The sequence below is a fragment of the Arvicanthis niloticus genome, chromosome 17 (genome assembly GCF_011762505.2).
Source record: "Arvicanthis niloticus isolate mArvNil1 chromosome 17, mArvNil1.pat.X, whole genome shotgun sequence".
NCBI lineage: Eukaryota > Metazoa > Chordata > Mammalia > Rodentia > Muridae > Arvicanthis > Arvicanthis niloticus.
Window position 1 is genome coordinate 27803346 of NC_047674.1, and position 72089 is coordinate 27875434.

At 44.5% G+C, this 72089-nt stretch overlaps 1 protein-coding gene and 1 long non-coding RNA gene across 4 annotated transcripts; one reads left to right on the forward strand and one right to left on the reverse strand.

Moving 5' to 3' along the window:
• Positions 1-14456: 14456 nt before the first annotated feature.
• Il1r2 (interleukin 1 receptor type 2) lies at positions 14457-55054 on the reverse strand. 3 transcript variants are annotated; one of them, XM_076914984.1, is made up of 9 exons: positions 54906-55054; positions 36563-36711; positions 34724-34982; positions 28657-28837; positions 25836-26010; positions 23435-23497; positions 21116-21251; positions 18525-18667; positions 14457-14643 (listed from the first exon to the last, which is right to left on the reverse strand). In XM_076914984.1, the coding sequence occupies exons 2-9, from the start codon at positions 36669-36671 to the stop codon at positions 14459-14461; spliced, it is 1251 nt and encodes a 416-aa protein (XP_076771099.1). In that variant the 5' UTR covers positions 36672-36711; positions 54906-55054; the 3' UTR covers positions 14457-14458. The 3 variants fall into 3 exon arrangements, with proteins under 3 accessions (XP_076771099.1, XP_076771098.1, XP_076771100.1); XM_076914983.1 differs by lacking the exon at positions 54906-55054 and adding an exon at positions 47516-47673; XM_076914985.1 differs by lacking the exon at positions 54906-55054 and adding an exon at positions 47179-47325.
• Positions 50779-60619, forward strand: LOC143434838 (uncharacterized). Its single transcript, XR_013104644.1, has 3 exons — positions 50779-50973; positions 56491-56597; positions 58020-60619. It is a non-coding gene; the product is annotated as an uncharacterized LOC143434838 (long non-coding RNA).
• Positions 60620-72089: the final 11470 nt, after the last annotated feature.

Genomic DNA, 72089 nt, shown 5'->3' on the forward strand with positions numbered 1-72089 from the left:
GAAGTTTTTATTTAACAGGCTTTTAAATAAAGAGGCTAACACACAGAGACAGAAAGCAGGGGCAGCTCCAGGAGCTGTCTTCTTAGGCCCGTTATCTTCAGAAGATATCTGAAATTGACTCCCACTTTCAGCTTTGAAGATCAGTATCCTGAGTTTCCTCAGGATAGGCATGCTGAGTAGGAGCTGACTCAGAAAGACGGGCAAGGCCAAGTGTTTACCGAGAAAAGCACACTTGAATTTGGCATGGTTCCCGGAAGAGTCTCCTAAAAAAATATTTTCGTTGGTGTCTGAAGGATTTAATCGGGGACTGTATTTAGTCAGACTTCAGCAAGTGCTCTGTGTCCAACTCTGATACTCTCTCAGGCCTTTTCAACAGGAAGCTCTTAGTCCAGAGAACAAAAAAACACTTAGAACCATGCCAGAGGTGGCTGGGAAAGGCTACACGCCTTGATCACAGCAGACTCCCAACATCCCTTACTCCGCTGAGAGATGCGTTCAGCCTGAAACCAACTGGAAGATTTTAGAGGTTGGGGTTTTTTTGTTTTGTTTTGTTTTGTTTTGTTTTTTTTTTTTTTTTTTTTTTTACATGAAATGAAGGATTCACAGAAGAATCTGGATCTTAGCTATGAAAGAGGGAAAGACTGCTATCAGAGGAATGGTGGTGAGCTAAAAGAGAACTCACATCTCTATTACAGGGAGCAAACTGTGTGGTAGATCTCTGAATATTGTACCCCATGGCTACCATGTCGCATTCATTCATTTATTCATGCAGGTACACATCTTTGATGTTATGAAACCTGTAACACTCTTTTTTTCCAGATAGAGATAATGGACCATTTGATAGGGGTGGGGGGCTTGCAATAAAGCCTTCCACCCAAAATCTTCCAGTCCCCTCTACTTGATCACTCTGCACTCCTTCACCTTGTGTCTGCTGAGTGCTTAGAATGAGCTAATCACAGTCACACAGTCCACAGGGACAAATCAAAAGGGTGTAAGATATATCCCCAACTACAAAAAACTCACAGTCTGAGAGAGACAAATTAGGAGATTAATAATGTCAGTGCACTCAAAAAAGTACACGTGTGCAAAGAAGCACACATGTGTAAATAATATACTATATGGACCAAGGACACAGCCCAGTCAGCAAGTGCTTGTCATGCATGCCTGGAGACCTTAGTTCAACACTCCCATACTCATGTAGGAAAGCTAGCATTTACAGTCTCATTGTTGAGAAGTTGAAGACAGGACGATTCCTAAGGCTAGCTAGCTATCTAATTTAGCCCAATCTGTAAGACTCAGGTCTACATGAAAGACTCTGCCTCCAAACATAAGACAGGGTATATATAGTTTAATGGAAACATCTATTGCTATGTGAGCTTGAAGACCTGAGTTTGACTCCCTAGCACCTACATAAAAAGTCTGGATGGGCAAAGAAATGTTTCCACCTGTAAGCCTAGAGTTCTGAAAGGCCAAGACAGGAGAATCACTTGGGCTTGTTGGTTGCCAGCATAGATCTAGGTTCAGTGAGAGACCCTGTCTTGAAGTAATAAGGTAGAGCATGATGAAACAAGACTCCTGCCAGCCTCCGGTGGCCTCCTGTGTAGACATAGGATCACACACAACACTCATACACACTCACTCCCACACTTATACATACTCACACACACAGCAAATGGCTCAGAGAAATAATGCTCAAGGTTGATCTCTGGCCTCTATATACATGCACATACACATGGACTTGAACACATATATTCACTCACACCTACATGAACATATATATCCAAATACATAGACACAAATGTATGTGCATATACATATGTGTATACATACACATGTAGTATCTGACCAGGCTGATCATACCTTCCATCCTAGCACTTGGGAAGATCACAACTTCAAGACCACCCTGGGCTATGACATAGAAAGACCCTAATTAATAAAAACAAAAACAAAAAACAAAGAAGAAGAAGAAGAAGAAGAAGAAGAAGAAGAAGAAGAAGAAGAAGAAGAAGAAGAAGAGGAGGAGGAGGAGGAGGAGGAGGAGGAGGAGGAGGAGGAGGAGGAGGAGGAGGAGGAGGAGGAGGAGGAGGAGGAGGAGGAGGAGGAGGAGGAAGGGAGGAAGAGGAAGGGAGGAAGAGGAGGAGGAAGAGGAGGAGGAGGAGGAGGAAGAGGAGGAGGAGGAAAGGAGAAGAAAACATGGCCTCTGATATCACATAGTAAGAGTTCAGGGTCTGTTTCTGTCTGTCAGTTCAATAAAGGGCAACTATTCTAACTGAACTATGAACTTAATGTTGCCCATGGCTCATATTTTGGAGGCTTGGTCCCAGTTGGTGGCATTACGTTGAGAGACTGGAAAAACCTTAGGTAGTTGAGTCTAGCTAGAGGACATGAATCTCTGGATCCTTAGCAAATATACCATCCCTGACTGTCAACTTCTTCCTTCTCTGCATACTCCTGGGCCACTAAGTGGACAACTCTCTTTCCTCACCTGTTCTAGCTACCATGTCTGCCAAAGCGCATGGGGTAAAATGACTGTGGACTGACTCTCTCTGACACCTTTTCCTCTTCAATTTGTGTCGTTGGGGTGTCCATGACAAGAAAATAAGCCAGTGCAAGCTGTGGTAGCTGCTTTGTGCTCTGAAATCCAATAAGAAGGCCTCTCTGCCAACTGATGGGAGGGGATCCAGAAAGATCTCCTGGGTAAAACCTAAACAGGAATGGGAGGATCAGCCGATGGAAAGAATGGCGAATGACGCAACACAAGAGAGAACAGAGACCCAAGGGGAAGCACTGATGTCTCTGTGTGCCTAGCCACAGGCTGGAGGAGAGAGTGGGGGACAGTGGCAAAAGATGAAGCCAAAGAGCTGAGAACTGACCTACACATTCAGGGTGTTCTCCTCACTAACTACATGAAGGATCCTCTTCTGAAAGCTGGAAGGACACCAGGAAACCTTCCTGGAAGCTTACATTGTAAAAGCAACAGAGTGGGCCAAATACATGGGCTAAAGAAGAATAAAGGTCTCTGCATCTTAGCTAGGCCATGTGAACCATGGGAATGCAGCAGCCACCTATAGGTATGTATCAGAGGGGTGATGCTACCAGGTGTGAGACTGAAAAAGAACCCTCTAGTGCCCTATGAGAGAAGCTATAGAGGAGGGATAAAAAGGGCAAGAAGGGGATAGGGCCATCTGGTAGGTCAAGGAAGTGTGAAGCTGTACCATGAATAAACCCAGAATGGAACCATGAAACAGTTCTCAACAACACTCTACAGTTGTATTTGTTGCTACCCACAAAATGTCTCTAATTCCACTGCCTTTAGAACAGTGGTTCTCAGCCTTCCTAATGCTGCGACCTAATACGGTTCATGTTGTGATGTCCCCCAATCATAAAATTACTTTCATTGCTATTTTATAACTAACTTTGCTACTGTTATGAAATATAATATAAATATCTGATATGCAGCTCATCAGATATGTAATTCCTGCTAAAGGGTTGTTTGGCCTCAAAATGAGGCATACCCACAGACTAAGAACAGCTGCTTTAAAGCATTCAGACTCCCAGGAGTGCATGTGATTGGTTGAGATGGTCATTTCCATCCCCACGGGTTGCCTCCTTCATCAGAAACTTGTGATCCTACCAGCTTCCTGGCTTTCTCAGATGGAGTGTGGAGAGTCAGAGGAAGTTTGTGTCTTCCAGCCTTTTCCTGTGTCGTAGCACAGTTATAAGACTCTCAGGCAGTTTCCAGTTACTCCCCCTCTTCCTCAAATCTTTTACACTATCCCATGCCTTGCCTATACCATGTGAAATCTCACAGGATGGATTCTGAAGCAAAGAACAGAACAATAAGATCTTGAATCTGTTCTAAACTTGTCTACACTTCAACTTGAGCTAAAGGAGGACAAACAAAATCAACAGCACGGGAAGTAGGAACCACAAATGCTATAATAAGATTCAGATTGGGAGCTCAATGGGAACCTGACCCCAGCCTTTGACGGAGAGCCAATGGCCAACACAAAGCTCTTTCTCACCATGCCTCTTCCCCTCAGTACAAAAACCAATAGTTGTTCATGCATGTGGGCATCCAATAAGCATATATTGATTGCCTACTGTCTACTAAACCTCTTTTCTGAAAGTATAAGAGATAGACTATCATGCTCAAGTACAAATGCTCTATGGTATGAAAAAGATGAGGCCACATGACATGGGGGACAGGAGCTTGAAAGACTCTAAAGAGATAGCTCAGCAGTACTCCAACTTCAAAACAACATGGCAGCCACTGCTGCTCTGCATTCTGGGAAAGAGGCATGCGCTGTAGTAATAAAGAGCTGAATGGGACCAGAAAAGCTATGGCGCAATTGCTAGAAATAACTGAGAAAAGCTTGGGTTTGAGGAAGACACAACTGCTCCCATTGTCTGATGTTTGCTCCTATGTGGACACTTCTCCAAGAGGGGAGGAGTGTGGGACCTTATTGTGAGTTTCAGACAGGTGCTAAGTATGTGTGCTTTGCTCTCCTGCTCATATGCTGTCCATTAGGAGATAGGGCATGATTAGGAAACCAGGTGCTCTTGGGCTCCTTTTGTGCCCCCCCCCCACTCCCAAATCTTCAGGGATCTTCTGCCAGGTCTGAACTTCCTGATTTTATATCAGTCACACTGAAAACCTGTGATAAGTTCAAAATCCACAGAGGTATGTTAGAGTAGGTAAAGGAAGAAAAGCTGGATGGATGGATGGATGGATGGATGGATGGATGGATGGATGGATGGATAAATGGATGGATGGATGGATGGATGGATGGATGGATGGATGGATGGACAGATGGGTGCACAGATGGATGGATATGTAGATGTGTGGATGTGTGGATGGATGGATGGATGGATGGATGGATGGATGGATGGATGGATGATGTATAAATTAGATGGATGAGTGAATGGATAGATGGATGTGTGGATGGATGGATGGATGGATGGATGGATGGATGGATGGATGGATGATGTATAAATTAGATGGATGAGTGAATGGATAGATGGATGTGTGGATGGATGATGGATTGATGGATGATGGATGGATAGATAGACAGATGGGTGGATGATGGATGGTTGGATGAATGGATAGATGGATGTGTGGATGAATGATGGGTGGATGGATGATGGATGGATAGATAGATGGATGGATGATGGATGGTTGGATGAATGGATAGATGGATGCACAGATAAATGAGGATGGATGGATGATGGATGGATAGACAGATGGATGGATGATGGATGGTTGGATGAATGGATAGATGGATGCACAGATAAATGAGGATGGAAGGATGGATGGATGGATGGATGGATGGATGGATGGATGGATGAGTCTATAGTATATAGCAAAGGATAGGACAGCAACCTACAAAAACTAGAATGTCAAAGAGGTTAAACTGAGCCAAGCAAGCGCTTCCTCCAAAGCCATTCACTAAATGCCTGCAAAGTTTTGACAACTTCCAGAGTACAGATTCTGTAGCACAATCCCTGGGGTGATCTGGATACCTACCTTCATCTCTTAATGACCTTGTTCTGCATCCAGGGCTAGGAACCTCCCACTTACTCACCACACAAGCACAAGAGAAGTGGTCTCTCCACTTCTAAAAATTGATTTTGAAGAAGAAATGTAGTGCATTCATTGTTCTGACCACTCAAATGCCCAAGGCAAACCAAGGAGCATACCATGAAAGGGACATTCCACAGCAGAAGGGCATTTAGTAACTGTCTAATGATAACAAAATGGGGACCTATGCCACCAACAAAGGCCAAACTACAGTCACAGAGAAAAAGCATGGTGTCAGGGGGCAAGAAAGGCACCTATCCAAAAAGGCAGAGCCTGGAGATAGGTATCTAGCCATAGGTGTGTGCTATTCAAGACTGCCTAAGCCCTATGTGCTGGGGTGAGAAACAAGGTGGAAATTTATGCAGTTGTGATAAACACAGTCCTATCACTGACCTCTGCTGAGAAGAAAGGGCCAAAGAGATCTTCCATCCCAGATCATGGGTTCCAGGCTGACCACAGAGACCTGATGCTCAGTCTTGCTGTACAAGCATTAGCAGGGGTCGGAGAGGATGTTGAACAATAGGCCAGTCTAAGTTTCTCAACAGCAGTTCTATGCTGATGCTGGCCTGGAGTCCATGCTGCCTAGAGAAGCAGGAGCTGGGTTGTTATCCACCTCCGCTTTTCTCCCAGAAGCCCCCCAATTTCTGCTGTGAACAGTGTTGACCTAGAAGCTACACACCTCTGAAAAATCTACCCCAGGGCTACAGGAAAGCTAGAGTTAAAATTTCATAGGGATGGAGTCATTGCAACACCAATCTTGTATTAGCACCTATTAACAGCACTGCAAAGGCTGCGTGGGAGAGACTGCTCCAGAGTCCAAGATCTGGAAGCACAGGCTTCCCGGCAGGAGATGATGACCCAGACTGCACTGCTCCTGGATGAGACTCAGCAACAAGAAATTATGGAATGGGCTCTCAGGCTCTACTGGTCAAACAGAAGACCACATGTCTATGCAGCATGGGCCCTCTGCTGCCTGTGCTTGCAAGATTTTATTGTGTCTGGTCTACTGTGCTCCGTAAATGATGTTTGGTATTGGGGACATATTTGTTTAGTTGACTTTCTTTTTTCAGCATTGGGGATGAGACCCAGAGCCCTGCATGCGCTAGGCAAAGCTCCTCCACAGAGCCCTAACAACCACCCAATGCTATGCTTATCCATTTTCATTTCCTAGTCTTGTTTCTCATGCACCACCTCGGAGAAATGCTAAGTGTGTGTTTCCAGTGACTTGATACTGGAGACTTGCTGACCCTAAAAGATCTGTCTCTCACAGATTCAGTCAACTCCCACAGGCAGTAACTTAACCAGAAAATGAGCCATTCAAATGCACACCAACTAAGCCTAGAGCATAGTCTCAAATCTCCCACTGTGAGGATCCATTTCCCTGCACATCTGGGCGGCTGAACCCCAACTCCAGGCACCACTGAAGCTATTCTGAGGTGCTAATCCTGACTCTACCTCCAGCTGTGCTCTGCCCAGAGAAACACCACAAAGATTGATGCCTGCTTCTCCACCCTGCTTCCCCAGCCACCTGACCACGCCCTCAGTCTCCCATACCTTCTCGAACTACACGTCCTTACCTTTGGATGATAGCACTGGATCCTCTCCAGTGGCACCTGCCTGTTGATCTAGTGACCTAACCATACCTGGCTAATAATGTCTATATTTTCAAACAATAGTTTGAGACAAAAAAAAAAAAAAAAAAAAAAAAAAAAAAAAAAAAAAAAAAAAAAAAAAAAAAAAAACAACAACAACATAAATTGTCAGCCTCCAGGGTAACAGGGTTTTGATATTAATTTAGTCCACATACTGTTTTAAATAGTTCCGAGCTTTCTGATCATGAAATCCAGATTCATTCTCAATCGCCTCAGAAAGGTCCCAAAAGGCATTAGCTGTATTTCTCTGGGGAAGCAGGGCTACAAAGGTCCTAGCCAAGCTTGACTGCCCAACAGATGGATCATCGCCACCCCTGCAGGTGCGAGGGTGACTGACTCATACATCATAGGTTTGTTAGGCAGTCCATCCAGCTCAGAGAACGTAAAGTATAAAATCTCTGCAAGGCAGAGCACTTAGTTCCCTTTCTGATGCTTCCTACTCCAGGGAAGCCACTCTGGGTTCCACACATCTGCTGGTGAGTTTGAGGGGAGGTAGATTCCTGTGACTCAGTCAACTTCCTCTTCCTGGGAGCCAGCTCTCCCGAGAACATTTACTCTGTTCCCTCTACACATAACCTTGACCTGGGCCAACTGTTACACAGCAATTTGCAGATTGTCACTCACTGCTCCTTTAAGCCATATTATGTGGTGTAACTTTTAAATCGAATGTGCCAGGGCTGAGATGACTCACTGGGTAAAGAACTTGTATAAGCGAGAGGAACTGAGTTTGGATCCCCAGCACCTACATAAAAGCCAGGTGGATGGTGTAAATATGGCCTTAGTGCTTGAAGGGCAGAACAGGCATCTCTCCAGGGTTAATTGCCAAGCCAACCTAGGTAAAATGGCAAGCCCTGAGCTCCAGATTAAGTGAGAGTACTGTCTCAAAAATATAACATAGAAAAGAGGTCCAGAAGGACACCTTGATGTTATCCACAGACACACACACACACACACACACACACACACACACACACTCGTATCAGTTTATCTCTATAGTGTGGGTAACTGTATTTACCTAGTAGGGCTTTTTTTCCCTTTGAGCATTATATTAGACAAAATATAAAATCTTACATACCATAAATGCACAGTGCTTTGTCTTTCTTTTTTATTTCTTTCATTTCACCCAAAACTTTCTTTCCCTCTGTCCTTAGATCTGGTTGTGTCCCTCCTTGCCCTGGTAACTCTGCCTTCCAACTGCAACCTGGGCAGTTTCTCAAGAACCAGTAAGCAGTGGGTTCCAGAAGTTTCTCTACAGCAGACCTGTTTTGCTTTGCTTTTTGAAGATGTGGAAAGAGATGGGGGTTTGCAACCATGCCACCACCACCCTGTTGTGGAGTCTGGTTGACTACATGAGCTTCAGAACAAAGAACTTCCCTGGGGTTACAGAGGGTGACCATAGCTGGCTGTGGTTACAACCAAGAGTGGCAGCTGAACAGTTTGTTCCTGAGTACCCAGAGGCCACAGAGGGTCACAGTGTTCTCTAGAAGCCCAGGAGCAGTAACAAGTAGACCTGAAGAGGTGACAAAGGTAGCAGATGCCCAGGGGTGGAGAACATATATTCAAGAAAACAACCACAGAAACACAGGGAGCATCTGTGCTCAAGTGTTGGCAGAAAGTCAGGGCAAAGGCAAAAGCCAGTGCAAGTTTGGGATTGGAGAAGTTTGCCCATTCTGCAGACATGCTGTGTCTATGGTGTGTCAAGGCACCGTGCCCAGTGCTGGAGATGTGCCCTTGAGTAAGAACCCTCCTGCCTTGGGACCCTTGCACTAATTCTTTCCCTTTGCACTAACTACTTAAGAGCCCCTCTAAATTCCTGTGGGCATTTGAAATCTGTGAGGCATCAAATCTACCTTTTAGTGCACCAAATACTTTCGGTGACCATTGTTGACACCCACTGTCACCCTTTGCTTCTTGAGAAGACAGTGTCTTCTTACACAGGGCTTGGTCCTTTTTCTTTAGCAACAGGTGGAAAGTGTAACATCCCCACATGCTCTGCCTCCGCACATTCATTCTTCTTAGGGAAGTACGGGAAAATGCCTCCTTCCAAAGGTTCAGAGAGCCATCCTGAGATGGGTGGAATCAGCTACATAAAGAAATCAACTTGCTGGAACCTGTGTGGGTTGTGATCCTTTGTCCACCACACACACTATTCATTGGTCCCTGGGTGACCTGGTTTGTAATTTGCTTATCTGATAATAGGTTAAGCAATAACAGTCCACTATCCAAAGTGAGAAGGAGGATTTAGTGGATCTAACAACTTCCTCTTTTTCCACCAATGTCCCGGACTTGATGCCTGAAGCGATCATTTTGTACTTAGGAATATATGCATGACTAAACCATAATCTAATCTCAGACATGTGTCTGTGCATATGTGTGCATGTATACAAACAGAGAAAGAAAAGTAGATAGAGAACAGAGTTGTCTAATGTCGTTGTTCCAACTCTCCCTAGAAGGGCAGCACACACTGAGAGTAAACGCTTCCTGACTCACTCATTAACATTCTTCTAAGACTCGATGATACTGTTCCATTCCATTTATTTATGGCAATGGCTTCTTTATTCTCCCATTGTGTATGCCCACCATGTTCCATACTGCAGTTCACATACCCATCTCTTGACTAGTAGACACCTGGCTTGGTTCTACCTTGTATTTTATTCTCTGATATGGAAATTTTCAAACATATACAAGAATAGACCAGATGCCCAGGGGAATTGTCATGGGTGATAAAAATTGTCAAAACATGGCCAATCGTATTTCTTTTATTCTTCCACCTAAAATACTCCCTTAAATAATCCAGCGTGTCTTTTAGAAAGATAACAGCTCTCTTTTTTTTAATTTACTGATCTCATCATGCTTTTTCTTTGACATGGATAGAAGGTGCTTGGAATCCCTGTCTCCAATCTTATGCTTCAGAGACAACTTTTGAAGGCAGTGAGTTCGAGCTGCAGACAGGGTGAATATAAAGATTCCTAGATTTCTGGCAATTCCTTCTGGTCACAGTCAGGACCAGACTTTTCTGGGATCATTGCTGAAGCTGCCAAAATCTACAGGTGTGGACTCCAGGAAACTGGAGAGACTAACAGAGGGTGCAGAACGATCAAGCTCCTCCTGCCACTGCAACCTGTGATGCCCTGCCTGGTCCTTCCAACTTGAGCCATGTGCTCTGCTTTCGTAGATAAATCCTAGACGTTCAAAAGCCTCTGCTTCCTCTTCCTAGATCTTCTCCCTCTCAAACAATTAAAAAGCAGGTAGATAGGACAAGAGGAGACAACAGGGAAATGTCAAAATAAAATTCAAAACCAGCCCTGGTTCTCCTTGGTCCAAATCAGGGGCTGTACAACTCTCTGTGAAAAGCCAGATGGTAAATGTTTCAGGCCTTACTGTTTCAGCTACTCTGTCTGCAAAGATAAAAGACGGCCAATATCAAGCCACAAACATGCAGGCATGTCCATTCTGATAGCAGGTAATGTACAGACACCAGCAGCAGACTGGAGCTGCTGGCAAGCTGTGGTCTGTATGTAGTAACCTATGAGGAGCAGCCGTTTTGATTTCAATCAATGCTTCCTGCTTTTGTCTTTTAATTATTTAAAAGAAAGGAAAGGTATAAATATACAAATTATAGCTAAATAGCTTTATGTTATCATCTCAACATTTCTAGTGAGAAAAACGGTTCCCTGCAAGGTTAAAGGATTTGCCCAAGATCACAAAGTTAACACAAGCCCCTGTTTGAACTTGAGCCCAGAGAGCTCTTTCAGATCCTTACTTCCAACTTTCATCTCTGTCTACATGCAGTTTAATCGCATTGTAACCAAGGCAGTCAAGCACGGAGAACAGCTTAGTCACCTGGGGTTCCACTTGGCTAGGCTTACGCCCACACCCGACTCCAAACAATGTTGCTAGAAACCCCTCAGCAACCTAGGACCCCAACCTGAATCAAGCTGCGTGCACACCCCACTCTGAACAATGCAATGTGTTCACCCTTCTCATGATGAACCATGAAACTTAGATTCTATCCAGTCATGCTTAGCTTACATCTAGGTATGGAGGTAGAGGACCAACCCTGTCTAGATTGCCTTTGGATTCATTTTGTAACAATGCAAAACCGTGTCCCTAAGTGAACTCCGGAGAAGGATTCTCTGTTTATCATCTATGCACAGGCATAGTCATGTGTGCATATGATTATAATCAGATACATTATGGAAAGGGGAACATCAAGAAAAATGATTATGTAGCATAATCAACCAACCAGAACAGAGAGTCCCTCCAACTATGCCCTAACCAAACTGCCTCTTCATTTGAATCTCATTAAAAAAAAAAAAAAAAAAACCTGAAAAATTTGTCAGGCCTTTAAATACCTTGCTCATATGTTACCACTGTCCATCTTGACGTGGTGGTAACCTGCATTATGAGTCTGCATTGAATAAAGTTTCCTGGCTACTTTTGCAAATTGATATGTGTAGACTTAGATCTTTAACTAAGAGGCCAAGAACCTGGAAGTGGTCCAGAATCTGACCACTAGTAACAGAATTCTACAGCTCGTACAAAACACTTTATAACTTTCTATTAACATTTTTTGTCTCACAACAGGGGCAACCATAACTGATAACTGATGCATATTTTCATCTAAATTGTATCTCTATAACCATTTTTCTTTCCAAAGGATTGCCTAAGGTGGGTTGCTAGGGGCAGCAAGACAGCACCCCTTTGGTCTTCTTTAACCCTGTTGGAGGCTAGGAAGCTGGAAAACTACTCATCTGTGGCACTTGCCATTATTTATGGTGAAATAAAATCATAATGGCTCCAGATCACTGGCCTGGCTCACTGAGCAGAAAAGCTCAGAGATACTTGGTCCTTGGGAACATGTTCAAGTTGACCCCAGTATCTCTTATGGCCTTTTTCCTATTATCGAATTACTAAAGGAACTATGGGATATAGGAGTCCAGGCTTCCAAACACCCTTGATCTATCTCATTAACATTGAACACAGCGTGAGCATGTAGGCAACTTCAAGTTAGTTTGCATTTGATAATCACTGACACATGCATTTTGCCTTTGCCTCCTACCCGTGTTCTCATATTGACAGGGGTGCTATTACATTATGTCTTCCTAACATCCCTAGGTTGAAATTTTAACTCTCAACAGAATGGCACTGAGAGGTGGGGTCACTGGAAGAAAATTGTCCTGTAGGGTAACAAGCTAGGAAGCAGCACCAATCATGATCTTGAACTCTGACCTTCCAGAACTGTGAGAAGTGAGCTCCCATTGTTTAAGCCTCCCCCCCCCCACCCCCCTGTTGATGGTAGTTTGTTACAGTAGCTGTCCTGGTTAGATTTTATCAACTTGATACAAGCTAGAGTTATTTAGGAAGAAGAACCTCTACTGAAAAATGCCTCCATCAGAATGACCTGCAGGCAAATTGTCTTCATTAATGATTGATGTAAAAGAACCCAGTCCACTGTGGGCAGCACCGTCCTTAAGCAGGTGGTCCTGGAGGTATAAGAAAGCCAGCTAAATGTGAGCCCAATGTGCAAACTAATAAACAGCATTCTTCCATGGTCCCTGCCTCATTTGAATCTTGCATTGGCTTCCCAGATGACATACTAAAACCTGTACACTCAATCAACCCATTCTCTCCCAAATTGCTTTTCGCCATTGGGTTTTTTTTTTCATAGCAACCGAAAACAAACTAAGATAGTAACAAAGCATACTAAGAATGATGCCTCTAAGCTAAGTAACTTATTTAAACTTTAAACTACTCCATTGTCAGTGGAAAACTAGTGAATTTTTTAAATGAGCTACATTTTGTTGTTCATTTGTGTTTTTACAATTTTTTTGATGATTTCATATATGAGCGTTGTATGTTCATCATCCCCCATACCCTCTCCCTCATTCGATTCCATCTATGCCCCCAACTCCTTCTCAAATTTATGACCTAAACTTTATTTTTATCTTATTTGTGTGCATATAATAACCTGCTGAGTACATTCAGTGTTGTGTGTGTGCATATATATATACATACATATATATGTATGTATATATATATGCACATGTATGTGTATATATGTGTGTGTATGTATAAATGTTTGCATGTGTGTGTGTCTGTGTGTGTGTCTGTCTGTCTGTATGTGTCTGTGTGTGTCTGTGTTTTCAGAGCTGACCACTTGGAACTGAGTAAGCTAGTGGGGGCTCACCCATGCAGAACACTGAGTCTCCCTTCTTCCACATCCATTAAGTAGACCTTTATCTAGGAATAGAGATTTGTAAAATTTCCCCAATGAACTGGTGTTGTCACGGTTAGGGACTTGTATAGAAGGCCATATTGTTGATATTTTGAACACGCAATTCTTTGTCATGCACAGAAGACACTGCCTCGCAGCAGATGCCCTAGACTTCTGGCTCTTTGACCTTCATAGCCCCTCTGAAATGGTCCTCAAGCCATAGGTAGAGGAGTTGTATTGTAGATGCATTAGTTGGGGATGGATGTCCTATAGGCAATTGTTCTCTGCAGTTTTGACCAGTTAAGGATTCCTGTGATGGTTGCCACACACTACAAAAAGAAGACTGCTAATTTTTGAATCACTAATCCTTGCTGATTCTTTTGGTTCCGTATTTCTTAATCATCCTTCCAGAATCAAAATGAAAATCACCCTTTCTAAAGGCACGTTATGTCTCAATTTTTTAAAATGAGCTACGTTTTGTTGTTCTTTTTTTGTCTTTCTACAAGTTTTTGATGATTTCATACATGAGCATTGTGTCTTCATCATCTCCCATACCCTCTTCCTCTCCATTTTTGCATGCCCGGTGTCTCCCATCGCCCTAACTATACAGACTAATTATATAAGTTAACACACTTTAATTGAAAGAGTTGTGAACTTCTAAAGTACTCTGGAGGTTAGCAGTCTTACTCAAGACTAATGGTGCCTTGTTTTAGTGATTGTTTGGGAGGGGTGAAGAAGGACACTACTGTACTAAGAATCAAAGCCAGAGGATACCTGCTCCACCAGCCCTCTCTGGCCGCTGTGGCTTGTTCTCATACATGGGTCTCATGCACGAGTTGTTTATACTCCCCTGCACATCTGCTCCTAGAACTAGTTTTCAGAGAAGGGTAGAGTGTAAGATTCCAGTTTCAGCTACAAACAAGAAGCTTTGCTAAACAACAGAGCAAAACACAGAACCTCGAAACGGCACAGCCACCCCCGTAAGAAACCACATGGGCCAGCCTGGTATTATTTCATTTCCTTTATTTGGTTTGGGCTGGAAGGGAAGTCCTGGTTGTCAGTCCGTAGCTTGGTCAGCCCATATGTCTTTCCAGGCCTGCGTTTACACCGTCTCCGCATCCATATTGCTCCCACAACCAAGATGATCAGAGACAGAGGTGCCAGCGCAATGCCCCAGGAGAACGTGGAAGGAACTGTAGAAGAAAGAGAGGGCGTGAGAGGGAAATGCTTTGTTCTTTGATACAGAACAAAGCAGCATAGGTTGACAGGGAAGAAAAACATCAGAGTTTGTTTTCCTTGATAAATGTGCACTGATTTCTGGAAAGCTTGTCTATGACACCTGTGACATCTAAGAGCAAGCAAGTCAGGGGAAAATCTGATTAAAGAACATCAAAGTAAGGAACAGAAGCCATGGGGGCTGTACCAGCTGTGGGCAGTACATGTGGGAGGCACCTGCCTTTGTCTCTGCCAGCTGTCGGTGATATGCCAGGGACAACCTGAGCCTTGCTGGTGATCACAGGTGTCAAAAGGATAGACTAGCAAATAGAGGCAAAGAAGAGAAACTTTGGGTTGAGGACCTTGGATGCCAAGGCTACTTCTTGGATCTAGCTATTGTATGTTTGACTCCTAGACATCTGTTAAGGAAATACAAGAAGAGATTGTGAATACAATATTAAAAAGTGAATATGAGAACAGTGTTATTAGATATCATGTTGATAAGACCTGAATTCCACTTTATATATATATATATATATATATATATATATATATATATATATATATATATATATATATATAGCTAGGATCTGGCCATGTAGTTCAGGAGGACCTCAAACTCTTGATTCCCCCATGCTTCAGATCAAGGACTAGGGTTGTAGGTATGTAAAATTTCACATTGTGTTAGAGGAGTATTCATACACCTCTGTGTGTGCGTGTGTGCATGCGCATACACACACATGTACACATACATGTGTGTACATGTGCATTGTAAGTATAATGGTTGCAGGGTATGTGCATGGGTGTAAGTATGTAGGCATACACGGGAGTAAATGTGGATGTGGGGGAGATTGTAGGGTCATTGGAGGTGGGTATATGTGGATATTGTGTGGTAGATGTGTATGTGTGTGTGTGTGTCTCAGTGTGTCTGTGAATGTCTGTGTGTGTGTGTGTCTGTGTATGTCTGTGTGTGTCTGTGTATGTCTGTGTGTGTCTGTGAGCATGTCTGTCTGTGTGTCTGTGTGTCTGTGTGTTTGTGTGTGTGTGTGTGTGTGTGTGTGTGTGTGTGACTAGGTGCATCTGTTTCTATGTCTCTCTGTGTGTGTCTCTGTGTGTGTATGTGTGTCTGTGCCTGTGTGTGTCTCTGGATATCTGTGTGTATATCTGTGTATGTCTGTGTATATATCTGTGTGTGTATGTGTGTCTGTGTGTGTTTGTGTCTGTGTATGTGTCTCTCTGTCTGTGTGTATGTCTGTGTGTGTATCTATGTATGTCTCTGTGTGTCTGTGTGTGTGTCTGTGTGTGTGTGAGTGTGTCTCTGTGTGTCTGTGTCTATGTGCATGTCTGTGTAAATATGTCTTTGTGTGTCTGTGTGTGCATGTCTGTGTGTATGTGTTTGTGTGTGTATGTGTGTATGTCTGTGTGTTTCTCTGTATGTCTCTCTGTGTGTCTCTCTGTGTATGTCTGTGTGTATATGTTTTTGTGTGTGTGTATGTGTTTGTATGTGTATATGTCTGTGTGTTTCTCTGTGTGTGTCTCTCTGTGTATGTCTGTGTATGTATGTGTTTGTGTGTGCATATGTGTTTGTGTGTGCATATGTGTTTGTGTGTATATGTGTGTATGTCTGTGTGTCTCTCTGTGTATGTCTTTGCATATGTGTATGTTTGTCTGTATCTCCTGTCTCCTCCCAGCACATGATTGCAGGTACATGTTACCATTACCAGCTCTTTAAATGGGTGCCTGGCATCTGAATGCACGTCCACTTTACCTGTTGAAGTTCTGTCTCCTAAGTTTCAGAGTACACATTTTAAGCTATTATTTGCCATGCCTTGTGCAGGAATTACAAGGGTCTCAAACTGGGTCTATAGAGGATTCACACGCTATCTTACCATTCCACTTGGATGAGCAATATATGAAACCATAATTTCCTCAGAAACTAGTGGCACTTATCTCTCGATCCTAATGTGCCTTGGGAAGCAGCCACAGCTTCCCCAGAGACACACCCACTAAGCCAGAGCCTGGTGATCCAACATGTAAGGGATGGCAGTGCAGAGCCCACAGAAAGCCCACATTCCTTTGTTAATCTGATCCCTGGATGGGGAAGCTGCTGTCTGTGGGACTCTGACTTCGGAATCTACACAGCTCCCAACTCACCAGCACCCTCCTAGCTTGAATGGCACTGAGATGTACTGAGACATCACCCCAGATACATAAGCTCTGTCTTCAGTCTGGAAGGAGCCAGGGCAATTGCAGCCTGGGGATGCTCAGGAGAACTTGTGTGGAGATTGCTGGATGAGGCAAGAGATGTGCCTATGGTCTCATAGAGGCTTGGGTAGGTGGGTGCTGGGAGGGTACAGAGCTAAGATGGAGATGGACTTGCTATCCATTGCCATTCTGAGGTTTGGCCAAATCATCTTCCTAATTTAAAATATGCCTACAGCTGCCTCCCTGGGCGTGCAAGCTGTTATGGACCAAAGGCATCTTGCTGACTGCTGCTCCAGAGCTGCATTCAGATTCCTCTCTAGCGTCACTGTGGCCTGTACATTACTGTATCTGTGCCCTGTTAACAGAAACTATATTACCTGCACCTCTCTTTCCTGTTCAACATTTAAACAATAAGATTTAACCATTGTTTTTTTTCTTTTTGAAATGTCCTTGAACATGATACTGATTTGATGGCTTTGACTTTACAGCTGACTGCAGCCCTGAAATCCTAGTCCACACAAAGCAAGATAGAGATTTTCAACTTCATGTTCAAGATAAGGAGTGACACACCACCTTCTAGAGACCATATGAGGTCAGTGAACCCTGGTGCCCCAAGGCAGAGCCCCAGGAGGACACAGGGTGTTCCATTCATTGCAGGTTTTTATGTTTACTAAAAATTATTCCAACTTAGTTTTTATTTTTATCGAAGTATAATTTCCCAATGCCAAATGTCCACCCCACTGACAATTCTTTTTAAAGCAGAGGTCTGTGGAGCAGGGAAGTGGCTCAGTAGATGAAGTATTTACCTGCACAAGCATGGGGACCAGACTGGAGATCCCCATCACCTAATATATGCACGGTGTATGTGACAGCCTGCTTGTAAGCCAGGCACCCAGAAGACAGAAACAGAGAACCCTGGAGCTGGCTGTAGCTAGACTAATACAGTCAGTGAGCTCTGGGTTAAAGTGAGAGACCCTGCCTAAGTGTGGAGTAATTGAGGAAGACTTTCTCTGGTTTTCACACACACACACACACACACACACACACACACACATATGTGTGTGTGTGTGTGTGTATATACATATAAGAGAGAGAGAGAAGGGGGAGGTCACTAAACATGCACTCATATGAATACACACACATATGTGCACATACACCACATTCACATTCCAGAAAGAAGAGGAGGAGGAGGGTTGGGGAAATATCTTAGTCCGTGCAGTGTGTGTTGTACAAACATGAGAACCTCAGTTTGAGCTCCCAGTAGCCACATAAAAGCCAGGTGCACACATTTATAACCTGAACTCTGGGGTAGAGATGGGCAGATACCTGGGCATATTGGCTGGCCAGTCTAGCCAATTCAATGTGCTCTACATTCAGTGGGAGACTCTCAAAAAAATATAAGGTCAAGAGCAATTGTGGAAGACATCCAACATTCACTTATGGCCCCTATACTCACCTGCACACCTGTGCACACACACATACACACACACACATGAACATGTATGTACAATACACACACACATACTTCCACACATGATTTGTGTTTTGCTTTCAATGCCCTACAAGGAGATGTCTAAACAATGCATGCTTCTATTCAGCATCCAGAAAGCACTCAATAAGTTCGTTTTCCTTTCAGTGTCCCCCTGATACATACCTTCTTTGACTGTGGTGTGGAGCGACTGAAAACTGCGTGGATTCGTGGCAACACATTTAAAATCTGTATTCAGATCCTCTCTTGTGACTGGATCAAAAATCAGTGACACTTCCACATAGTTCTCGTCATTCTCTGAGTACTGGCTGGGTGAGAAAACATTCAATTGAGCAGGATATTTGTATGCAGAGCATGATGTATGTGTGTAGAGCATAATGTATGTGTATAGAGCATGATGTATGTGTGTAGAGCATGATGTATGTGTGTAGAGCATGATGTATGTGTATAGAGCATGATGTATGTATGTAGAGCATGATGTATGTGTGTAGAGCATGATGTATGTATGTAGAGTATAATGCATGTGTGTAGAGCATGATGTATGTATGTAGAGCATGATGTATGTATGCAGAGCATGATGTATGTATGCAAAGCATGATGTATATATGTAGAACATGATGTATGTGTATAGAGCATGATGTATGTATGTAGAATATGATGTATATATGCAGAGCATGATGTATATATGCAGAGCATAATGTATGTTAACCATGATGTGTGAATTCAGAGCATCATGTATATGTTCAGAGCATGATATACGTAATGAGCATGATGTACATATGTAGAGCATAATGTGTGTATTTACAGCATTGTGCACACATGTAGAGTATGATGTACATATGTAGAGCATGATTATGAATGCAGAGCATGATGTATGTTATGGAGCATGATGTATGTATCTAAAGTAGACTTGTCCTTTATAGGACAGCAAGGCAGACATTCTCAAATTAGAAACATCCGTTGTGTTTAAACTGACCACAATTTCTGCAGTGTTCTGAGAACTTACCATCATGTGTGATGCTCATCTGAGAGACTTTCTAGCCTGTCCCTGGAGGACCACATGTCCTTGCTGCTGCTGCTGCTGCCCTTTGTAACAGGACATTTGCACAATAAAAGCACATACACTCCTTTTGGTTTAGTTAGAACACTTCATTTTGGGTTAATCAAAAATACCTTCAATAATCAATTAGGAACAGAAAAATCTACTATAGGGAATTAGACTTTCTCACTGGTTGGTAAGGCAGAGGGAGTTTCCAGGACCCCAGCCCACAAGAGTGTTCTCCCTGATGGGGAAACAAGCACAGGCCAGAGGCTGTCCAAAGACAGCTGGGGGAAGGTCCTAGTCAGGATGGCTCCCAAGTGTAACTTAAGCAGAAGCTAAAGAGGTGGCATTACTATCCATTCATGTGAGCAAAGGCATCTCAGAGCGTGTTCAGCAGGACGATCAACTAAGCAGTCTGAGTCCACTAACACCAGACACCTATGGTGGCTAAGTCTTTGGCGACAAGACACTGGAAACCAATGATTAAACCACTGTGTATCATTTTCATCCAGTAAGTGTACCCGTTTAAAAAAAAACTTTGTTAATCTTCCCCAAAAGGCAAAAGAGTAACAAGCACAGGTCCAGGCTAATTCAAAGTAACAAGACTACAACTTAAAAACTGCTTGAGAGATTTCAAACTCTGTCTCCTTCCCTTTCAGCTTTCAGAGTGTAAAAACTGAGGCAGGAGATGGATGTTTATATAGAATTCTCTCTCTTCTCTCTCTTCTCTCTCTTCTCTCTCTTCTCTCTCTTCTCTCTCTTCTCTCTCTTTCTCTCTCTTCTCTCTCTCTTTTCCTCTCTCTCTTCCTCTCTCTCTTCCTCTCTCTTCCTCTCTTCCTCTCTCTCTTCCTCTCTCTTTCTCTCTCTTCTCTCTCTCTTTACCTCTCTCTCTTCCTCTCTCTCTTCTCTCTCTTTTCTCTCTTCCTCTCTCTTCCTCTCTCTCTCTTCCTCTCTCTCTTCCTCTCTCTCTTTCTCTCTTCCTCTCTCTCTTTCTCTCTCTTTTCCTCTCTCTTCCTCTCTCTCTCTTCCTCTCTCTCTCTCTTCCTCTCTCTCTTTCTCTCTCTTCCTCTCTCTCTTCCTCTCTCTTCCTCTCTCTCTTCTTCTCTCTCTCTCTCTCTCTCTCTCTCTCTCTCTCTCTCTCTCTCTCTCTCTCTCTCTCTCTCTCTCTCTCTCTCTCTCTCTCTCTCTCCCCTTTAGAGACACATCAGACCACAGGTCTAGGACAGATACTGTGTCAAGTCCTTATAATATTTATGAGGGCTTGTGAAGATCTTTGAGTCATGAGTGTAACAAAGTGGAAAACGAAAATGAACTGATTCTGAAATATTTTAGACACGTGAAAAAAATATCAACATTTGAAATGTAAACAAATAAAATAACCAATAATAAAATAAGATAGAATCGAGAAAAAAATGTTTGCAGAGTCAACTAGTAAACTGCAACTCAGAAATATAGAGATGACAATGTTGAGCAAAATATAATTTTTAAAGTTCTGAATCCCTAACAGTTCATACCTTTATTAAATGCCATTTTTACTGAAATATATAATATAGATTATATACATTTTATATATAATATATTATATATATATTATGTTGCATTTTTATATAATATATAAATATATGTGTATATATATTTCATATGAACAGGCCCTGAATGTAACATTGCCTCCAGAAGAAAGTAAAACACAGCAGAGAACCCCTCCCCCACTTACTGGAGTAGCCCCTCGGTGACACGGCCTCTTGGGTAAGCCACTGAGATAAACGTGCTGTTGGCCATCCACCACACAATGGTGTTAGAAGATGTACTAGTTCCCAGAAACACCTTGCACGGGACTATCAGCCTTGACCCTGTGTATAGCAAGATATAACACAACAACCATGAGAACCCAGCAGGGAAAGGGACTGCCTTACCTCCCAATCCTCAGGAAGCTCTCAGCACTGGGCCTTGCTTGTCTTCTCAAACGTCCCTCATAAGTTAACCCCTTCCTTAGAAGCAAGCTTAGTTTCCTCAAATAGCTCTGCTCAAGTAAAAATTTAGCATTTATTGACCAAATATCGCTGGCACCATCCACTGGTCCACACAGCAGGCAAAAGCCCCAAAGCACACAGACTTGAACGGCTTCACCTGGGACGCTGCATTCCTACAGGGCATTCAATACTCAGGAGCTGCTTCCTTCCACAACCGAGGCTAACTACAAGAAAATCCCATCATGAATGACTCTTTTTTCAGCCATTGCTGGTCTCAACTTTACATTTTCCCAATGGGATGCTTCATTCTAAGAGGGTCTGGGTTTAGAATCAACCCTTTGAAAACCAGTGGCACAGTCTAAGGACAGTGCTTTCTCTACAGGTGTACACTTGGATGGTGCCAATCCCTTGCCTCAACCTGAGGAAATTATTTTTCTTTCTGAGTCACCCAAGAGGAGACGATGGAAAAGAAGAGTTCACTTCTTACTCTTGAAGATACAGCTTCTACAGTTTGCCTGTTAGTATGTCTGGCCCCAAGTCACACCCAGAGAGTGTCAGCAACTCTCCATCACTTCTTGTCCCTGGAACTTGATATGCTCCCCAGCAGCTATAGCAGCCCACTATATGTGGGTCATGCCTACAGTCCAGAAAGCCTGGCCCCGTGCCCAGAGCTGGGATAAAACAAAACAAACACACAAGAAGTAGTCGTGTAACTGCACCACGCACTGCAATGCCTTCAAAGGAACAGATGGGACTGGGCTCCACTTAGTTGAAGAACAACTGAGTGAGACCTAGGAAACTGGGAACCAGAAAGTACTGTCTCCACTACTCTGGCTTTTGAGAAGATGGTCAGATAAGCAAGAGGAACACAAGTAATTTGAACCCTTGCACAAGAGCCCCTACCTCTATGGCCTCCAGGTAAACTTTAGCATTTAAACCCAACCCCAAGCAACACTGAATAATAATGTTTTGTTTTAAAACAGATCCTGGGGGAGTCTGGGAAGAGGCTGGAGAGACGGCTCAGCTGTTAAGAGCACTGGCTGATCTTCCAAAGGTCCTGAGTTCAATTCCCAGCACCTACATGGTGGCTCACAACCATCTGTAATGGGATCTGACGCCCTCTTCAGGTGTGTCTGAAGACAGCTACAGTGTACTCATATGTATTGAATAAATAAATCTCTAAAAATAAAACAGACCCTGAAGCCAGAACTTGGTGAACGAGCATCAGAACTATAAATCCTGTATTATTAGAACAAGCACATGAAAAGGTGTCAGCTTCCCAGGCACACAGACCAAACGACCCGACTCTGAGATTCTGAAGTGTACTGTATCCCCGTTACTCGTTGGCAGCTTTTCCTTGTGCTAAGTAGTAGAAATAAAACCTTCATAGAGAGTTGGTGTTGACATGGGATGGGCTCCCACCAGACAGAGTAGATGCTCAATAAACGGGCAGCCCTTCCCTCCTGTGAACTTCAGAAAGTGTCTATACAGTTACTCATGTGCCTTCACGGGCCACCTACTATGGACCATCCAACAAGTCTGCTGACCAGACATCCTGCATCAGCAGGGGGTAAAAATGGAAACCCCTTTTCATCATACCACTGATGAATATACCAGCTCCTCTAATAACAGGAAACTGTCTGCAGTCGCTGCTGGCTCTGTTTGACAAAGAGAATCTTACAGGAATTCTGAGCAGCTGGTAAATATTGAGAACATGAGTTAAGTTGAATGTACTAAACATGCCAGCTCTGTGAACCCCTTTCTACATTTTTTTTTAACTGTTACCAAATCATTTGCCCCCATTACATTTAGGTTTTTGCGGGTATAACTTTCAGAAAATAAAGTATCATTGCTCTCAAATAATGGCAATACTACTAAACAATACTTGGCAAAGACAAAGCTTCCAACAGTGATCATGTCAGCCCCTATTGTGGGTCATGGACTCCACTCAGGCACTGTGCACACAAAGGCATAATGTGGTCAGCAGACACAGGTCCTCAAAGCTCTGATCATTTCAGGCACCACCATGGGCATATGGATAAAGCAATTCTTGAGGTCCTTACCCAGAGATGCTGGTATTGTCTCCAGGGGAGAAATGATCACAGGAATAGGTTCTGTGGTTGTTCCTGAGAAGGTCAAAAGAAAGAGATTGCATTAGGAGGGAAGTCTTGGTTTCCAGCACAAATTCAGATTTCCTTGTTTAGCTAATTAAGTGGCCCTTCCCCATGTGACCAGACATTGTGAGAATCAGCCTTTGTCTGGCAAAGGAAATGGGTTCTCTATGAAATTGAGCATCTTAAGCCAATGCTTTTCCCAGCAGAGACATTACTGGAAGAGGCCACATTCTTCTGGCAGATGGTCTTTGTTATCTGCTCCGTGATGAACAATTAGCTACTCCTCTCCCAGGCTTCCTGAATGCTCACTGATGATATGATATTCACAGGATGGGTTTTGCCTAAAGGTTTTGCCCTCCCTCAAGACTAAAGAGCCGCATCTTCAAGAGCAGGCTGGGGGGAGGGGTGGGGGGAGAGTGGGTTGGAGAGCTATCTGTGTGTAAGACTAATCCTGCACTGGGCACTAAACTTAGTGTCACACCTTGGTCACTGATGTCTTATTAACTAAGGTGGTAAACTCTTTAGGAAGACTGGAGTGGACCTCCAAGAGATTCAACCTAGCTGGATAAAACTGGGTGCCTAAAGTGGGGCCACTCATCAAAATTTATTTGATTGATTGATTGATTGATTGATTGATTTTTTTTTTTACTTACTCACTTTACATCCCACTCACTGCCCCCCTCACAGGGTCACCCCCTCCCACAACCCCTCCCCTTCTCCTCTGAGCAGGTGCCCCGTCCACTGGCATTTCCCCCACCCTGGCACTTCAAGTCTCTGCAAAGCCGGGCGCTTCCTCTCCCACTGAGGCCAGACAAGGCAGCCCCATTTAAGAAACTAGTATGACCCTAGTTTCACAGCTCGGTACAATACGCAGGTCTGCCGCCCCCTAGTGTTTCTGTGCAGTATCACACAAACAAGTAGTGAAGCCTGTTCTCAGGCATCATCACCCTGAACTGAGCAAGATGTGATCCTATTCTCTTCTCACGGGACAGGATAACAAGTACATGTCAGAGGCTTTAGTTCAGGCAGTGTAATGACACAGATGAGTCTCTGGGGATCACGTATTTTATTCTATTCTCCTTTCACCTCTCTTCCTCTCCAGCACCTAAGAGCTGGGGGTAGACATTGAATGACTGTTACATGCTGGCCAGCCCTGCCTATCACATGCTCTTCGCACATAATCTGTCCTGGCATAGGCTGAGCATCATCTCTCCGGGTTTTCAAAATCTGACCTACTCTACAATCTGAAACTTGTTAAGCAGCAATATAATGCTGTGCGTGGAAAATTCCATACTGTAAAACTTTGTTTTAATGCACAGAATTATTAGAATACTGTGATAGTCGAGCCGGTGGCATTCATGAGTGACCTCAGCATGGAAGAGCCACAGTAGGTTCTCTAGTTAGACGCCAGCTAATAGCCGCTGGACCAAGTATAGCCCAAGACGCTGTCTCAAAAAAAAAAAAAAAAAAAAAAAAAGTAAATAAAATATCACATCAAACTATCTTTGGGTTATGTGTAAAAAAATATATGACGCATACACTAATTTCATGTTTAAACTTGTGCCTATCCCCAAGACCTCATTATGCTGGTGAAAATATGCCAATTCTTGAGAAAAAAAAATCAAAATTTTGAAGGTTTCTGTTGTTAAGCCCTCAGGCAGGTAGTGGTCGGCCTAGACAAAGCCTAGATATACCTTCAGCAGACAACAACCAGGGCATTCTGCACAGGCTGGGTCAATGCACAACGCTCTGGTCAAAAAACCAGGTAAAACAGTGGTTCTCATCCTTCCTAAAGCTGTGACCCTTTAATACAGCTCTTCATGTTGTCATTTTATGTCAGCCATAAAGTTATTTAGTTGCTACTTTATAACTGTAATTTGCTACTGTTATGAGTTGGAAATACCTGACATGCCGGACAGGTGACTTCCCCAGAAAGGGGTCGTGACCCACAGGTTGAGAACCACTGCAGTGAACCCTCTGTGCCTCAGAAGTATATGCTAAGGCCTGGCAAGAGTGTCCTAACCAGCTAGCTCAGAGTGCTCGAACCTTCCATTTCTCAGGACCCCTTGGTTTGGCCCCCTCTAGTGGTGAGTTTTAGCCTTGCAACTTTCAAATACCTACTTTCATCCCTTTCCTGCCCAAGTATAAATTCTCCTTCTCTTGGAACTCCCTGCCATGTATTTCTTAAAGTATCTTGTCCGTGTTTTAGTAGCATTAGAATAGTTGGCATACATGTCTTTCTTTTTTCCTTCATGCCAAAGACATTTGGGGGTTTCTTGGTGATCCTGAATTTATTACCATGCTGCTTCTAGAACCAGGCAAGACAGGTACCTCAGTGGTGTGTATTTACCTTTGACTCGGAGTTCAATATTCCTAGTGATGTTGTATTCCTTGCCATTGTAGGTAAATGTCATAACACATCTGTAATAGCCTGCGTCTTCCATGGATGTGTTGGATATCAATAGACGTGTGGGGTTTCCTGCACTCAGAAATTTCTTATTGCCTTTATCCAAGAGGATGGAGCCCTAGAGGGGAGATGTATCTTAAAGTTACATTATAGAATAACATAGCTCTCAAACATTGTAATAGCATCGTTGTCAATCAATGTGGAATCTACAACCCAAGAATCTCTCTGGCATATACTTACTTTGACCATTTTGTCTTTGGGGTGCATTTTTAACCGTACTGTTAGAGAAATGATGTTTTCCCCTCTTGGGGTGGAATATTGTCATGTAGCCCACACTGGCCTTAAACTCTTGATTCTCCTGCCTAAACCTCCTGGCTTCTGGGATGACATGGGTGTCCCCCTACACCCCATTTAGAAAAAGGAATACATTTTTTAAAAGATTAAGTTATTTTAAACCATTTAAGTTCAAATATACTTAACGTCTAACCACCTTCTTCTGACTATAAGCAATACCAAGGAAATCACTACTAAACAGCCAGGAAGACATGGAAAACTAAGGCTGGAAGAGACTATGTTGGAGGGATTTCTTTAAAAAAATTATTTCAATTTTAGGACTTGCTGCAGGGGAGGAAATTTTGTAAGTAGTTAAATAAGAGAGATGGAGGTCCATCTTCTCATAAAGACGCAGAGTCCTGGAGGGTTTTAACAAAACAGCCCTCAGGAGCAAGGCCTCCAGGGAAGTGGAAGACCGGTAAAAACATCTTGAGTGTTCCTGTAGCCTTGCGTATATTGCTTCCTACACCAGGAAAACCCTGCATGCACCTGTGATCTCGGCACTTGGGAAGCTGAGATAGGAGGATTATGAGTTTGAGGCCAGACTGAACTATATAAAGAAACCCTGTCAAGAATGGGGAAAGGGGTGATGAGGAAGAAAAGAGGAAAGGAGGGAGGGGTAGGAAGGAGGGAGAGGGGGTGGGAAGGAGGAGGGAGAGAGGGTGGGAAGGAGGAGGGAATGATGGAAAGGAGGGAGGGGTGAGAAGGAGGGAGGGGTGGGAAGGTGGGAGGGGCAAGAAGGAGGGAGGGAGTGTGTCAAGAAGGGAAGGGTGGAAAGAAGTACAGGGGGGGGTGAGAAGGAGGGTGGGAGTGGGGGGATAAAATGTGATCACAGCTCAAGGCTTTTAGTAATGAAATACAACCCAAAGTGACATCATAATCTTACACTGGGTGAGACACAAAGTAAACTGAGACTGCCATGGCCCTTCCTTAAAATATACTTAATTAAAGGGGGGACCTCACAGCTCCTAGCTTGAGCAGACAAATATGAACACAGGGTACAATATCACAGTTGTTCTATAAACTTAGACTTTGACTCAGTTTCCTCTGTCCCTGTCATCTGGAAAGGGGAGAAATTAGCAGCCCCTGCCTCTGAGGTTAGAACAGGGAGAACATAGTAGGTACTCAGCAATGTTCAGCAGGATTGTGGAAAGAGCGGCTATTGTTAACATCGTATGCCAGACCCATTTATTAAGCATGGTGCAGATGCAAGCATGATGCAGGTGCTGCACCCACGTTACTCCATTCCTAGCCTTCAAACCATTCCTAACCCAGGGAGCTGGGATTGCTAATTCCCTGTTCACAGCAGAAACAGGTTCAAGACAGGAAGCAAATGAGCAAACGAAAAGAAGGAAGGGTTCTAACCAGACACATTGTTTCCAGATCTATGTTTCTTCCTCTGCAGGGGACCCCTGCATTTGTCCTCTGCCTGCTCTTTCTAAACCAAGAGAAGGCTCTCTATGGCTCACCAGGCTTATAAATAGACACAAGGTACTTTCAGAAAAGCATTTTAAAGTTTCCAGTATCCTATTGTTATGATGTATTTAATTGCGTGTGCCCCTGCGTGTGTATCTTGACTTTAATACCAGTCAGCTAATTAACCTGTTGATTAAAGGACGAGTTCTTCTCAATGACTAAAGGAATACTAGCCTCCTCAGCATCTCTCTATGGTCTTTTTCAGAGGTGGGCAAGTCCTTTCAGATAAGAGCCAGATAGGTCATGTTTTATTGCCCTCATAGACCACATGGTCTCTGTCATACTACACAGTGGTACAGACACAGTCGAACAAAAGCCCCAATACAAATGTGCTTATGGACATTGGAGTCTGGGCCTTAGTCAATGGTCACATGTGCTGGAGTATTCTTTTCATCTTTTTTTCAAGCCTTTAAAACCTGAAAGCTCTCCATACTTGATGAGTTACAGAGACAGGTGATAGCTCTAGATGGCTCTATATGCAACCTGTGCCAGGGAAACTACAATGTCTCATAAAGAAACAATGGCCTCACAAAGAAAACAAAAAACACTTACTACTTTACTTAAGAAGACAAAGGAGAAACTGTAACTGTATTTACTTCTACAATCCAAAAGTTATCTTGTGCTTTAGAAAAAAGGTATTTTAAACATAGCTATAAAATTTCTGTAGAAAATGGACAGGGTTGTTTTGAGGGCTTTTTCCTAGCTATTTTCAGTCAAGTGACTCCCAAAATCTCCTTAGCAGCTATTGACTCTGAAATCGTTCCACACTCTTCCTGCATGGACCTTATCTAAACCACATTAATACTAATGATCGCCATTTTAATTAATATTATATTTCTAAATATATAATTATTTGTATGTCTACATGAGCATATTGACTTCAGTCAACTTTTTACATATGTATTCTACAACCATTGAGACATATTTTAGTAGCAAGCATGTTTCAAAGCATTACCTTATACCACCGTATGTTTCCATCAGCTTTGTTGGGGATGAATTCTTTCAGGTCAGGGCACACTAGTAACCCAGTGGCTGAGAGAGCTGAGACTTGCAAGTAGGAGATAAGAGGCAGAGATGCTTCAGTATTCTTAAAGACCTTGAGTTCCACGGACATTTGCTCACAGTGGGATGTGTTTCTAATTGTTTGTTAAGAAAAAGAAAGAGGCAATGAATGGAAAGACAGAAATACAAAAACCAAATGAACATAAGAACAGCTTCCCGCCCCCATCCCGCCCAGTCTGCACTGCCTTGATGAGTATGGCTTACCTCCTGCTCCTTTTAACTTCTTGTGATACAGAAGCATCACATCTAACTGCTATCTACAAGCTGTGTGCCCTGTGCTTCTCATGAAGGACCACTGTAGAAGCTTCATTCCCAAGCCCAGGGCCCTGAGATTCCCCCTAAGAATGCTTTACTAATTGATTTCTAGTTTCAGAAAACTGCTGAGAACTTTGTGTTTGGACTCTTAAAATAAAATAAAAGCCATGAACAAAACCATATATATAGCAGAGGCTTAGAGGAAACAACTAATTTGGAAAGATGTTTTGATTGTCAGACCACCCATAATTCTAGGACTATGATGTTATCAAGTATTCAAGGAAGACTTGAACATATTGAATGTTGTCCTTAGAACTGAGAAAAGGCCAGAGGCAAATATATATATATATATATATATATATATATATATATATATACATATATACATATGTATATACATATGTGTATATATATGTGTATATATGTATCTATGTGTATATATGTGTGTGTGTGTGTGTGTATATATATATATATATACACACACACACACATATATATCTATGTATATATATGTCCCTGGAAATGTGAGGGGAAATGAATGAAGGGATAAAAGAGATTAATACAAAAAAAATGTTTAAAATAGAAAAACAGTGTTTAAAATAGAAAAAACAACGTTTAAAATAGAAAAACATGGGCTCAGCTTGGATGAGGCTCTGCATTTGACTGCAGCTTCTAAAGAAAATGAAAATGAAACAAAATGAAATAGAACAACTATAATTTTATCAGCTAAGACCCTAAGATGAATAGCTACTTACGATAAATAACACACCAATTGAGAGAGACCATCATCAGAATCAATTGCAAAAAAAAAAAAAAGATATAAAAATTACTTCCAAAAAAGCCTAACAATAAAAGATGTAGAACCTCATGAGCTGCAGCTTCCTGCCTGGCACGCTACACCCCCTGATGTAGTAATGGCATGGCTCTAATGGAGGTAACCAACCATTCTCTGGGTGGATCTGAGGCTTCCTCCACAGGAAAAAACCTGCTCTCCAAGGCTAGAGATGTCATAGGTCCTAAGCAAAAACTCATTGCTATTGTTTTTTTTTAATGGCATGGTATGGAACTGCCTTCTAAATTAAATATTTGTGTTTATACTCACTGATGAAAGCTGCTCTCAGCCTTTACCAGAGAAACCTCTGTTTTCAGTCTATGGCAATACAGAGAGACTCAATGGTCGTACAATGACTCTGGACTGCTTGGCCCTACATGGGACATTCATATCACCCACTCAGAGACTCAGGGAACATTGCATAGGAGGGAGCAGAAAGAATGAAGGCCCAACAGTTGGGGGAAATGGCATGAAATAGCATCTTCTGAACATGACATGGTCACTGTACTCATGAATTCAGAGTAGCTGTGGTTATCTGTATAAAACTGGGCTGGCTACAATTATATAATGCACAGGGAGGAACATCTGAAGTGAGGCGCTCACTACAGGCAGTTACAGGGTTCTAGGGGAGGAAGCTATCATCTTCTCCAGCTGTGTGGTCACTGGAAAGTTACCCATGCTCTAGTAAATAGCAACCCATTCCTACAAGCAACCATGATTAAACATGATGTGTCATGCACACAAAATGACACCAGAGTTGGAAGAGGATCTGAGGGAAGAAAGAGGTTTCAGTGGAAAAAGAAGAGGGATAAAAGATCATGATGGGAAGTGGAAATAACCAAAATCCAGCGAATAAGTGTATGAGACAGTCAAACAAACAAATGATCGCATTACAGAGATGCAAATCAAAAGTCTGAAGAGTGCTCTCAGTAGCAACTTAACAGCAAACTGATCTCCAGTCTAGTAATATATACATACAAGGTAGTACTGATCTTCCAGTGGTTTCAACTAATGTAAATTAAGTACAGATTGAAGTAACCTAAGTCTCTGTAGCTAATAAGAGACAAAAATCAAAGGCTCTTAGAAATCCTATAAACTAGGAGATCTTTCTAGAAACCAAGCCTGCCAGACATACCAAGAACCCCAAGTGTGTTCACATTATTGATCTGATAATTCCCCTTGGACAGAACACTGAGATCTGGGGACTGTTTGTTCTGGCAGCATTATCTTGAATACTCTGAGTGACAGAAAGATCGTGTGACTTCCCAATAGCAAGAGCACGAACAGGGCAGGGCAGACTTGTGTCTTGGAACTGTGAACACGCCTAAGTATGTCTTAGCAGTTGCTGAAGATTTTCACTCTAGTTGAAGCCCAGCATTACACAGTTGGAAGAGAAAGTAAACATTCCCCCCCACCCCCGCCCCCAGGCAAGGAACACTTGAATATGCTGAGGTTTGCAGTGGCTCCCTCAATCTCAGAGCTCCCTCTTTTCTCAAGAAAAATAAGGGCATCAGCTATCATTCTTAATCGAGCATAAAAACTATGTCTCCAGTGTGCCTCTGTTCACCTCTTTCTAATGCTCCCTGGCATAATTCCTAGAAGACCCCTGAAGGGGCTCAGTGTTTATATTAACCATAGACCATGACTCTCCCCACACTAAATCCTTGCCACGCCGTGGTTAGTCCACCCAACCCTCCCAACAAACCTCTCAACAAAGAAGAAAATCGAAACTTGAGTGTCAGGATACAAAGGGGGAGGGGCTAAGATCCCCATTTGGCCTTTCCAGTCCCAAGATGGAGGTCTCATTGTGGTGGTTGCTTGCATGCTTGATTTTCTCCTGTACTTCTAAATTTTCCTGGTAATGCTTCTCAGAGAAAGTCAGTTGGAAAACCTGGGAGGAAAGCAGCTTTACTCGTGCTGCAAATCAGATGTTCCTTATTTCCCCGACATAGGAAATAGGAACCTGCTTCCTCAGTAAGAACAGCATAATCTTAGCCACTGAGCCATCTTTCCAGTGCATGCACGTTTCTTTTCTTTTCTTTCTTTCTTTCTTTTTTTAAGATTTATTTATTGACTACTCTGAGTGACAGAAAGGTCACGTGACTTCCCAATAGCAAGCGTACAAATAGGGCAGGGCAGTCTCTGTCCTGGAATGTGAGTACACTGTTGCTCTCTTCAGACACATCAGAAGAGGGCATCAGATCTCATTACAGATAAGGTTGGGAGCCACCATGTGGTTGCTGGGAATTGAACTCAGGACCTCTGGAAGAGCAGTCAGTGCTTTTAACTGCTGAACCATCATCTCTCTAACCCCATATACACACTGTGTATACCTACCTAGGACTGGGGCTGATGTTGTATGAACTTCCTCCATTCCTTCTAAGAATGTCACCCTGCCTGGGTCTTCTAAGTGTCAATATCTTGGGCAATTTCTCCATAAACAAGTTAATGAAATCTAGAAGGAGTCTAAAGCCAGCAGTGGGCGGAGCAAGCAGTGGTCTAGAAGCAGGGCAGCCATCAGGAGAGGGATAGTTGTTTTCCAGTCAGGCCAAGGGTGTGTCCTAATCCTTTCAGAAGAACAGCATCAGAAACTATTAAGAACATGAAGCCAACAACTTTACCCTTTGCAGAGCAGCAGAACATGTCAACACTGAAGAATAATGAGAAAGCAAGAGGACACATGTAAAAACAGACCTATATCCTGGCCTCACACTGTGCAAAAAGCTTGTCAGCCCTGAAACATAGGAGTTAAATGTGTAAATTTATAGGAAGAAAATGAAGGGGAAAGCTTCAATACTTTGAAATAAACTGTGATTCCCTGAACCCAGAAAACACAAACACTAAAAGAAAAAAAAAAAGACATAATTTAGAAATCACCAATGTGTAAATCTGTTCACACAGAGGACGTTACCAACAGAGTGTATAAGCAAGCTCCAGAGTGAGATGAAGTATCCCCAAGTTGTACAGCTAATTAGGAGAAAATATCCCCAAATCTTGGATAAGCAATGCAGTTCTCAAAACCAGCAAGGACTGGAGAAGCCTTTTCTCTAAAAAGTAGACACAAGAGGCTAAGGAAGAGACAGAAAGCTGAAATACCAGAAGCTACAACCAAGAACATGGAGCACCACGTCACACACATTAGAATAGCACTGTAAAAAATTTAATAAGCAACCAGTTTTGGCAAGACTGGGGAGCAACAGAACCCTTGTGGGGATGGAAGTCAGCGCAGCTGCTGTGGAAAATCGAACAGCAGTTCATAAATAAAAGAAAATCATGAATTGCCAGGTGATCCAGAAACACAAACAAAAGCTTATGTTTATGTAGTTACTCACACAATGGCATTCCTAAAGATAGCCACAAAGCAGGACAAACCTGTGTGATCACAGAAGGAAGGACGAATGGACAAACAAATCGTGGGATGTTTGCACAAGACAGCAAACAGTCAGCCTTAGGAAGGAAGGGAATTCCGACGTGGGCTATAACACTGGCATGAGTCATCTACAAGCTGCAGATTAGTTATAGACACAGAAGGTAAACGGTGGTTGTCAGGGGCTGAGGCAGGGAACAGATGGACAACTGTAGTTTAAGGAGGACCAAGCTCCAGTTCGTGAAGAAGAGTGAGTTCTGGAGGTAGATGGTGCTGGTGCCAGTGACAGTGCGGAAGTGCTTAGCTTGCTTGAGCCATCCACTTAAAGACAGTCAGCAGGGTAGGATCTACGTCATATGTGTGTTATAACAATTTGTTTTTGAAAGCAGCAGGACATAGATTAGGGAGATGCACGGTGCAGCCCCTCCTCCTGTCCCGTAGCAACTTCCTGTGACTATTCAGTCTCCACATCTGTCCAATAAGCATTCGGATTAGCCCAATGCTAAGACTCCATCTAGTTCTAAAATTCTGCTGGGGATTTCCCATCTATGTCTTCTTTCTCTACCATGTAGAGTTTCCAGTGAAAAGCACAAAACAAGTCTCTATCCTTCTGGGGGCTCACGTTCTAATAGTGGACAAATGTTACATATATGCACACAGAACAGATGTATCTCATGGTGAAAAAAAAAAATGTTACCAAGAAAAGTAACTTCGGGGCAAGGAGCCAGGACCGAATGCTGTGCTGGCTAACATGGCTCCAGGGAGCTCTCTCCAGAGAGGTGACATTTGAACAGAGACCAAATATCCCTCAGGAGGAAGGGAGCTACAATCATGTCTGGACGAGGGGTTTTCCTGGTTAGCTTTCCATCACTGGTGAATACCAGGACTAAAAGTAACATGGACAGGGTCTATTTCAGCTTACAACTTACAGTCTGTCATGACATCATGACAGGAAGTCAGAGCAGGAACCTAGAGGCAGAAACTGAAGCAGAAGCCATGGAGGAACACTGCATACTGGCTTGCTGTACATGGCTTTTTCAGCCTACTTTCTTATACAACCCAGGACCTCCTGACCAGAGCATTACCTACAGTGTGGTGGTTTGAATAAAAATGGCCCCCAGAGGCTCCTATATTTGATGCTTGATCATTAAGGAGTAGTACTACTTTAAGAGAGATTAGGAGGTGTGGCCTGTTAGGAGGTGTGGCCTGTTGGAGGAGGTGTGGCCTTGTTGGGAGCAGCTAGCTTATGTCAAGTTGACAGAAGAAAAAAAATATATATGCATATATATGTATATATATATATGTATACATATGTATATACATATGTGTGTATGTATATGTATATTCCTAAACAGCACAGGAGTTTTTGCAGGAACACAAAGGAGAATATAGTATGGATTGCCATTCATGTACTTTGAAAGTGCAATTGTCACTGAAAACCTTAGAATCCATTCTGCCTCTGCCTGGACATTGAGTCCACATTACCCCAGTCCCAGAGAGTCTTACCTGAATGTGCAAATGTAGGTACCAGAGTCCTGCTGCACTGCTGGCAAAACCCAGAGTGTGTCACCCTTCACCCACATCCTTGGCTCATCTCCTGGGATCAGCTGAGAAGAGTCCAATTTACTCCAGGTCAGAAGGCTGTGGGAACTGCTGGAGGTGTCTGAATGAGGTACCAGGGGGCACCTCAGAACCACTGGCTCGCCTTCCAGCCTCAATTCAGATTTGGCTTCTCTGCCACGAAACTGGCAGTTGACTCCATGGACTGTAAGTCAGAGATGGGATATTGCTCAGCTATTTAAAAACAATGACATCATGAAATCTGCAGGCAAATGGATGGAACCAGAAAATATCATCCTGAGGAGGCAACCCAGATCCAGACAAATGTGGTATGTACTCACTTATAAGTGGGTATTAGCCACAAAGTACAGGATAACCATATCATGTTCCACAAACTTAAAGAAGCTAAATAGCAAGGGGGGAACCCTTGACTCTCACTGAGAAGGAGAAATAGAATAGACATAGGGGTGTGGATAGAGGGAGGAAACTGGGTTGGGGAGGGGTGGGGAGGAAAGCTGGAGGAAGAATGGAGGGGTGGGGGACATATCTGGGATGACCCAGAAGTCTAGGACAATGGAAACTTCCAGGAATCTGTGAGGTGATCCTAGCTAAGAAACCTAGCAATGGAAATATAAAACCTGAAATGGCCATCTCCAGCAAACAGAAAAAGACTCCAAATGGAGGGACTGGGATGCCATCCCAGCCACAAAACCTTAGACCAACAATTTCTCCTGCCAACAAGATGTGCAGGGGTAACGATGGAGCAGAAATTGAAGGAAGGGCCAAGCAATGACTGACCCAGCTTGAGACCCATTCCATGAGAGACAGCCCACCCCGACACCATTCATGATATTCTGCTACACTTCCAGAAAGGCACCAAGCATAACTGTCATCTGAGAGGCTTCGCCCAGCAGCTGATGGAAACAGATGCAGAGACCCACAGCTAAACATTAGGCAGAGCTTGGGGAATTCTATGGAAGAGGGATAGAAAGGATTGAAGGAGACATAGAGGTAAAGGACACCACAAGGAAACCTACAGAATCCACTAACTTGGGCCTCTAGGGGCACACGAAGACCTTAGGAAGAGCAAACAGAGAGCATACATACAACAGCCTGAGGCCCTCTGCACATATGTAAAGGTTGTGCAGCTTGGTTTTCACGTGGGACTCCTAACAGCAGGAGCAGGGGCTGTGTCTGACCATTGCCTGCCTTGGGCTCCTTTCCCCCTAACTGGGCTGCCTTGTCCAGGAGAAGATGCTCCTAGTCCTGCTGCAAGAGGGGGCTCCATGAGAGTCCTCCATTTTCTAAGTCGGAGAAAGGGAGAGCAAAGGGAGGGCAGGGGTGAGGTGAGAGGGAGAGATCGGGAGGAGAAGAGGGAAGGTAGGCTACAATCGGGATGTAAAGTAAATAAATTAACTAATTAAAAAAAAAAAAAACAATCCTTCTCTCACTCTGCTCGGAGCAGGGGGTCTCTTACTTGGCTCAGAGATTGCTATCCTGCCAATATCGTCAACAGATTTACCAGATTACTATCTGGATTAAGTCTGCAGTCTTCTGGGCATCTCAAACTCCAAAGTAAAAGCTATCTTTGAATAGGGGTAAACTGGTCATATTCTCCATTCTCTTCCTGGCAGGAAAGACACCCAGGCTTCAGCTTACAGCCAGGGAGTCTCTGTCATCACTTGCCTAGCTACGAATGTTTGTAGTTCGCTGCTTGTTAGCTGAATCCCACTGGGAAACTGGTTTTCCCGAAGCCCTTTCCCAGCTGAAGTGGTCATTTCTCACCTGTGTGCGTCTCCGATGTAATAGGAGATTCAGAAACCCTTCCTGTGGGCACCACTGTGGGAGTGGTGAAAGCAGAAACCCCAGTTACTAACACAAGCAAGATGAACATTGTCTGCACCAACTTCCAGAGCACGCAGGACCCTCGGAACCTATGGGAGGAGAAAGAGGGAGGGGTCAGTAGGAGCATGAGCTTCCATGGAAAGGTGGTTCTGGGGTTGGGGGTGGGGAGGGACTAGAACAGGGTCTTGAAACTGCTCCTGAGAACGAGAACGTTTGCTGTATATATTTTCAAATAAGGAAATTGAAACCATTTGTATTTGTCTCCCTGTAGCTGTATGTATGAACTTGGCTAACATCAAAACCCACCCATCTCCCACAGACCTACCTGGAATGGAAGTTTCAGGTCCCAAGTACCTGCCTCTCCAGAAGTGTATCTGAGCAGACCCTGACCCTCTGCCTCTTGTACCCTTTGCTCCTCTAGGCTTGTGCCCACATGCCACTCTCTGGGTGAGGTGTCTCCTCCTTACTCCCAACGTAAGCCTGCACCACTTTCTGAGCCCCAGTCCCCTCCCCACATTCTCCTCACTGTCTCTCTGGTCCTCTGCAGCACTCCTCACTGAACACACATAAGCTCTCCGCAGAAGACAAGGACTCTGTCTTCATCTTATGCACTGTCCTACCCGAGCCTGAACTCAGTTGCTGAGTTCATGAGCACCTCCACAAATCACCGAAAGCCAAAAGATCCTCTGGTTTCTCTTGTCGGGAGCTTTGCCTGGGTCCACGTGAGCAGACTCAGCCAGTCATAGATGAAACCAGCAAAAGGAAGTCTTCTCACCAGGACCCATCAGCTCTTACTGTTAGTTGTCTGCCTGCCAGAGGTGGGACCACAACGCACAGGAAGCTACTACCCCTCCTCAGCCTTGGGTTCTTCTGCTCAGTTCAAGATCGAAGTAAAGCAGGCAACACCATCCGAGTGAGGCTTTGGTGGGGATTTTGTTCCGGCTAGGATCCCAGGGGCCACTCTGAAAGGGCAAGAAGGATGCCTACACAGACATGCTCACCTTGGACAGCCCGGGCAGCTCAGAACTGAAGTCCCTCAGAGGGAAACTGCTTAAATAGCATTATCCTGCAAAACCTGCTTCTCATTAACCATAGAGACGAGGATTGAGAAATCAACACTTTCTTTCTCTCCTCATCCCACCCATCCCACCCATCCCACCCTCCACCCTCAAGATGATTATCTTCTTAGGTCTTAACTGGTCACGACTGACATTATCTGTTTCTGGCAGCTAAGACTAGAGGCATAGAAATCTCTCCTTGACTGTTCTAGTGACATGTGTGGTCTCAGCTCTTCTCCTGAAGGCATAGGTTTCTTTCTGTTTGTTTGTTTGTTTGTTTTTCGAGACAGGGTTTCTCTGTTTAGCCCTGGCTGTCCTGGAACTCACTCTGTAGACCAGGCTGGCCTCGAACTCAGAAATCCGCCTGCCTCTGCCTCCCAAGTGCTGGGATTAAAGGCATGCGCCACCACTGCCCAGCAAGGCATAGGTTTCTATAAACCTGCGGCTCGCCATGGCCAGGAAGCAAGCACAGTGTTGGCCTCTGAATCTTAACAAATAGCACTTGCTTATGTTTTCTTGAGGTACTTTGGCCAAAGCACTGCAGAGAGAGAGAGAGAGAGAGAGAGAGAGAGAGAGAGAGAGAGAGAGAGAGAGAGAGAGAGTTAGTTTCCCTGACCCTGAGGAAGCAAGGTAGCTAGCTTCCTGTGGGTCCTGATCCCACTCCATAAGGCACACAGAGTTGTGGCTCTGAAAAGATTCAAATTTTAGATCAATATTGGGTCCCAGGGACCAAGATGGCCTTCCCTTTCATCTTTCTTTATGCGTAAGCGTGAGGTCATGCCCAAGAACTATCACTAGCAATTGTAGAATCATGCTTTATTTTCATAGGCTGTCTGTTAGGAGTGTACATGAGTTTAGAACCAAACCTCTCAAAGGAAGCTAGCTGCTGGGGACTTCTCTGGCTCTTCAGAAACCCATCTGCTCTCTCTAAAGAGAATTAGAAGCAAGTGTTAACTGGAAAGAAGGTAAGAATCCTCGCTCTAGGCTGCCCACTTATAGCCACCATTGCACAGCTGATACTGGAATCTGAGCCAAGGAGCTGAAGCAGAATAGAATATGAAACTCTGTATCTGATAAAACTGTTTCTCTGTTTGCCAGACAAGGCTTTCCTGAGGTCCAGGCTCCCCGGATGTGATAGTGACTTTGTGAAGGAAGTGGAAGAGCTTGCAGGATACTCAGACCTCTTCAGTCCAGGTGGTAACTTTCTCCCTGAAGGGACCAGACCCAAGCTTGGGCTAAGTGTGGGATGCCACTCAGCTTGCCCTCTCTGAGGTAACCAGAGAGAACAATCTCCCTTCCAGTGACCTTCCTGTTACAGTGTGTACACTGTTTCCGAGCTGGGTGTCACTGTTCCTATTGGAAATTGGCTGTAGATAGATCTTCAGGGGCCTTGAGGGATTACCCTGGGATATCAACCAAATCAGGGCAGCCAGAGGTTCATGAGTTTCTCTAAACTCTTTCTTCTTCAATAATCTTCTATCTAGTTATAAACCTTAAAGGCTTCTATCAGAGTTGACAAAGGGTCAGAGTCTGCCTCAAGCTGTGTAACTAACTTCCTGTAGGAACCAGGGATAGCCTGTGTCAGAAGATGAGAAGCCACCTGAGTTCCCCTTTGCCCTGGGTTTGGAACAGTGTTGCTGTGTTTTCGGAAGTGCCTCATAAAGGTTCACGAAGGTCTAACTTCATCTCATTAACAGGTTGGACCTTTTAGGCCTTCCTTCCTTCTCAAACAAAGACTATGTAATATCTGCTCTCTCCCTAGCTCCAAGATGGAGTTCCCCAGGTCTTGGTGGGGACCCACATAGGAAACTCCATCTTCCCTGGGTCCCTGGACATTAATCATGTGGCTGTGTGCTGATTGTGGGCCTACAGTGCTGTGATAACACACCCCAAGACAAGATAAAAGTCAAACCTCAGGGACTCACCCCTGAACCTTTCAGTGTTCTCTGAGAAGTTGACAAACCTGTCTTTACATTGGGCCATATCCACTGCTGAGAGGGAACCAGTACCCTGATCATCTCTCTGCCTCAGGTTGTCATTTCCCAAAATTAAAATTGATTCCCTTGATTGGGGTAGAGTGTCAGGTGACTTCCTGACTTCTGTCTCATTAAAGATGGTATGGATGGGGGTAAGTGGCCAATGAGGAAGAAATACCTCAACCCCTGAAACCCAGGATGGAAAAACTCTAAGGAGAATTCAGTAAATTAATCTTACTTTGTCTGTGTGATTGCATATTGCTTTTAGATATAGGGCCAAGCATCTTTACTAAGATGATGCTGGTAACATGCACAGAAAGGGTTTGCAGAGATGACGACCCTTCACCCCCTATCCTGGTATCTTCAGACTCGATTAGCACATGTCAAATTAGGAGACTGTTAAGCCTGGAACTCTGATTCGCTTGTGTCTTCTTAGGAAGTCCCCACTTGGCTTCAACCACTGTTTCTTGGCATCACTGCATATCAGGATCACCTGGAAGCTTTCAAAAAGTACCTAACAGCCTGCAAAATTGTAGCTGAAAGCGGATCCCCCAAATTGGTAATTTATCTCCCCCAGTTGACACCAAGCAGCAGCATCTAGATAGGTCACTGTGTACCCTTTCAGAGACATGCTTAAAGACACGTGAATCAAATTCTCATTGAATAGTTTTGCTTTTTCTAAATTCCAAAAGAAAGTAGGGGTGGGGGGGGTTGAAAAAAGACACATCTCTGCTGCATCCCCAAATACAGCCTTCTGTGTGGGAGACAGAAGGGTCTCAAGGGGGACAAGACTCTGGTGAGGTTCCAAATAAAAGGAGCAAGCCTGTCAGAGTTTGGGCCTAGGAGGTCTTGGAGACTAGTGCCCATAGAGACCCATGACAGGAGTTCCTCACAATAGAGGTCTGATATCATTTCATAAGGGCACTTAGTTTTTTTCTTCTCCTTTTCCCTCCCTTTCACAGAATGGTGTTATGTCTGAAAGACCCATTCCCTAAGGCTACTTGTTAAGGTCAGAAAACATGGTTGGGAAGCTTGGCCTTCCTTGTTTTTCTCTCAGTGTCTCTGCTATACATACCCAGACGTCGTTCTGGTCATCACTCCTTAAGCCAGACATTATAGCAATGACCCATCTAGCATTTCCTTTGTGTTTGATATTATAAGTGGCCCAGACATGATTCAAAGTATACAGGAGGCTTACACAGCTCATACATTGCAGGGGGCTTCAACATCCTAGGTCTTCAGTATCTAGAAGATCCTTAAGTCAATGACCCATAGACACCAAGAGACAACAATTCCCTGGAGAGTAACCCTCATTTTATATACAATTCTGACATGCACTTAGAGATTCTACACACTCTTAACTTCCTGGTCTATAAAGCATCCCAGGGGGCAGGTCATGAATATCTTGAGAGAATGAGTATCCAAAAAGTCATATAGAATATCATATAGTAAGTAAGACCCTCCCCTAGGATGGGTCTATCGATTGTTCTTTGACATCTCCCCATGGCCCTTCTCACAACATACACCACACAACTGTTGATTAGACCAGTACCCATTGCCACAGCAAGGTAGCCCAGCAGATCATCCCAATGCTCATGTCATAAACTGGTGGTTTTCTCTTGTTCAGAAGTCTTTATGCCATATAGAGGCTGACTAGCCAAGACCAGGCAGGGCTGAGGACAGCTCCAAGATTCAGGCGGAATCCAAGTCAGCTCTATGTTTCTCTCTGCTTCTTTACAGCAGGAAACATCCATTTTCAAGGATGGCCAGGCAATGCAGGAGAGAGCAAGACGTGCTATGCTTGGAACGAGCCTCTTCTTGTCTGCTCACCTTCCTCTTGTCTCAGCAAGTTATGGGGTCAAGGAAAGAGTTATACCAGCCAGGCTAATATGGAAACATTCATCTTCTCCGCTGTGCTTGCTCTTATGCCTGGTTCTCCATGGGTGATAACAAGTTTCAGGTCAGAATCTACCTCATGTTTACAGGCCTCTTGGCCACACAGTGTCCAATCATAGAAAGTACCAGGGAACGTTTATGACTGAAACTCTACCTTCGATGTAATCTGAAACATTGCTGTGCCTCCCTTCCCTTGTGGACAGCTTGAAGTAGTCCAGATGGGTATGCCTTGTTGATGCAGGGAAAGCACTGGGAATGTTCCAGTAATCCTCTCTCATAAGTAGGGAATCTCCAAGTCCAAGGAGTCAGACCTACAGCCTTGGTACCTAGCTGTAGTGACAGGACAGTGGAGAGTTCTGCCTTGAAATGTAACTGACCTAGCACTTTCCAGCAAGTTCTTCTTGCTTCAGTGAGTCTCTCTCATTCACACATTCTTGAAATGCAAATACTTCCCAAGTCTCACCTCTAACCCTGTCCTTGGGTTTGGTAGCATGAAAGCCATACAAAATTAGGAGTTGCTTTGTCCTCTTAAGACATTCAACCATACATCATGTTCCCAGCTATACTTGCCCTAGACAGACTTATTGATTCTCTAGTTGGTATATGAAAGATGTTAAAATAACACCATGTCTAGCTTATGCCTTTGGACTAAAAAATAAAGCCAAATATACAATGTATGTAAATGTCATAGCCACAGTGACTGTGACAAATACAGAGCATACATTCCTTCATTTATCTTTAGGAGGTAAATATTATACAATTTTATATAAGATATATGAGAATAAATCAGAGACTAAGGGGTTTGACCATGATAGTATATCTACAAAGAACTGGGGTTTAAACCCAAAACTGCTGACTTCAAAAACCCCTGTTCTTCAGAACTATATTTTCTATGGCAGAGACTTTTTCCCCTTTCCCAATACTTATCTACCCTGTTTCCTCCAATAATATAACTTCTATCTCTCCACTACTTCCACAGTCAACCTTCACACAGACACCACTTCCCATCATCCTCTATGATGAGGAATGTCCTTGTGAAAGTTTTCAGGCACATAAAATGTCAATGAAATGTGTAAGATTACCTTCCTCCTGGGGAGGTCCCCTAAAGTAATATTTACGAACCTCACAGTTCCACTGCTAGGTATATATCCAAGGGAAATGAAATTACTGTGTCAAAGACACACTCATATTTATTCACAATAAGCAAGATTTGGAGTCAATTCAATATCCAAACATGGATAGGTGAAAAATATGTTGCAGATGTATACATATGGAATACTGTTTGTTTTTTTTAATTATAAATTCTTTGACTTGCATCAACATAGGTAAAAGGGATACCATGCCAAGCAAAAGAAGCCAGACATAGGCAATGACTGTAAAATCTCCCATGGATGTGGAATCTGAAAATGTTGGTCACATAGAAGTCATAGGTAGAGTAGTGATACTGATCACATAGAACTCATAGGTTGAACAGTGGTATTGATCACATAGAAGTCATAGGTTGAACAGTGGTATTGATCACATAGATCAATCATAGGTAGAGTAGAGGTCTCCAGAGATGGGGATGGGAGCAGAAAAGATGTGAAATATTGGTCAACTGGTACAATGTCAGGAAGAATAAGTACTCTATTCTAATTATACAATAAGATGACGGGCTGACTACAAAGATACACTACATATTCCAAAGAAGCTAGAAGAATTTCAAATGAGATCTATACCAAGTGGTTAGCATGCAAACTGCATGTGATTGCTCATTATGAAAAACATACACACTACCTCATTACATTGTATCCATAAGCATATGCCATTATGAGTTAGAAAAAAAATGACATCACCAACAAGGTTTCTACCAATCGTCCTTCCTTTGGTCCTCAGCACTCATACTCACTGGCGGCTGACTGTAGCCGCCATCTTGGACCACAAGTTAAGAGTATTCACGGAAAGTGTTGGAACAATGAGAAGAGAGTGGACTCTGGGACTGCCTTCTTTTATATGTTTCTATAATATGCAGCCAAACCCAATATGTGGCCAGTCTGGAGTTTGATAAATAAATAAATAAATAAATAGCCAGAGAAGGATCCCTAAAAGGCACCATCAGGGACGTTGTTCCTTCCCATAGCCCTCCTTCTGACATCAACCTGTTCCAGATCAGAACTTTTCTGTTGGTTGATTCTGAAAAACTTACCTTTTCACTCAGGAGATGCTTTGCACCCTCTACTGGGATGAACGCAATGCTCTCCCCAAGGCCCATACTGTTTTTGAGTCAGGTTTTCCTTGGGTTTATATAGAAATCTATAAACATGAATAAAATTGCTCCAACCCCAAAATGTCAGGTCACATTTACTCAGGCATGGTCTCTAGCTGATGGTCTATAAAATCATGAAGCCTCGGAGTCGGGAGCATGTGGTTTAGAAGGGAAATGTCCCAGGCTCATGTGTTCGAATGCTTAGTCTTCAAATAGTGACACTGTTTTAGAAGTCTGTGGGACCTTTAGGAGGTAGATCCTTGCTAGAGGAAGAAGGTCACAGGGGTGGGCCTTGAGGTTTTTATGGCCTAGCCTCACTTCCTATTAACGCTTTGCTTCTTGACTAAAGATGCAATGTGACCACCTTGCCCCTAACCCCTGCTGTCATGTACAGTGGTAGACTTAAAACTGTAAGCCAAAAATAATTGGCTTTAAATTGCTTCTTGCTGGGTGTTTTGTTTCAGCAGCAGGAAACATAACTTATGTAAGAATTTTACTCCAATATCATCCTTAGGGAGGAAACCAAAGAGAATTTGAAGTCAGCCATTGTCTCTGGCTTGTCCATCTGGACAATCGAGAAGATCACCGTTACCAGAAGGAAAGGAAATCCTCTAGTGGGCCCCCTCCTTGTGTTCTGCTAGCCCCTTTCATGCTCTAGGCCACCCACAGTCAGGGAACTATCTTGACTTCTCTCTCTCTCTCTGGACTTCAGCAAAACCAATGCTTCAATGTGACTCTCCCTAGAAGTGGCTTCAGGCAAGCAAACCACAAGCACATAAAAATGACAGTTTTCAATAATCAAAACCTCACAGAAGGCTGGAACCAAAATCATTTTAGTATACAAACAGCAAGTCCTTGGCAGGGAAAGAATCATCTGCTCCGGCTCCCAGCCAAACACACTCCCTGCCCTACTTTCTTTAAACACATCTCAAAATCATAGGCAACTTGATTTCTCCCGTGGAGTCTGAGTTGACCTTACTATCAGGAGGAAATCTCAAGAGTGGCTCATTCCAAACACCTAAGTTTTGAGTTGACCTCCTCTATCTTTTTCTAGGCAAATAGTCATGTTTCACACCTTACAGGGAGAGGCTGTAAAGCAGGGCGGGGGGGGGGGGATAAGAAAATAAAGAGTGTGTGTGGAGACAGGGCAAAAGAGAGAAAGGATGCCGTAAAGTAAAAGGCTCAGATGATCAAGCCCCAAACAGACAGGCGTCGTCCACCTAGGCCTGGGACACTGGTCAGATGTGCCTTTGATGAGCTGTTTGTGTCCTGATCTCTGGACATGGAGAATGCAGACAGCCTAAGAGCATGTGTGTGATTACATCATCTCTCAGTCTAACTTTTATAAGCTATAAAAGGACTGTAAACTGAAGAAAACAGTATGGGCACTTCAGAATATATTTCACCTAGACTCATTAATGTTCTCTCTCTCTCCCTCCCTCTCTCTCTCCCCCCTCTCTTTCTCTCTCTCTCTCTCTCTCTCTCTCTCTCTCTCTCTCTCCCTCTCTCTCTGTACACTGTAAAATTCTATATACAGGAAAAAATATAACAACCAAAAAATACAGGTATCATCAAACCTCTAAACACGGCAGAATATATATATATGAATAAATGTTTTGACAGATTGAGAAGAAAAAAGAAAGAAAAAGAAAGAAACAAACAAACAAAGAAACAAAGAAATGCAAACCAGTGGCTGAGGAACCCTTGGCCCTAGAGGATGGCCTATGGCAGTCGCTCTGCTAAATGGACAGCATCAAACTGCCTTCTAGATACTTAAGTTTCCATCCACAGATTAGGCAGCTCTCAACCCTCATCACAGAGGCTTCTTCAGGGTAGGTAGCAGTTACGACAGAATCAGCTTGTCAAGTGCACTGTGGGGTGCTCACCCATGCCTAAACGGGACGTCTATCCCAACCCCCTCCCCCAAAATGCTCAGGGAACATTCTGAGAAAAAAAGAAGAAAAGATCGTAAGAGCCCGAGGTCAGTGAAACCTGCCACTGAATTGTCTTCTGGACATGACCTGACCATTGCACTCATGAACACAGTAGCATCTGTGGCTGTGGAAGTTCAAGCCAGTCAATGTGTCAGCGTGCATGGCAGTGGGAATCTGGAAGCCCTGCTCCTGGCTGATGAGCCACTGACAGCTATTGGCTGCTAAGAGACAGAGGGTCAGCTTTCTTTCGAGATGTGTCCCCTGGTAGGTCTCTCATGCCCTGGTGAGTGGCTTTACACCATACACATACAGGCAACACTAATTAGACTGGATTACAAAAACAGAGCCCAAAATTGGCAGAAAAAATATAGAAATCATTTGAGTGAAACCGGAGGTGAGTATCCATGTAAAATTCTTTTTTAGGACCAATTAAAAATCATTAAAATCCTATCCTGTATTGAATGCGCCAGGACTGAATTAACCTGAGAGAATGATCCTAAGTTTGTGATTATCCTCCTTTTGGTGCCTGGAGGTTTTTTGGGCAGTTGTCATACTTCTGAGTCAGACAGAACAGAATGAGGTGACAGTATTGACTATTAGTCACGTTGACTAGCTATTGGCTCAAGTGTCCACCACTTAGTCATATTCAGTGTGGTAAACAAAATTCTAAAAACCCACACGTGCCTCGTGAATGCCATCCAAAGCATTCTGCAGCTGGTAAGAGAACAGTCACATCTACAAGATCTCAGGGAGAAAATCTCAGAACTTTAGGCAGTGAAGGGTAGGGAGGACCCTTGGTGCTAACAGGGAGAAATGTATAAAGTGATGGCTGGAGGCAGAATCCTTGATGGGCTGTTCAAAAATCATTGGTACTCTGTAGAAAAGGGAGCAAACTTGTTTTTTTATGCCCAGAATAAAGGGAATTCTGTCCTCAAGCAGCAACAAGGGTGCTGTATGTGATTGCATAAGCATGTCAGAATGAAAGCTGGCCATTCCTTAACCAGATCCCAGCCCCACCCCACCCCACCCCACCCCACCCTGCCACACACACACCCTCTGGAGAAGCCTAGGGAAATGGTAATGCGTCCTGGATGATTCCTTCCATCAGTATCACACGTAGATGGTGAAACTTGTCCCACTAAAAATGGGCATTTTCCATCTTGAAACAAATCCACAATGTGAAGCATTTCTATCATCTCAGAGCCCAAGTTTTCCCTCCTCTAAACAACATTCATTGGTCAGATTTTGCTATCTAGAGCCATCCAGAGGAATGTTCACTCTGGTCGGTAGTCCCAGACCTCAATGGGACTCTTCAGAAAAATACAGTGAAAAAAATAAATAAATAAACACAGGGGACAGAAAGTAGGTGGTTCATTTCCTCGTCTGTAAAAAGGACCCAACCTGGTAGAAATTTCAGGATGGCAGACATATCACATGAAGAACTCACCACAGTGCTGGAAAAGAGGAAGCGTTCAACACATAGCCGGCTCACTAGCGTTTTCTGAAAGGTGGTGGCTGAGGGAGTTAGTAACATGGCAAGGAGGAGATGAAGCCGGCAGATCTCAGCGTCCACCTCTGCATTCTGCCCAGTTCCCGGTTAGGTTCTACCCCATAGCCTGGAACTTTCTGGCATCACAGTCAAAAAACTAAGTTAGCATCAGTTACGATGCTAGAAGTGTATTTAGTGTTGCCTAATGGAACCAGTAATTCAAAGGCATAAATACAAATTACAGATTATGTTGACATACAAACATGATCTTAAGATCAGAGAGACAGATACATACACATCTATAATGCTGGTCTCCAATTCTAAGCTTTCTGGTATCTTCTTTCAGATTGACCCCTTAGGGATGGAGTCCTTAAACATGGATAATGGAAATCGAAACTGGGCTCCATCTTCGTGTGGCCATTTCCTAGCTATGTGATCTTGGGCAACCCCAAAGTCAGTTACACAATCCGGGTCGCAGTTTCTTCATCTCTAAAATACAAAGGCCACGCTAATGAGACCTCACTACCAAGTATAAATATCTGGGATTCAAAGTTGATCTGGATTTGAGCACAGGTCTTTGTCTGGCTTAAAACTTCTATTTCCAAAGACTCAAATCAGTGAGTCTTCATCAGACAACGTATACCAAGCAAGTCAGCTCCTTTGCCCCAAGCCCTTTAGCCAGCAAAGAACAGAACCAACTCTCAGGACTGGGGCTTCCTCCTGGGCATCGGACTTCTGCCTCTATTGGCCCATGTCTAGGTGACTGGGTTTTCTGTTGGCACTGGGGCTGAAGTCTGACTGCTAGCACACATAACACACCGTCCAACTCCTGTAACCTGAATATAGGAAACAATACAATCATCCAAATGACCAGTCACCCATTAACTTATCCACCTCAAATATGAGAGCTAGAATAAACAAGGACAGAAAGATCTTAAGAGCTGAAGGAGCCATAGGCTCTCCACATGGGTCTGTGTATTCACTCACAGCAGGAGCCTAGCAGCCTTCCCCTGATAGTCTCTCCCTATATTTGTAAGAGCGGCTACTTTTGCAGAGTAGGTTAGACATTATAGATGACCACAATCATGCCTTCCATCCCTCGGCCTTCTGTAGTGTTACCATCAGCCTTTTATCAAGAGGTAGAATCCAGCTCACCTCCCTTGAATGTGGACAGGCTAGTAACTCAGGTGCGGCCAAAAGAATGCAGCAGAAGTGAGTTCACCATGTGTGAATTCTACAGCTACGTCAGGGAGATCTAAGCAGTCACCTTGTTTCCTTACAGAAAACCAGTCACCACGGAAGCAGCCTGATTGATTGTCACCAGGGAGGCCATATGGGGGGTCTTGGCTGAGCTGTCAGCAACCTCTCAAATCCCCTCAAGAGTACCTACCACTCACGTGAGATAAACCATCTTAGACTCCCCAAACATGTCCATTTTTTAACTGATAACCACTGTTGGAACTCGGTTGAAATACAGCAGAGAGGAATTGTCTGGCTTTTTTCAAGTGTATGGTCTCTATGATATATGAGTTATAACAAAATGACAAGTGACCACATTTTAGTGTAGTTTTGCATGGAGCAAAGGGTAAGTAAGTGCTCATTTGAGGGCCAGTGCAAGGGGCTGATAGATCAGAGTGGAGCACAGGCTGACTGTGTTTGAGCTCCTGGAGGATGGACGAGGGACGACTGACCAGCGGTAGAAAATTAGATGGTTGACAGAAGAAAGTACACACTGAAAGCAGCAGGTGTCTGGCCCTGAACAAAGGGACAGGAAAAGACTATTGCAAAGGACAAAGCAAAGAACTATCTAGGGCCCAGAAGAGCTGATGCAAGCAATGCCCTTCACTTTAATGTCCTGACAAGAACACTGGGATGTGAGGGCACAAAACAGCCTTGGGTCACAGAGAACAAACACCCTGCTTCAAGCTCTTTTATGTAAGATGGAGTAGGGCCTATGTTCCGTGAAGGCAACACTGCAATCACTTTCCAGGGTGTCTCTATTGCTAATCCAAGATGGCCCCGGGAGTGTAAGCACAGCACACTGCTCAGAAAGGAGGGAAGGATCTAGGTAAGACATGGAGGAAACACCTTTCCTGTAGGAAGACACAAGCAGAAGAGAAAGGTCCTTTGGAGTCCGAGAAAAATGGAAAAGAGAGATATACCAGATGAAGGAGATAGATAGATAGATAGATAGATAGATAGATAGATAGATAGATAGAGACTGTTTGAAACCCGAAAGCCAAGTAGAAAAGAATTGTTGGGAGTGAACTTGTTTACACATTAATGGCCTAAGTCAGCCATAGGCCTAAGTCAACCATACATGCCTACTGACACAAAGTCTTGGTCTCTGTGGGAAAGCACTAACCCTAGAACAGATAGCTATAGATCTTGTAGACAGGTAGCCCTGGTGGGAAAGTACCAGCCTAGACAAGAACAAATGAATAATAGATCTTATGGACAGGTACATAGTGACCTGTTCTGCCTTGCTGCTTCTGTGAACTTTTCACCCAGCCAATATCTTGTTCTGAAAGACATCTGTACTCCCCCTGAGATCACCTATGCTCCCCAGAAACAAAGAAGACCCTACGTCATCCCCCTCCCCATATCCTGCTTCTATGTGTATATAACCCCCATGTGGAAAAATTAAAATTTGACAGCTTGATCAGACTCTAGACAGGCTGCTGGTTTCTTGCGTACCCTCAACCCCCGGTTCTCTCTTCCAGGTTTTCTGATCCCAGTTCAACGCCCCCATGGGACTGGGACAAAGAATTTTGATTCTTTTTAAGAAGCCAGAGGCAGAAGAACTTTGGTTCATTACAAGTGGGTCTGTGTAGGAACCCCACACAGAACAGTTGTTGCTCTTAGTAGGGCAGAGATGACGAAGAAGAAAGAAAGGATGCGATACATCAGCCAAAGGGATTCTAGGTTTTTAGAAGACTGCTATTTCTCACTCAACATAGAGTGTTTAGACCTTCCCCTGTCTGTCCAGTGAAGAAAGGGAGGCAAACCAAGGGCTGGGCTGGGGCTGCCAAGGGGAAAGCGATTGATCCAGTTGTGGCTGCAGTTGGAAGGAGAAGCCAGAAAAGGAACCCCAGCAGGTTCTACTTATCATTTCCCAATCTCCCAAACTATTTTGCCAAGATCCTGAACTCTACTTTCTGTTGCTCCAGCTTTCTTGGTGCCCCAGCCATCCCCACAGTCCAGTGACAGATATGGTGGGATCCATTCAGATTGTCTGGGGTGGGTTCCCCACTGGTTACTGATGATTTTGACTATCACTTTGACATTCTGACCCAGAGGGGGAGAAAAAACAAAGTTTGGCCAAATACAGAGAACTGGAAGAGTCCATGAGGAGCACAGAGGACACACTGGCCAGAACATTGGCTGTCACATACCTTAGGCATTAGACTATAGTGTTTCCCAGCCATGGATCCCAGTAGTAGTGACTTTAGGACCAGGTGGACATACACACCGCTCTGAGGACGCCAATGAGTAACCCCCAAGTCAGCATATATACATCTACAGCATTCCCTACCATTCATTGGGAATGATCCTAGAAGGCTAGAAGGGATAGAGGAACAGATAGGGATAGGGACAGAGGAACTAGAATGTCTATCTACCCAAGGAAATCTAATGATGCCGAGAGAATATCTTGAGGCGGCTGAACGTGCTCCTCTGTGGACAGGAGACTTGGGAAGCAAGTGAGATTCTTCGTACAATAGTGAGTAAGTGCACAAGGTGCAATGATCCCCGGTGAGTATAAAGTTTCTCTGTACTGAAGTTTCTCTATACTGTATCTGTATATAGTAGAACTATTTTCTTCTACAACTGTTAAGATGTCAGGACAGATAGGACTTTTCTTTTCATGCTCTGAAAGTATATATATATATATATATATATATATATATATATATATATATCCCACTCTCCAGAAATTATGCCTACCTAGAATAATGGACTATCGTCTAAGAGTCACCAAGGGCAACAGCTTAAATGGCCTTTCCTCTGAGGGTCACTGAGCCCTATGACAAATACCCATGAGAAGAAAATAAAGGTCAACAGTGAGCACACAATCACCACACACACATACACACTCACATACATACACACACACATGCATACACTCATATACACACATACACACATACACACACTCACATACATACACACACATGCACACACTCACATACATACACACACATGCACACACTCACATACATACACACATGCACACACTCATATACACACATACACACACTCACATACATACACACACATGCACACACACACTTGGAATCCAAGAATTGTTTTTGTCTATACTGTGTGGGAAAATCCTTTGCCATAGAAAATGTAATCTTTGACAGGAAGTCACCCCAGACTCATTGTGTTTTTCATGCCCAAAGGGCTACATTCCCTTCTCAAGATAAACCCTGTAGCTTCTCTCAGCTGTAAGACAAAACCACCACCATGTTCCTGAGAACATTGGTAAGAAGTTTGCAGTCTGAAACTCTGTGTCCAGGATTTCCCTCCCAGCCACTCCAGCTAACATAACCGAGCAACAGGACATGGTAGATACAGTACACCCAGGTTCATCAATAGCTGGAACTTCCTAACTTTGGAGTACAAAGATAATTTCTTTCCTCAGCACCCTTTAAGTTAGGCCTGGCATAGCACTGGTGGGAACACTTGGATTCCCAGGCCTACCCAACTCACAGCTGGTGGTGTCTACTCTGGCTAGCCCTCTAGTCTCTGCCCATGATAAATAATAAGCTCTTATAAATACTGCCAGCAGAGCCCAGTTGGCCACCCTGACAGGTGAGGTCGAAACCCAGCTGCCAATCCACACATCTCTTCCTGCTTTGATTGTTTCAGTGGACATGAGTGAAAAAAAAAAAGTGCTTATGTTTCTAATAAGTTCTCGAATGATGCCATAGCTACTAGTCCAGGGAGTATACTTTCAAAACCACTTCCTTAGGACAGAGAGGAAGTTTCGTGTCCTGTATACCCTGTAGCAAGCCTGCGGGATAATACGCACAAATGGGCCCTAGCACGCGCGCGCACACACACTGAGAGAAAGACAGAGACACTGAGAGAGGGAGAGAGATACAGAGAAAGGGAAAAAGAGACACAGAGACACAGAGGGAGAGAAGGAGAGAGAGAGAGACAGAGACACAGAGAAAGGGTGTGAGAGGGAGAGAGACAGAGACACACAGAGAAACAGACACAGAGAGCAGGAGAGAGGGAGAGAAGGGAGAGGAGAGAGGAAGACAAAGACAGAGACAGGGAGACACACAGAAAGAGATAAAGACAGAGATACAGAGACCCACAGAGGTAGAGGGCGGAACGGAGAAAAGGAACATCAAAACAATATTAACTCAACAGTTGTTCTCTGAAAACCCTGCTTTTAAAAAGGCCTTGAAGGCCAGAAGTTATCAGGAATCATTAAGGCTTTCACAGTTGACCAAAGATAAGCTAGCAGGAGCAAAAAATGACTGATAGATATTGTGTTACGCTCCAGAGTGTTGTAGGTAGTGCTACTTTGTATCCTGAGTTAGTACATACAGCAAAGAGGAAGATTTGTTTTCTACTGCAGTGAAACCAGTAACCACGCCCTCGGCAGCTTAACCTGGTCTGCTGTAGATTCAGTGTCTAGGCTCACCTTAGAGGGTTTCTCTGCTCCAAGTCCTTCCTGGTTATACTCCTTTCTTTTCCAAGTTTACATGATGATATGATTGCAGTACTGAAGTCCCTGCTTTTTATCAGCTGAAGACCAGATGTCAAAGACCACCGAGTCGCTAGCCTGAAGCCTCTCTCCAAGGCCAATGGCCTATCTGACAATGCTTCAAATCTCTTCAATTCAGACCTCCAGACCCAATCACAAAAAGTGAGGTTCTCACACAAGCTCCACCAACCTGCTTTTCCTTTAGCTTAACTAACTTAACCTTCCTACTGGGTAGTACAATATAAGTACTGTATGATACTGTATAGTACTGGTAGTACTGTATAAGGTAGCATGTCTGTAAGTATCCATCTGTTTATACACCCCAGACTTACCCAATGAGAGGGGATTCTACAGGGCATGAATCAGTAGGTCACATTCTACAGTCCTGCCTTTTACACACATGTAAAACATCTGATGACTATGGCCTCTCGAACATTCGAGACTCACCCAATGCTTTACAATTATCTACTCATCTCTCACTCCCAAGTAAGATCGCTTCCCTGAGTCTTAAAAGCTCGGTTACTCACAGCATGATCAGCACATGTGAGGAATGCAGATGCCCAGGCCCCGCATCAGCTCTCAGGAATAAAAATCACCTGTGTGTTTACAAGACTCCTGGGAGATGCAAGAAACCGTGACCTCACAAGTTCCTTGCCCCCAGATAACTCAGTCCTGGGCTCACTAATGAGCGTGGGCCTCGTGTTATCTCCTAAGAAAATAGTCCTCCAAACGAGCTCTTCCCATACAAGCAGTTCCAGTGTGAGATGGAGTCCTTGGGCACACACCCACATCTACTGAAAAAAATCTGAAAAAAAATCTGTGTGGGCCAAGCAATGCGTGTCGTAGGCAGATATGGTAAAGGCCAAGCTTGAGAACCTGATCAACATAGTAGTCGGAGGCTCCATGAAAAAGCACCCACATGGGTACCACTTGCAATCCCTCAGCTCTGCTGTCTCTAGAAGCTGGCTCTGCTATCCCGAGGTATGGGAGGTGGGACATGATCACGTGATCGCTCCATTCTCGCTGTCAAAACATGTGGATTCTAGGGTGAGCTGGGAATGAGGATAGCTTGGGGAAGCCCAGGCCAACCTGCAGCACATGAGGGAGGAGCCACTCCCGCAGTGCTCCCAGCTAAGAAAAGGAAAATAATGCATTGAGACAGGTGAGACTGAGGGGGCCTGGGGGAAGACATTCTTCTGCACTTATGCCTGTAGGAACACGACGCTGATTCCAAAGAGTGAACCTCCTGGCAAGGCTGAGCTAGAGGAGGGTGAGGCTGATGGGAGCCGATAAGGAATACCAAAAGAAGCCAGCAACATCCCACTGCAGATACTTACAGGGCCCAGGGCAGGACTGGGAAGGACAGATCAATCCTCTGCCTCTCTTTACACAGTAGGAAAGTCTGACCAGTATCATCCTGTGTAAGGAGGCTAAGCTCAGAGGCATATAAGTTAGGGCTGGGGGGGGGGGGGAGAGCCTCCAAAAGGGACTGGGGGACGAAAGAGAAGCAGGAGAGAAAAAAAAAACAGAGCGTTTATCTACTGTGTGTGCCAGGCAGGTCTTCAAGTGCTGCTCAGTCTGCCTGGAAGCTATGGTTTCTGAGAGACTCCAGGTATATTTTTTTAAAAAAAAAGCAGTCCACCTAGGAAAGTCCCCAAAGCCTTCTAACATGCTCTGCGCTCTGTCCCAGATGCTCAGCCTCCCAAGGTGAGACCCCAGCCCACTCCCTTCCCCTGGGTGGATTCTAGACATTTGTCTGTTCCCTGCTGCCTGGAACTGTGGACAGCTTAGAGTTTAGCAGCTCTCTGATCTAATCCTCCCTGCCCCCATCCCCACCCCAAACTCCTCCCCTTTTTTTGTCTAATAGAGAAACTGAAGTAGGAAAAGACCAAGGAATAAAGTGACCTCCACACAGGTGACTGGCTCCCTGGTGTCTCTCCCTGCCTCTTTCCCACCTTCTTACCTGGCAGCTCTGGATTCTTGCACCTTGCTGCTTCTTGCTGGGCTGGGGAAGGCTGCCAGGTCAGACTTTCACCTTCTGTGATGTCCCAGCAGCCCCCACAGGGATTTATAGGCTCCTGCTTGTGATTTCCTAACTGGGATGTGTCACTCTAATTGGGTGGCGGTGGACACACCTTTTCCCTCCTCACAGGGAGCACCCCATTGGGGTACTTTGTGCGTACATCCTTGCCATATGGGGAAGTGACCTAGGAAACCCTTGAGTTTCCCTATTTGTCTGTGTGTGTGTCTGTGTGTGTATGTATGTGACTCGCTAGAATGACACATGCTTCCAGCAGAGAACACATTTTAAAGTGATGCTGGTTGTAGATCAAGAAGTTGTAAAGAGTTTCACAGGTGAGATTTCATCCTCTGGATGCTGGTTAAAACCCAACCATGGTCCCATTAAAGAGAAAAGGAGGTTTTGTTTTGTTTTGTTTTGTTTTGTTTTGTTTTGTTTTGTTTTTTTAAATGAGTGGGACATAAGATCTCTACTCTCATCCCAAGGAACTCTTCTTGAATCTAAGGAGGGTTAAATGTATGGGTTTGTTTTATGGGGCTTGGTTTGGCTTTCTGTTTGTTTGTTTGTTTGTTTAGTTGGTTGGTTGGTTTGGTTTATTTTTTAACTTTTTATGAGTTGTTTCAAAGACAGGCAATGTAAAGCATTGACTTTCTTTTTTTCCAGTTTGTGGAATTGCTCTAGTAGTAGTTTCTGTTCCTATAGAAATGACTTGTTAACTCCCCAAAAGGCCCCAAACATGCTCCATCCCTCTCCTCACAAGCCACCTTCACGAAGTGGGAGGGGCGTATCTCAGGCAGGAGCCAGACATGGTGGTCTATCATTGGGTGCTGTTTAGGAGGGCTCTCCAGAGACAAGCACCAGGTCTTGACCCCTGTGAATCTCCAAGCTCTATGCCATCCCCACAGTGCTGGACAGTGCTCCCACGTGGCCCTGAGAATACCAAATCCACCGTACAGGCAGGTTATCTAGAGCCCCTGCCTATTGTGGGAGAGAAAATAATGCTTTGTGAAATATACTTTAAAGTCCAGCACTGCAAATAATAATCATAATATCAGTGATGGAAGAAGCAAGCAACCCAAGTTATTAAAGTTGAGTTTTATAAAACTGGCGGGGTATAATGCAGCGAGACGGAGCACCTCAGCAGCCCTGCCAAGGTGCTCCCTCCGAGGAATCAGCCTTAGGAGAGGGCCAGTATAAAAGTATTTGGTAGAAAGGAAGGGGACCTGGAAAAGGGATGCAGGCAGAGAAAGAAAAGGGACAGAGGACAGAAAGAGGCCAGCCTGGAACACATGGGGAAGAGAGGGGAGGGAGAAGAGGAGAGATGGGAAGAGGGAGAGAGGGAGAGAGAGGCCGTGAGAGCACTGAATCCTAACCACTAGGACCACCAGTGAGGTAAGAGCAGTCTTATAGCCTGGCTCCTGGCTTGTACCTGGTAGGCAGCTGTTGGGCGGAGCCTAGAGGGATTGCCAACAATTAACCCTGATGATATCTTCCACCTTGTTTATATCAGCTCTTCATATTTCTACAGGTGAAAAGGTAGGAGCAAAAACATTCAAAGAAAAGTATTAAGACTTCCACACTCACAACAGAAGTCTCAAGGTCAGGGCTGGAGAGACAGATGGCTCTGCTCCTCAGGTAAGAGTGCATACGGCTCCTACAGGGGTCCCACTGTCAGTTCCCACCACCCATGTCAAGTCAACTCCAGCTTCAGGGCAATCCTACTCCCTCTCCTTGTCTCGGAGGACACTGTGTTCACATGCACTTAGTCCCAACAGACATACACATATACCTGTAGTTTAAAGTTACATACCTGTAACTTAAAAAAAAAAAATGAAACAACATATTTTTTTTCAAGTCTCAAGGTCAAGTTAAAACTGCCTTCTGACAACAAAGAAGGTAATTCTTAGAACTTCACATTTCAGGCTGAGTAAATGGTATCTAATAAAAATAAAACATGAGAGTGGAAACTCAGACACAGTCAACCCATCCTCCAGGTGAAAAGAGCAAACTGAGGTCAGCAAACACTGTGTTAGCTATGTTAATTTAATCATGTATATAGCTTCATACTGGGTGTCTTAGTTATGGTTTCTGTTGTTGTGATAAAAACTCCATAACCAAAAGCAACTTGGGGAGGAAAGGGTATATATCATGTTACAACTCTTGATCATACTCCATCATCCAGGGAAGTCAGGGCAGGAACCTAGAAGTGGGAACTGAAACAGGCTGGAAAGCTTGCTCCCCACGTCCAGCTCAGTCTGCTTCCTTTTCCTCTCTAGAACCACCTGCCCAGGGGCTAGACAACCCACATCAATCACTAGTCAAGCAAATACCTCACAGTCTTGCCTACAGGCTAATCTTACAAAAGCATTTTCTTAATTAAGATTCCCTTTTCCGGAGGCTCCAAGGCCTGACACTATTACAGATGTGATAGTGTGCTTACAGACAGGAGCCTAGCATGGCTGCCCTCCAAGAGGTCCAACAAGCAGCTTAAAGAGTCACATGCAGATACTTACAGCCAACCAATGGACAGAAGCCAGGAACCCTTGTGGTTGAATTAGGGAAAGGCTAGAAGAAACTGAAGAGGAGAGTGACCCCATAGGAAGACCAGCAGTCTCAACTAACCCAGACCCCTGAGATCTCTCAGACACTGAGCCACCAACCATGCAGCATACATTAGCTGATATGAGGCCCCTGACACATATGCAGTAGAGGACTGCCTGGTTTGATCTCACTGAGAGAAACTGTACCTAACCCTTGAGAAACTTGAGGTCCCAGTGAGTGGGGAATTCTGGTGGGGTGGGGCTGGGGGAATGGAGACAAGGGAGGAGGAATGGGATGAGAAACTGTCAGAGGGCAGACTGGGAGGGCGATAACCACTGGACTGTAAACAAAATTAATAATAATAATAGATTCTCTCTCCTGGTACATCTATCAAGTTGACAAAACCCAACAAGCACAACTGGGTAATGATCTCGCAAAGCTATAACTGCCCCAAAATGAGTTTGTAGGGCAAAGGGTTAAGTGTTAAATTATACCCTTGTTTATTCTTTTGCTCAGGACTCTTGAAGGAAGATGACTTGCTTTTGTTTCTTAATTCTGGCATTCTTAACTCATGGTAAGAGTAAGCTATGCATTCTGAGTCAAATACATATCAAAGGCAGAGTCTTTTGATATGTATTAAGTGCCATCACCATCCCAGCACAAGGGCCATGCAAACAGCTGACTCTGGCACTCCCAATGCTCCTTGAATCTGCCTAATTTAGGATCGCATTCACTCAGTAACAGAGACACAGCTTAAGATAATCTCAGAGGAGAAGGAAGACCATGCCAGATGCCTTGTCTACACTCAAGAGGAACTGTGGACCTTGTGATCTATAAAGAGGAATTTGCTCAATCTTATTTTCTGTCTTTGGAAAAACTTCATCATGGTGCTGGTTGGTTTTCTTGACTTGACACAAACCTAGATATATCTGAAAAGAAGAGATTTTAATTGAGGAAATGTCTCCATCAGACCGGCCTATAGGCAAGTCCCTGTGGGAATTTTCTTGATTATTGGTTGCAATGAGCAGGTCCATCTCACTAGGTAGAAGGGGACAGGCTGTCACCCCTGAAGGGTGGTCCTGGATAGTTTAAGAATGCAGTCAGAACAATCCGAGAACAAGCCAGTAGGCAGCCCCTCTCCAAATTCCTGCCTCAGGTGCCCACCCTGAATTCTCTTCATGAAGAACTGTAAACTGTAATCTGAAATAAGCTCTTTCCTCCCCAGCTGACTGTGGTGGTGTTTATCACAGCATTAGAAACTTAGCTAAGGCAGTCATAAAGTCTAATAATCGTTTCAAGTCCTGATGCTCAAGACCTGGTTTGGGAATGCCAGGAATCCCAGCAACTTGGGAGACAGAGGCAGGTATATCTCTGTGAGTTCAAGGCCAGCCTGGTTTACATAGAGAGTTCCAGTCTATCTAGAAATAAATGATAAGACCCTAAAATGGAGAAGGGAGGGAAGGAGGAGGAAGAGAGGAACAACTACTACAACAACTACTACTACTAAAATTCTAACCTAGCAGTGACTGGGACTAAATCCCCAAGCCTCTGCAGGACCCATGGAACAATGGCTGATTCTCCTGTGTCCCTCCATCTTCCATTCATGGGCCCAGCAGCATTAGGATGTTCAGTTCAACTTCCTCACCAGCGGGATGGGAAATGACCAAGATCCTTTGAGGTTCAAGATGCCTGTTACCCAAGATGCTTGTTGCAAATGCTGAGGCAGAGATTCCCCCTCTGTTAGACCCAATGTGACTCTGGCTCAGAAACCAGCAGCCACCCCTGAAAACCCTGTGGCAAGGCCCTTTTAATGATGTGCAGCCCAGAGGGTGGAGGAAGGTGGCTGGAAGACAGTATGTGTGAGCCACCAACATCACGCATGTGTCCCCGGTGTGAGGGGATGGTCTGAACTCCTAATACTCTGGCATATTGTCCTTACCATTCATTTGTCCTTATCAGATACAAATTCTGTGGTTTTGATGGAAGAGAATAAGGTCATCAAACACCTAGGATAAAATTCACAGTGAGACGTCATGGGGTTGAGAATTCTAAGCCCTACTCTGGTCAGCTGGGCAACAGAAGAACTCTGTCTTTGTCATACAGACATGAGGAAAACAATTCTTGCTCATAAGTACTTTGCATATTAAGTACGGGAAGAGAAAACATGGGTTTGAGAGACAAGAAGAAGAAGACAGGGGGAGGGGGCATGAGATCTGTATCCGTTCCTTGTTCCCATGTCATTCTGGAGGTCAGAGGTCTTCATGGGCTTCAGTGGGCTAAAATGAATTGCAATCAATACAGGATCCCTGGAGCCACAAGGGCAACATCCATGTCCTGCCTGGGCTTCGTCAAGCCTCTGTGGCTCCCTGGCTCATGGACTGCAGCCCTGCACACAACACCCTCTTCCTCCTCCAGCTGTCTTAACACTCTTCCCTGAAGCACTAAACCCAGGCCTGTCTCTCCACTTGGAAACCCTTAACCTATTCACATTAGCAAAGTCCCTTTCTCCACATTAGGTAGCATGTTCCCAGCTTCCAAAGACTCAGACACGGGTATCTTTTGGCTCAGATTTTCAGCCTCCCGTATGTTCAAACTGTCTTCCCAGTGTTCATAATCTGTGCTTTATGGTTCTAGAACCTTGAGAAGATGATTCCTTCTGGTATGTCCATATGCACCTGGAGTCCCAGCATGGCTCTGTGTTTAATTACTCACTGGAATCCAACAATTGCTTTTACAACCCAGGTTAAAGTTGAACCGAAAGTGGAGATATCCAGGAAGTTTTACTTCACTGTTCCATTCCAAGAAAACCCAGCTCTTGCTGTGGAAGGATTCTTTTTATTTTCTTGTTCCCACTGTTTCTTATCCCCACCTTTAGGCAAACTGAGGAAGAATGGGGATCCCAGGGGAACCAGCCTTAACCCTGACCACCCCTGATCACTCTCACACCAGTACACCTCACTCCAGGACCCGGGCCTTGATATAAGGGCAGCTAGAACCTGGTCTCATTTCAGTGCCAATTGACCATGACCTTGGACCCTGAGTGTGTTTCATCATCATCCACTAAGTCTTTCCTACAACCCTGAGTCTCCAAGGTCACCGAGTGGTCTCCCACTTATCTGTGTCCTTCCCGTGAGTCAAAAACTAACTATCCATCACAATGGCGATGAGTCTATCTGGGAATGGGCATCAGGGTGGGAACACAGCATGGTAAATAATGTGGGAATTTAAGGAAGTTGAGCCAAGGGACAGTTTTAAAGGGAAATGGAGGAAGCTTGCATAAGATATTTTGAAATAATAATGCCTGGCCACAGGATCAATAACACACATGGCTTTGGTCAAATTAAACAGGAAGTTGTTGGGTAGAAACGTGTGTGTGTGTGTGTGTGTGTGTGTGTGTGGTAACCTCTGTGCGAAGTGTTGATTCTAGAGGAGACTCCTGTGACAGTTCTGGTTGAGGGTTAGGTGCCCAAGACCTCTCCCTTCACTTCTGCCGCATTTCGTTAACCAGTTGTGTTGTTAGCATTTGACAGAAGTGACCCTTACACCTGGACAGTAAACAGCGGCTCCTCGCCCTGTCTTTCTGCCCACCGCTGGGCCCATCCAGGAAGTAAACTCCTGAAACTGACCACTGACTAATTTCAAACAAACAAGCAAAATCTTTATTCCATCCCAGTCGTGAATAGCCCAGGACTCAGCAAAGAGCCAACTAGACATCGTTCTAAAGAAAGGTTTTTAAGTGAATCCACCAGGCCCACCTAGCTCCAAGACTATTAATTCTCCACTTCTCCACAGACTGCTCTGCCTTTACCAAGCCGGTTACTTGCCCAGAGATTGTTCCTGTCTCAAATCCACCTACACAATGCTCACCCCAAGCACCCACTCGAGCATGCTCTATATTCTGTGTCTCCATTCACCTGCCTAAATCACCCCCATGAGGCCAGATATCAGACAACTAAGGCCAGAAACATCACCCCCCCCGCCCCCCTCCCCCGCTCCTGATCACACCATTCCGATCAGCCAGCAATGCAGACTGCTCCTTCCTCTCCTCTGATTCCTTCCCCTTTAGTGACCTATCCCTTTATGGGGTGTGCCACCTCCTCTTGGGAATTGGGATGACAGGCTGTCTTTTCAGTAGCAAGCAGCTTTTATTGAATAGCCTTGCTGCACCCAAATAAATACGTCCTCCTGAACGTTCAAACCCTCAAAGCTAACCCCTGATATAGGCTGACGTTCGTTTCTATGGAGACTTGGAACTGAGAAGATCCAAGGGAGCACAGTGAGGAGCTACTCGGCCAATGAGAAAACTCGAGAGCTGAGTCCTATCGGAGGTCCTGGGAGGTGACAGAGAGGCACAGAGAGTGAATCCAGAGTGAGTTCAGGAGAGGTCCAGCAGCCCTCTCTCCTGCCCCAGCGCTCCCCAGTAGCATATCTGGCTGTTCCCAGGCACCCTTGTCCCCTGGGGACACATTCTCATCACCTCTGAAACCAAGTGACAGGCCAAACACTCCATGAATTCATTTCTGTACCTTCGGTCCCCTAGTTAGGCAGGCCACTGCCCCCTCGAGTAGAAGACTTGCTGTGGTCTGAATGTATGCTCCAAGAGTACACAGGTTGGAAATTTAATCTCCAACTTTTTAAACAATCTTTGGAAGCGGAGCTTTGGCTAGCCTATATGGATTAGGGAATATCATGAGGGTGGGTCCTGAGATAGCCCTGTTGATTTTCTAGAAGGAATAAAACAACTGACCTGTCACATTTGCTCTGCATCCTCGTTGGGTACCCTCAGCTATAGTATGAGATAGCGCAAGACTTTTCCAGGTATCACGCCATGCTCTTGAATTACCTAACCTCTAGAACTTGGAACCAGACAACCTTATATGCTTCATAAATCATGCCATCTCTGGTATTTTGTTACGGAAGAAGAGGCAGGGCAGTCTAAGAGCATTCCGTTCTCCTTTGGGCTGAGGAAAAGAATAGCCCTGTTGGGACAGCCCAACATTCATCAAAGGGCAAAGCCAATATAGGGAAGAAATGAAGTACCTCAGGTAGAAAGGGGAAGAGGCAGGCCAGTGAAGACAGAAGATAGGAGACACTCTGGCTTGGGATGTCCTAAAAGCAGGCACAAAGTATTGTGCAGAACAACAGTGGGACACGTCTAATGGGATCCCTAGAAATGTGGGTTTGTCAGACTCCTGAGTCAGAAGCTTGGGTTACACCTGACAGCCTTTTCTGCAAAAGCCCCCAATGGTCCAGATATTCAGCAAACGCTCTGGAAAGCCTTACCTCAGATGCTCCATTTCAACCTTGAATCACTAGAACCCAAAGGATTGGGTATGGGACTGGGCTCTTCAATGCTTTACAGAGCCCCGTATCCTAATGTGTTCTCTGTTGCAGTGATGAACACCATGACCAAAGGCAATTTGGGAAGGGAAGCATTTATTTCAGCTTACAGTTTATAGTTCATCATAGAGGAAAGAAAGTCAGGACAGGAGTCGAGGTGGTAACTAAAGCAGAGACCATGGAGTAATGCTTTTCACTGGCTTGCTCACCATACTCTCTGACCATCCAGATGTGTTCTGCCACCTATGGAAAAGGCAGACTACAAGCCAGAGCTTAGACACACTTGGTCTGTCCATTTTTGTACTATGTCCTCGTATCCATAGACACCAGAGCACAGGCTGTTGGGTAGGAATGGCTTTGGGGCCCTTAAGGCAAATACTAACTTTGACACTAAAGGAGCCAGGAAAGCAGGTTTTCATCCATGTTAAGACTGGGGCTAAAGCCACCACTGTTCTCCTATGTGTATTTTAGTTGACTTCAATAAGACTTTGAACAAAACAGTTGGGAAAACATTACTTTCCAGATGCAGCTCCATGGAGCCTGAATGAAGCAGTATGTTGATCTGAGGTGGGGGGAGCCTAGGACTTGGGTTCCTGAGCCATCTTTGAACCCTTCAGTGAGCACGTTGGCTTCCCTGGAGCCTGCATTTGTACAAGGGCAATTTGTATGGGGCAGGGATGGCAGCTCTCACACAGCAGGGGAAAGTGCCTGACTCAGTAACAAACATCTTGTTCTTGCAGTTCATTTAGCTATCTAGTGATCTAACAACCCATTCTACAGACAAAGAAATGGATCCCAGCTGACATTAACAACTTGTCAAAGGTGAGGCAACAAATAGGCTCTCCCAAGGCAGAGATGTTGAAATCTTAACTTTATTTGGAACTCTACAAAAGGAAGTCAAAGCAAGAGCCATTAGGGTGGACTCTAACCTGCTGACTTGTGTCCGTATGCAAAGGAGAAACTCAAGCACACAGAAAAACACACAGAGAGGGAAGGTGACTTGGAGACACACTGAAGGAATGTCAAGGATATCCAGCAATACTATGATCCAGAAAAGGGAAGGGAAGACCTTCCTGAAGCCCCTAGTGGGAGTGGAGCTGAACTCACAGTCTGGATCCAGAGGGAAGATCTTCAAAGAGTGATACAACTAAATTTGTTGTTACTCTATGTTTGTTGTTCTAAACCAGCCAGAATGTGGTTCCCTGCTAGGCTGGGGTGACTGTAAAGACAGCTGAGAGAGTAGCCCAGACATGATGTCCTCTCACGGTGGCGGTGATGCTGGTGATGGTGGTTAGCCAAGAACTCCATAAACAAAGAATTGATAGATGGTAGATAATGTTTATCCATTGCTCATCTACATTCTCAAAAGATTAAGCAAGTCAGAAGCAAGCTACAAGACAGGACCCATCCCCAGCTCCCCAGCTTGTAGCAACAGTTCTGTAAAAACTGGCATGTGCCCTGGTTGGCATTGAGCTTGTTTGCGACTTTTGAAGCGATTGTTCACTCTGCAAGGGCTAAACCCAGTCAATTGCACCAGGAGTCGGCTGCTCCTGGCATGCAGAATGAGGCCAGAACAAACTGTTTGCCCAGAGGGTAGATGAAGGGCTGCACCAAACTTGCCAAGTCCGGGCAGCACAGGGAGAGGACAATCTTTCCTCACATTGAAGTGTTGGAGGCTGTATGGAAGTGAGGTTGTCCACCCTGATGGAAGAATAGCATCTACACTGCAGGTCTTAAAAGTCACCCCCCAAGAAACAATCTACACTTCGGGTATTAGCAGTCACCCCTAAGAAACATAGGTCCCCATGAACAAAAGTAGGTACTAAAAATCTATAGTAGCATGGTACTAATTCAACCCAGCTTGCCAAGCCTTTACAGATTTTTTTTATTATTAATTTTCTTAATTATTTATGTATGAATGTGTGTGTGTGTATGTGTACATGCACACATGAATGCACACACACATATATAGGTATTTATAGTAGCCAGAAGAGGAAGTCAGATCCTCTGGAGCTCGAGTTGAGAACTGCCCAACATGTGTTCTGGAAACTAAGTTCAGGTCCTCTGAAAGAGCAGCAGGTGCCGTAGGTTATTTGTGTGTGTGTGTGTGTGTGTGTGTGTGTGTGTGTGTGTGTGTGTGTGTGTGTGCTATGTGTCTGTGTTTGGATATATGCCATGTGTATACATGTACCCTCAAAAGCAAAAAGAGGATATTGGGTCCCCTGGAGCTCCGGTTACAGACTGTTGTAAGCTGCCTGACATGGCTGCTGGGAACCATGCAGAGCGGTCTAGAGTGGTCTGGAAGAGTCAGTGTTATTAACTACTGAGCCATGTCTCCAGCTTCACAAACCTTTACTAAACTCCAGTTTCGTTCATGGGTTCAAAGTGTAAGAATGAACATAACTCTACAGATAGTAACTGGGCATGTGGCTTACCCTCCATGTGCCTCAATGTTCTCTCCTGCATGATCACATTCTCAATAATGGTTGTTTTAGGATAAAACTGACATCTGAGAAGGCTGAGAGCAAAGGAAAACTTGCAGTCCTGTCAGCCACTGCTACAGAGCTGGCATAGACTAATGAACACAGAGGATTCAAAGCCCCAGCCTGAGCTACAAGGACCCAAGAACACAAGACAGCTGATGTCAGGTGAATTCTAGCAAGAAGCAGGCTCTGCCTCAGCTCTTGGGTTATTGGCCCTTACTCATGGGCACAGCACTGTTCTTAGCAGTAAGGCCTAAGTTCTCCAGCTGTAGAGAACTTAGGGAGCTTGCAGCGACTGGCTCAGGTAATGTCAACCTTGCCATCTCCTGACCTTGTTCACCTGCCTTGCTCCACTCCCAGCTCAGGCCTGGACCTGCTATAGCCGCTCTCCCTTCTAGCTTGGCATGGGCATCCAGGGCCAAACAGCTTGGTAAAGCAAAAGTGGGTGTCACGACCCAGGTCGAGTACTTAGAAGGCAGTGACACACAGGGAGGGTGAAGGAGTAAAAGGTGGGGTGCTTGCTAGGGGATGGGTTCCATTTTCTCTTCCAGAGTTATTCAGTGAACATGTGAGCCAGTCCCCTAAGGAGACAGGCCTGGGCCTGTGGAAAGAGTTTAAGACTTCCTCCTCATGTTCTGGTGTCACCGGCCCTGCATTTCTACAGAAGGCACAGAGAACTGAGGCTCACAGAACTTTCTAGCTTGCTCTGTGCTCCATGCACCAGGTTCTGATGGCCCAGGCCTCCAGGTAGTGAGTCATAGTCCCTCATCTTGTCAAGGTGACAAGGAGCCTGAGACAGCAAGGCCAGGTCCCATTGTACCTAGAAAAGAATTGTACCCTAGAGCATCTTGGGACCCACACTCTGCCCCCTCTCCTGCTAACATCACCTTTTGAAATAGCCTACTCACCTCCCAGCTGCCCACAGCTGGCCCCTGTTTCCTTATCCTCCCTCAGCTTCCAGAGCTGTGGATGCACCTGAGTGACCCTCACTCTGCCCATTGCTGTGGTGGGTGGAGACTCACAGTGGTCAAGTCACAGCTGGTTGCGCAGGATGTGCAGATGAAGCTGAGAGGTCCTCACCCTCCTGGTTAGAGGTGAGAGCCTGGAGACTCTGGGTCACCAGCCAGCATACATACAGCAAGACTGAGTCTCTTTGACCTATACGTGGTCAGGGGTCAGGATAGTGGTAGTTATCTTCCCATGATCCTCTTGGCTACAAGAGGGAAGCCCTTGAATGAGCCAACTTTTTGCCAGACAGCATGATCAAAACTGACCAAATATTGGTGGGGTGTGGTAGAGAGAAGCCAACAGTAGACAAAATCAAGACGTTGCTCTGATGGTACAGGACACAGGCCAAGCCTCACTGTTACTACTCTCAGCATCTGCCTGCTGGCCTTGGCTGTGCTGACTACTGACCACAGGCCCAGACCTCCCCTGGAGCCTGCGCTTTACAGATAACCACCACCCCTCACTCCACCTTTGACCTGCATTCAGGTTTGTCTTGCGTGGTTCAATCACCAGAGCAATCCCTTCCTGCCTTCCTTGACCAAAGTCCCTCAGGATCATACACTTCTGAACCACACCAAAACACGCTCTGGATCACTGGCTTTTGTCTCTAAAATGCAAAACTAAGGGCTGCTGAAGAAGGAAGTCAGAGCCCAAAGTCCTGCTGTCCCTATCTCCAGAATGGAAAGGGGAGACTCTGAACGCCTCCTTTCAAAACTCCTAGTACCCTAAAAAATTGACAGAAAGCAAGCACCTGTTGACTTTTCCATAGAAAAGTGCTGGCTGGCCACAGGATTAATTAGCCCAGGGCTTCCAGGGCCAGAGACTAGAGCAGGACAGATGTCCTAGGCCAGCACAGCACCACCACAGAGCAAGCAAGCAATCAATATTCCTGAGCAGGAAGAGAGGATATGCAACCACGGGCGAGGCAAAACCTTCCCTTTCAGGGAAGAGTGTCCAAACGTCCTGAGTTAAACACACACCTTTCTTAAGCAAGGATCTCGCCTCATGGGAACCTTCTTCCCACAGTGGACAGTGAGCCACTACCTCCATCTTTAAGGCACATACATGAAGACAGCATTTAGCAAGTACTAGGGACCCAACCCTGCCCCATCTCCATCCATGTCTTCCTTAGAACTGGCCTCCTTCCAATGTGTACACCAGAAAGCATCAAGACACTGCTTCTGGAAGAGCCCTCTAAAGTGACAGGGAGGAGCAGGATGGTGTTTTCTAGACCACTCCTTAGCCTCCCTCCCCTCCCCCCAAGCCTCCCTGGTGTCCACTCAAGGACATTTCAGGCTCTTGCCACCCTCTCTGTGGGTCTCCTCTCTGGGATAAACCAAAGGACCAGGATCTTTCTCTGTACTTGCTAACCAAACTGCATCTGCTTCTTTTCTGGGCAGTTTTCAGACTGCTGGTGTATGGGTCCACAGTCCTTCCAACCTCCCAGTGCTAAAGCTGGCATCAAGATTTAAACTTTTTTTTTTTTTTCCTTTTTGAGACAGGGTTTCTCTGTATATCCCTGGCTGTCCTGGAACTCACTCTGTAGACCAGGCTGGCCTCGAACTCGGAAATCTGCCTGCCTCTGCCTCCCAAGTGCTGGGATTAAAGGAGTGCACCACCACTGCCCGACTTAAACATTTTTTTAAAATATCCATTTATTTTATTTTATGTGAATGAGTGTTTTACCCATGTGCATCACCTGTGTGCCTGCTGCCAACAGAGGTCAAAAGAAGGCATCAGATCCCCTGGAACTGGAGTTACAAATAGTTGTGAGAGACCATGTAATTTCAGGGAACTGAACCTGAGTTTTCTGCAAGTGCCCCCATCTCTCCAGCCCCTGGCATCGAGATTTTTAAAGGAGAAATTAGGTATTTCACTGTATACACTGGGCAGGATTTGGCTTTTATACTACATGAGCATTCTTTTTTAAAATATTTGTTTTTATTATTTGTGTGTGTGTGTGTGTGTGTGTGTGTGTGTGTGTGTGTGTGTACGTGGGCAGAAGAGGGTGTCAGATCCATTGGCGCTGGATTTACAGGGACTTGTGGACTACCTGATACAGGTACTGAGAACAGAACTCAGGGTCTCTGGAAGTACTGAATGATCTTAACTGAGCCATCTCTCCACCTCAAGATGGGCATTCTTAGTCCCAAATCTGAAAGGCAGCTGTATTAGCGATCTCACTGAAAACATCCAAGACACAAGCAACATAAAGATGGAAAGATTTATTGCAGCCCGTGGTTTTAGAGGTTTCAGTCCATAGTCTGGTTCCATCCATACCAGGCCTGCAGTGAGGCAGAGAATCGTGGGGGAGTGTGGAGCAAATGGAAGATTCGTCACTGCAGAGAGGAAGTGGAGAGGGAAAGGGAGTCAAACATCCATGGTTCCATTGGCCTGCTTCCTCCAACCAGGTCACACTCTCTAGCATTTCCACTGTCTCCCAAAGTGCCTCCAAATTATGAGTCTATCAGTGGGTTCGTCCATTCATGAGTTCAGAGCCTTTCTGATCCAATAGCATCTCAAGACCGCCTCAGTTTGTGAGCTGTCTTCCAGTCTTTACAGGCAGCATTTCAGGTTCAAACTGTAACAGGTCCTAAATCTTAAACATCTGGAATACAAACATGACATCACAAATGTCCGTACCTTGAGATTTTTATTTCATGCGTAAAATTATTAAAATATTCCATAAACTATTACTTAAAATTACACACTGCACAAAGTGTATATGAACTATAAATAAAATATATATAAAATGTGTATATGAAATATGAATGAATTCCCTGATTAGATTTAAGTCTTAACGCTGAGATATCCCATTAATTATATACAAATATTCCAAAATTCTTTTTAAAAAAAGAAAACATTTCTAGGCCCAAGCATTGTGGAAAAAAACCCACAACCTGTGGAAGAATAATGTATGTGTTCCCTCATGTCTGTTAAAGCAAGGTGGCATGTGACATCTAACTCCCCTAAGTAAACTTTAAAGGTGGGACATTGGGCTTGTTCAAAATAGAGAATGTGGCTAAGAATTCCTTGCTATGGGAACTCACCAGACAGGAAAGATTAGCCCTAAAAAACTAAAGGTGGAAACGACCAGCAGCTGCCCACTTTGACCTTGCTCAACCTTGTCATGACAGCAAGTTCAAAAGGAATTTGCTTTATTTGCATACAGACATACTTTACCTGAATCAGTGGTTAATAAAAGCCCAGGAAAGTGTTCTTACATTCTGCTCTATAAGCTGAGGAAGTTTCCTTTCTCCATCTTCCTAGAGAAGCCAACCATCACCTCACACGTCATAATCTTCTGAGGCAAAAGACAAATTAGGATTGTTAGAATCCACCACCAAGACGTTTTCTCCCATGAGAAAAGTGACCAGGGCTGGATGGCAAACGCAGACTATCTTCTCTACAAAGCTACTCCATCCTGGAAGTAAGAGGACAGCACTTCCTAAAACAGTTCTGCCCAACCCACCCATCTCAAAGACCTTTAGCCTCAACAGTGAGAGCTATGTCCAGCACAAACCAAGTATGAGCAGGTCACTATTTGGCCAACCAAAACCCACTTTGGCGTTCAATTGGTTGGTGACTGATATATAAGCAAGAGACTTCCTGTAGGCATGTGCTTCTTGCTGAAAAGCCTGATGAACCCTTATTGAACCCCCCTCACTGGTGTGCCTGCAGTTCTTGGATGCAGCCCAATGTGCCAGGGCACCCATGGCATTGTATAGTGAGGTTGATGTGGTTTTAATGTCACTTTGCAGTTTGGATACATTTTGTCCCCTGTAGAAGGTTCATGTGTTGGGGAGTTGATCCCCAGATGGTGGCACTATTGGGGGAGGTTCTGACTGGTGGAAGCAGGTTACTAGGGCAAGTGCTTGGGAATGTCTTATCCCTGACCCTCCTTGTTCCCATTCTCTCTTCTCTCTCTCTCTCTCTCTCTCTCTCTCTCTCTCTCTCTCTCTCTCTCTCATGCTCTGTCTGTCTCTCTCCCTTTGTCTCTCTGTGTGTCTTTGTCTCCCTTTCTCCCTCTGTCTGTCTTTCTCCCTTTCTTTCCCTTTCTCTCTGTGTCTATCTTTGTTTCTTTCTCTCCCCCAGCTTTATCTCTCTGTCTCTGTCTCTGTGTATCTCTCTCCCTCTCTTTCTGTCTCTCTATTTCTCTCTCCCTCTCCTTCCTTCCCTCCCTCCCTCTCTGTCTCTCTACTACCTCTCTGCCCCTTCTCCCTCCCGCTCTCTCTGTCTCTGTCTCCATCCCTCCCTCTTTCTGCTGTCTCTCCCCTCCTCCATCTTTCTGTCTTTCTGCGTGTCTCCCCCTCCCATGCTTAAGCTCTTTTCCTCCCTCTCTTTGTGTGTCTCTCTATTTCCCCTCCTCCTTCTTCCTCCCCATCCCCCTTTCTGCCTTCCTCTCTCTTCCATCTCTCTCTGTGTCTCTCTCTGCCTCTGTATGTGTGTGTCTTCCCCTCCTACTCTTGAACTCGCTCCCTTTCTCTCTGTGTGTCTCTCTGTTTCTCTGTCTCCTCTTCTCTCCCTCTCTGTTTCTATTCCTCCCTCTTTCTGTTGTCTCTCCCCTTCCTCTCTCTCTCTCTCTCTCTCTCTCTCTCTCTCTCTCTCTCTCTGTTTGTGTGTGTGTTCCCCTCCCTTGCTTGAGCTCTCTCCCTTCCTCTCTCTGTGTCTGTCTGTCTCTCTCTCCTCTTCCTGTCTCTCCACTTCCCCCTTTCTCTCTCTCCCTCTTCTTCCCTTTCTTTCCTGTTTGCACCCAATGGCGTGTGTGGTTTCTATTGCAGTCTCCCACCACTAATAACATTCTGCCTTACCTTTTACCCAGAATGAGTAGAGTCTCATACAGTGGACTGAAACCATGAGCAAAAATAATCTCTTCCCCTCCTTTGTTGCTTTGTCAGGTATTTGATCATAGCAATGAGGAAAATCAAAGTTTAGTGTAGCTTGACCTTGTGGTGCCCACCAAAGCTATAAAGCTGAAGACAGTCCTGAGCAGACACTCGACAGCCATGGAGAGGCCTTCCAAAGACTCCCCGGGCTTCTTTCAAAGTGTCAAATAGCATGAAATGCCAAGGAAGGCTGTAAACCAGTCCAGCTTTCAGGAGCCAAAGAGAGGTGACAGTTAAATCCAGGAGGGGTGTCAGGTTCTCTTTTATTGTAATTATTGGGACAAATGGGAATATATATGGTTCTCTGGCTAGATGAAACTTCCCTATCTTCAGGAAATAGGTTCTTGTGTGTTTAAGAATAGAGGACTGCCGAGTAATATTTTCAACGCTTCAGGGAAAATACTAATGCCTACACACAGGACAGCAGGTAGAGAATGATAATGTTAATATAATAGTAAAATATTAATATTCAGGGAATCTGGTTGAAGTTTATGAAGAATCTGTCTACCATTCTTGCAACATTTTTCCAGTATAAAGTTATAAGGATGTAATGTCTATGCTAAAAATAACACAGCTCTTAAGTCCCAGAACCCCTTGGCTCATCAGCTGACTTTAAGGTCAGCTCCATAGAATTCCTTGAAAAAGCCACTGAAGTTACCCCAAACTTCATTCTTCCTCCACATCCCTGCTCCTTGAGATCAGACTGACCCTCCACAGCCCTGCTCCTTGAGATCAGGCTATATTTTGCCCTAAGACCCTGTGTTGTATAGAGGATTAGCTTTTAGGCTGTGCCTTCCCTTGGGTGGCTCCATGTTGTAGGCAGCCTGTTGTGTTTGGAGCGCAGATGCTAAGAATGAAGAGAAGACTGC

Excerpts from the sequence above, each read along its gene's own strand:
- Il1r2 (XM_076914984.1), bottom strand. The coding sequence starts at position 36,671 with ATGTTCATCTTGCTTGTGTTAGTAACTGGGGTTTCTGCTTTCACCACT. Across the intron at positions 26,011-28,656 it reads GAAACATACGGTGGTATAAG|GGCTCCATCCTCTTGGATAA; the intron begins GTAATGCTTTGA and ends TCTCCCCTCTAG. Across the intron at positions 18,668-21,115 it reads GTCACCGAGGGGCTACTCCA|CCAGTACTCAGAGAATGACG; the intron begins GTAAGTGGGGGA and ends TTTCTCACCCAG.